Raw genomic sequence first — 71,639 nt, forward strand, 5'->3', positions numbered from 1 at the left:
CTTAGAAAAAGAAAACTACGGAGGCTAAACAAAAACTCTAAAACAGCGGGAAGGGGCTGAGCCGCGCTATACTCCCAACAGGTCCCCAAAAGCGGCAACGCCAGCTAACGACCACAGACGGCCCTCCGAATGGATGGAATCCAGAACCACTGAGACAGAAGAGAGGTCAGAGTCGAAGACCCTAGCGTTCTGCTCCTAATGGTGCTGAATCAGTCTGAATGGATCAACTAATGGTGCTGAATTTGAGTACATGTTGGGAACAAAAGAGCTGTGAAGCAGCTGAATATATTGATAGAAAAACATAGCCCTGTTCAAACGATCAGACCAAATCACTGCCTCTGAACCTGATGAAGAGGAAGCTGCATCAGTGCAGGAAGAATGAAGATGTGCTAAGACAAAAAACAAAGAAAAAGAAGCTAAACTCTCATAAAATCTCTGTTTTATACTTTTATGACGCTGTGTGTGATGACCGAAGAACAGTCGACAGTGCAGCAGCTACCTACACTGTGAATTCTAGAGCAGCAGACGTGTGAATTCTTCAAGGCTAGCTGATGAGTCATGTTATCTTGTCCTGGTGAAATTCTTGGCTGGGAGATGAATCCAACACGGCAAGCAGGCAAGCAATCAGGCACGCCATGGTCCCAAAAATTGCAGCTCTGATTTGCATATTCAGAGCTCACATGCTGCAGAGACAGAGACAGAGAGACAGAGAGAGAGGTGCTCATCGCGACATGCATTTCTGGCAATTGCATCACTCCGTCAGTTCTTCGTACCTTCAGGATTCAGAAATGTAATTGCTTTCAGACTTTCAGTTTGCCTCTTCATCACATAGCTAAACTTAGCTCTTGAAATTTACTCAGAACATTACTCATTTTCTACCGATCATTTCTCTTCAATATTGTATAATAATTCAGTAGTGAATTTTGGCACGGGTTGGATGAGGAATTAAAAGGAAAAAAAAATCGAACAGGTATGAGACAGGTGAGACTGTGTGGCTGACCAATTGAGACCAAGAGAGGGAGCATGTCTGCACCCGCGAATTAACATCAGTTTTAATGATTTTGTACCTCGCGTAACAGCCATCGGTCCCAAACAATCATGAGTCCCACTCCGGTGCTTTCTACTAGGAGTAGAAAATAATTTGAACCGTTAATTGTATATGATTGAACGGCTCAGATCTATTTCTACTCCCACCACATTTAATGGTAGTAGAATTGTGGAGGGATATTTTTGTCCCAGAAAAATTATTTGTGGAGAGGTATTTGTCCTTTTCACTTTCTAAACCTAGCTACACTCACTCGTCTCTCGTTCTGATCCGGCACGCATTTGCAATTGGATAAGCAAAAGCTCCGCCGTCTCTGGCCCAAGTCCGGCGACGACTACCTCCTCGGCTCCTCTTCTGGTATTCTCACGTACACCCGTCGCCGCCATGCACACACCCTCTCTCGAGCTGCTCGTCTACTACTACGTGTACACGTATAAGTGTACTGATGCACGTATAATATACGCGGTGACGTCATGGAGGAGTTCCACAAGGAGATGCGGCGGCTAGCCGACGAGCTGCTGGAGTTGTTCCTCAGGGTGGGCGCTAGGTCTCACTGGCGTTGAGGCGGAGAGGAGGATCGCCAAGACGATGACGGCGACGATGCACTGGTACCAGAGGTGCCCGGACCTGCGGCGAGCTCTGGGACTCATCGCACACACCGACTCCGGCTTATGCTCCAGAGCATTGTGTCAGGGCTGTAGCTATTCCGGCGAGGACTAGACCGGTGGGTGGCGGTGCCGGCGATCGTTCCGGGCAACTTCGTCCTCAACGTCGGCGACCTCTCTTCCACATGCATACTCACCAACGGCCGCTTCCACAGCGTATACCACCGCGCCGTCGTCAACCGCGACCGTGACAGGATATCGCTCGGATACTTCCTCGGCCCGCCTGCCGGACGTCAAGGTGGCGCCGTTGACGGACGCCGTGTCGCCCGGCCGGAGCGCCGCCTACCGCGCCGTCACGTGGCCGGGGTACAAGGCCGTCCGCAAGAAGGCCTTCACCACCGGCGGCTCCGCCCTCAAGATGATCTCCACCGCCGCCGCCACCGACGATCGAACACAACGACGTAACCGACGTTGCCGTGATGTCAAATTTACCCCTAATCTGTCTTAGTACTTTACTATTGTACCCTTAAGAATAAACGGTTCAGATTAGTTCTACTTGTAGTATAATACTTTCAGAAACAACAGTAATTTTATTATTACAACAATCAACCAAATAGAGATCATAGAATATTAGATTCTATTAGAGGTAGTCCAATTGGTCCAATGGCATTCACTTTGTCAGGACAGGGTATGGTATTAGAGCAAGTTTAATAGTATAGTCAACTACTAGCTTTAATTTATCTATAGTCAATTTAATAGCTTATTCATACAATAGTTACATACTACACTATTAATACCTAGTCCCACATGTCATAAACACACTGCGTCTTGGAGTCCATGCCACAGCTGGCTACAAATATGTAGCCTGCTACTCTTCTCTCTCCTCATTTATCTTCTTAAAATATGTTTGCAGTTGGCTTATAGCCTACTATTGTACCTGCTCTTAGAGGTACTCATTACTCACTCAGTCCTAAAATATAAACATTTTTTACTTGGACACGGTTTTCAAGATGTTATTTTAACCAATAATATCTATAAAAATAAGATGTTTTAAATAAAAAAAAGTTATATATTATGATAGTTTGCTTAATGATGAATCTAGTAATGTCAATTTTACATGATCGATATTTTTAAATTTTTTGCTATTAATAGCCAGAGTTAAAAATGTTTAACTTGATACTATGCTAAAAATGCTTATATTTTGAGACGGATGGAATAGGAACGATTGGCTTGCAAGAGAAGAAATCTGATTAAGGCATGATTAATTAAATATTAACTATTAAAAATATTAAAAATGGATTTGTTTGAATTTTTTAGTGACTTTTATGTAGAAAGGTTTTCTTTTTATAAAAAAGTTGTATTTTTTAGTGGTTTATGAAGCGTGTCCGCAATAATCTATTAGCTAATTATAGGTGGAAAAGAACATTGGAGAAGTGATTAGTTGTTACCTTGAAATGTATTCTACTTTTCATAATATAAAAACGTAAAACTATGCGTATAAAAGTAGAGTATATTCTAAGTATGATCAATCAAAAACTAAAAAACCAAAAGGGTTTACACATACTTTCTCCATCCAAAGAAAATTCAATTCTAAAGATGAGTCCAAACTTATAGCATATCCAAACTTTTTTTAAGAGAATTAGCACGAGAATATGCTATTTCATTTAAAATAAAATAGAGGAAAACAGTATATCCAGATTCATTCTAAGGATTAGTTTTTTTTTACATAGGAGTATAGCCTAAATACCGTTGCTCCGTGCCGACTGTCCTTCAATCTGTACCCTCTCTTGCTTGCTAAGAGTAGGTACAATAGCAGCCTATAAGATAGCTATAAGCATATTTTAAAGAGATAAAGAAAATGAGAGAAGAGCAGCGGGCTACAGATCTATAGCCAGCTGCAGCACGGACTTCAAGACGTAATGTGTGTATGATATGTGGGACCAGGTATTAATAGTATAGTAAGCAACTATTGTATGAATTGGCTATTACATTGACTATAGATGATTTAAAGTTAGCAGTGGGCTATACTAAAAAACTTGCTCTAATCCACTGATCATCGACTCGATCCTAGATCGCCACGTGGCGGTGATGGAATTGAAGGGACCAGATCTTGCGATGACACTACACCCGGCTAGCGTGAAAAACGTGATGCTGACACGCACTGCCATGTCACTATATATGCTGACACGACTGGATAAGGGACCAAGCAAAAGCAGCAGAGAGAGTGGAGTATATGAGTTCTAGTACTAGTATTCTGCGTTTGAGCCATGCATAAAGAGTGACATTTCTTTTCGTTCTCTGCATATAAGCTTCCTAAACCAGTGTTTTTTAAAAAAATTTAAAAAAATCATATTGATTCATTTTCAAATTTAAAATAATTAATACTTAATTAATCATACGTTAATGACTTATCTTTTTTCAGGACTTGGGCGAGAGTAGCGTAGTTTTATATAGTACTATGTAGAATAAATTAGACGTACGTGGATCCGTGGGTAATAGTGGATCCATTTTACTTCGGATAAATGAACTAAATCTTATTCTTAGACTTGTAAAAAGTAAAAATTAGTTTATTTAGTTGAAGCATAATGAGCATCTGTGCCTTTATATTCTCAACAGCGATTGCTAATGCAGAACACGAGCGTGTGCCTTAGATTCGGACAAAGTGAGTTGAACGCATATAATACAAGCATCGCAAAAACTGCATGAAAAAAGGAGTTAATTTTCCAACCCTTTCAACGAAAATTTAGATTTATCCTAGCCAAAAATCCATGCGTTGCAACGGAAAACAAATTGAGTTTCTAGAAAAGTCAATTAAGCATATATTTAGTCCAAATAATACTTATATGATTTTCCTTATTAAACAAGTTGGTGATTTTGAAATTTGGAAAGATGGACGGGTGTTCTGACAGAACGGACACCACCACTACTAATATTTTAAGTACTACAAAATATATAGATATTTTGACCACACCATAGTGAATGATGTGATAACATTTTCTTATCCCTATTATGAGGATAATGAAGGTTTGTTTTCAAAATAAATTATAAAAAAATGTTTCAGAAAAGTATTTAAGTAGCTACATAGTATAAGCAATCTCTTAACAAAGCTCTAACTAAACCATGACCGGTGGCAATCCTACCCGGTTTTACTTCCTCCATACTAAAAAATAAACCAACCTAAGCAAGAATAAAATATAACCTAGTACAACAAATATAGACATAAGCTTATGACAATGAATTTAGACATGTTTATGTCCATATTAGTTATTTTGAATAGAGGGAGTATTTTGGAAGATGTGGTATCCTGGGCTGTCTAGCCATGTCTCTCTACTACTAACCCAAATTCCCTACTCGCCCTTCAGAACTTATACGATTATGATACATTAGAATTGCTAGCTAAAAAAATTTTATGTGGTTTAACACTAGTCAATAATAAAGGGGAGTTGGGGATTTGTCCCATCACCTTATTTCTTATTTTGATTTACTTTTATCTTACCTTTTTATTACTATTAAATTTATGACTGTGTGTCTTATGATAGAAGCCGGAGATGTAATCCATTTCCATTATCTAAAAAATACGATTATGATACATGAGGATTAAACTGATACAAAATGAAAATGAATAGATGGATAAACAAATTATAAAAAATAGATTGGTGGAGAATAAAGAATTATCTCCGAATCACCAAACCCTTTATAAAGAAGTAAACTACAAATAAAGTGAAGTGCTCTTTTCGTCAAAACAAAAAAACCTAAGTGAGAATTAGACACCATCTGGAACAATGAATATAGACAATTCTTGTCCAAATTTGTTGTCCTCTATGGTGTTAAATCTCCACCTAGATTACTCTCTCCGTCCCAAAATAGTTGTCTATCTGGACTTCAAATTTTGTTCCACAATACTTGTTACTTGAGAGCAGTGGAGGAGCTAGAAATTTTCTAAACCTAGAGCTCAATTAGTTGAATTTATATGATTTTGCCTTTATCTTCTAGTTTTTGAAATTTAGAAACGGAATTTCAATGAATTTTTAGGATCCAGAGTAGGGCTGCAGCCCTAGCTGCCCTACTCCTGTCTCCACCCTTGCTTGAGAGTACTCCCTTTGTCCATAAAAAACCAACCTAGTAACAGATGTGACATATCCTTGTACTACAAATTTAGATATATATCTATCCAGATTTATAGTACTAGGATGGGTCATATCCGATTCTAAATTCGTTTTTATAGAATGGATGGAGTACTACTTATCACATCAGTTACCTCCGATTCAATTTCTACCTATTCTATCCTCACTACTATTCTCTTGCTTCCAATCAAATAAGGGGTAATGTAGTTTTACTTTTCAAACATTAATTTATGCTAAAAGGTGTGTTTAGTTCACGCCAAAATTGAAAGTTTGTTTGGATTGAAAAGATGTGACGGAAGTTGGAAGATTGTGTATAGGAAAATTTTGATGTGATGAAAAAGTTGAAAGTTTAAAAAAAATTAGAACTAAACTCGGCCTAAATAACCTACTCCCTCTGTTCAATAATATGGAGTAAGATATTTTATCCCTTCTACAAGTCATACAATATACACATCCATCAACTCTAATTTGAATCTCTACCTATTTTAACCTCCAACTACCCACTCACCATAACCAAAAATACATTTAATAGGGGTACTGTGGTATTTTGTCTTCATCCTTAATCTTTCTCAAAATAAAATAATCCGTTATATTATGAGATTGGAGGAAGGTACTATCTCCGTCGCAAAATAAGTGTAGCCATGGTTTTCCGCGCCCAACTTTGACCGTTCGTCTTATTTAAAATTTTTCAAAAAAAAATTGAAAACATAAGTCACGAGTAAAAGTACTATTCATGTTTTATCATCTCATAGCAACAAAAAATGTTAATTATAAAAAATTTTTAAATAAAATAGATGATCAAAGTTAGACGGGGAAACTCATGGCTGCACTTATTTTGAGACGAGACGGAGGTAGTAGGTTTTTTTAATAGAAGGAGCACCTGTAGTCTGTCCCGTCAAATCTTGTACACCAGCAGAGTACTCCTATCTGACGGAGTAAAATTCAGATGATCGATGGAGAGGAGTTGAGGTGACCCCGGGCGATCACGTCGACCGGCGGCTGGCCGGGACGGCACGCAACGCAACGCAACGCCTTCACGTAAACACCAAATGAACGCAGGGTGTGTTTTAGTACCACGCTAAAACTAGAATAGAATTTTACTAGTTTGAAGAAAAAAAAGTTAGAAGTTCACGTAGTATGTAGAAAAGTTTGGATGTGATTAAAAAGTTGGAAGTTCAAATAAAAAAAAGTTAGTAACTAAACCAGGCTAGGCCGTAGTATACTCCTGTGCTGTATATTATACGTACATACGCCTGTACTGTACTTACGTACATATACACCCTCGATCTGTGGGAACATATGCATGCATGCATTCCCAACAAATTTTCATGTCCTTTTACGTACAGTTAAAGAGATAAAAACAAAACCATAAGGATTTAGGAATTATTTGGACTAATTTAATTTAGACGAGAAATATTCATAGTTTTTGCGTACTTATGGAATTACGTATGCGTCCAAATGAATGGAATTAGGGGATCTAAAAACTTGGCCCAGTACAAGATCGAGGATGGACTGATGCATAGTATGGCCTGGAAATGGGAACAATATTTTAACTAACCTAAAAGTATACTCCCTCCATCCTATAAAAAAATAAATCTAAAATTAGATTAAGTCACACTCAATAGTGGATTTGTTTTTCTTACGGAGGGACTACTATGTAGTAGTCATGTTTTTTTTACTCTTAATGAGTGATGAAGTATTGATAATTTTGTCCTGTTGTTCAAGTTTAATATAATTCAAGTAGAATTCAATTATGAATTCCACAAAAAATAATTCAATCATGAATATACTTAGATACTGGTAAAATTAATGGAGCTAACCAGTAGTTACTCCCTCCCGTCGTAAATATTCTATGCTTAGGATAAGATTTGGACCATAGGGTTTATATTAAAATAATTTCATAATATCCAGCGAATTTATGATATTGTATTTTTCAAGATAAATATATGAATACATTTTTTGTGTAAGCTAAATATTTGGAAGTTATTGATGGTGGAGAATTTTAAAAGTTTGAACGAATCATGTCTTAAACATTAAATATTTATGGGAGTCTTACCTGCCGTGATATTTAGGTGGGCAAGTTGTAAATCGTATTGGTGTGTGATGATTTTCATGCCGACCATTGCCCATAAACCGGAGGATCGAGGCTGTCAAAAAAAAACCTGGAAAATTGCGGTTGTTGATTGAGTTAATTTTGCCAAAATTCATACACGACAATCTGTTTTAAAACTACTGACACCACCGCCGGTGATACAATGCTGCCCTCTGGTGGTCCGAGGACAGCCGGCCTAACAGTAATAGCCATTCTAGTAAGCTAGTATCAACAAATTTCCATTCCCAGGAGGGTATGTTTTATGTAGGGTGTGTTTAGTTCACGCTAAAATTGAAAGTTTGGTTGAAATTGCAACGATGTGATGGAAAAGTTGGAAGTTTATGTGTGTAGAAAAGTTTTGATGTGATGGAAAAATTGAAAGTTTAAAGAAAAAGTTTGGAACTAAATAAGACCTTAGTCAAAGACAAATTAAGCAGAAAGTTATACTATACCATGTTTCTTATTAATGTATTGAGAAAACAAGAGAGTGTACTACTGGTTTGGTTTGATACTAAAACAAGAAGAAAATACTAAAATACAAGTAGTACATTACTAGTACAGTAGTACCTCTGTTTCAAAATAGTTATCTTTTTAGGTTACTCAGTAAAGATTAATACTCCCTCCGTTTTACAATGTAAATCATTCTAACATTTTCCACATTCATATTAATGTTAATGAATCTAGACATATATATCTATCTAGATTCATTAAATCAATATGAATGTGAGAAATGTTAGAATGACTTACATTGTGAAACGGATGAAGTAAGTTTTATGAAAAAATAACAATAGTGTCTTCTTTAAATGATGTATGGTTTAGTGTGGAAAGGTAGTTGGAGCCTTGGAGGTAGAATGAAGAAAATTTTAAATTGAATTATACTCCAAAATGATAAGTTCTTTTTGAACTTTGAATCTTAAACTACATCTATCTTGGGATAGCGAGAGTAGACGATATTGTACTACGGATTTACCTCTATCATTCGTTAATTTGCGAGCAAACGAAGACGACGACGACATCATTTTCATCTCAACAGTACTACGTGCGGAATACATAGTAGTATTCTCTCATTCCTGAAATATGATAACCTAAGACTGGATTAGACAGATCCTAATCCAACGATGCTGATCAGACTCTTGCTTAAACTCATTGTATTAGAATATGCCACATCTGTTTTTATTTTAGAGTGTATTAGCTAAATTAATCCCTCTGTTAACGTCGTTCATTTTTTACATACCACTAACAAATTGTCTTATCTAAAAGTATTAGTGTAAATGTAAAAAGTATAAGTCAGACTTAGAATACATTGATAAAACAAACCATCACAAAATAAAAATAAAGGAAAAGTACGAATTACCCCCCGAACTATTGCGGTCGTCTGAATTATCTCCCCGAACCACAAAACCGGGCATTCTTCACCCTCAACTATACAAACCGGACAAATTACCCCCCTCGACCTAATCCACGGTGGTTTTGGTCCACGTGGCGTACGCGTGGCAGTCCAGTTAGCACTCTATTTTAAAAAAAATTGTGGGGCCCACCTGTCATCTCCTCATCCTCTCATCCTCTCTCTTCTCTCTCTCACTCTTCCTCTCTCTCTCAAACAGGAGGACGCGGCGGCATAGGGGGGAGGACGCGGGCACGCGACGGCGGGCGGGCGGTGGCGGAGCGCCGGGGAGGACACGGCGGCGACAGGCGGCGCCAACGAGGGGGGATGAGGAGGACGACGACGAGGATGGAGCGCACGGCGGCGGCGACGGGGGATGACGAGAACGACGACGAGGATGGCGATGGAGGTGCGCCGTCCCCGCTATGCCCGTTGTCCCGACGGCGCCACACAGAGAGAGAGAGGGGGGAGGGGGGAAGCAGCGCCGAGCGGCCGCCTCCTCATTCCCCGCCCCCGGCGCTCCGCCACCTCCTCGGCACCGCCCGACGCCGCCGCATCCTCCCTGTGCTCCGTCTCTCCGCCATGGCTGCCGCAGCCAACGTCCTCCACTCCTCCGTCGCCATCCTCGTCGTCGTCCTCGTCATCCCCCTCCGTCGCCGCCTCCGCGTCACCCGCCGCCGGCCCGACGGCGCGCGCTCTATCCACGTCACCCGACGCCGCCTCCGCGTCCTCCCCGGCCCGCCGCCACCGCCCGCCCGCCGCCGCCGCGTGCCCGCGTCCTCCCCGGCCCGCCGCCACCGCCCGCCCGCCGCCGCCGCGTGCCCGCGTCCTCCCGTTTGAGAGAGAGAGGAAGAGTGAGAGAGAGATGAGAGAGGATGAGAGGATGAGATGACAGGTGGGTCCCACAATTTTTTTTAAATAGAGTGCTGACTGGACTGCCACACGTATGCCACGTGGACCAAAACCACCGCGGATTAGGTCGAGGGGGGTAATTTGTCCGGTTTGTATAGTTGAGGGTGAAGAATGCTCGGTTTTGTGGTTCGGGAGGGTAATTCAGATGACCGTGATAGTTCGGGGGGTAATTCGTACTTTTTCCCAAAATAAATGACCTAAAGAACACGAATGGTTAGTGTATACAAAAATCTGCGTCATCGTATATTAAGAAACTGATTACTATGTAATTGATATCTTCGTTCTAAAATATAGCACTTTTAAAAATTATGTAAAAGAAATATTAAATGTGCTTGGTAAATTCAAGCATGTACAGGTGTGCTAGCTGATTTGTGGTGACCACATGTACGGATCCAGGTTTCCGGCCACAGAGGATCCGGATTGACCGAGCAGATGGTCGTTGACTGGTCCGAATTAATGGAGGAGGTGGTTAGTAACCAGATCGGGTCAACAGAGGGGTTGGGTGTTTAATTGTTCATCCTCAAATAGTCAAGCTCATACTACCGGACATCAAAGCTGAGTTCCGTACCAGTTTGGTTAGAGTTACCGCCCTAATAAAAAATTTGAATTTGAATTTTAACCGCCAAAATTTATGGTTACTTTGATTCATATGATAAGCAATGATTTTTTTTCGTAGGAGTCAAACCTCCTATGGATTTTTTCCCTCTTTAGGGCCTGTTTGGTATAGCTCCAACTCCTAAATATAACTTCAGGAGTTGAGGCTGGAGTGGAGTTGTGGAGCTGCCTAAACCCAGCTCCACAACTCTAGTACATTTTGTGAGAGAGCTCCACCCAACTCTACTCCCAGTTTTGGAGGAGCTGAAACTGTTTGGCTGAGCTCCAGCTCCAGGAGGGGTGGAGCTGGAGCTAGAGCTGTGCCAAACAGGCCCAGTTCCCTTTATATATAAAGGAAGGAAACTTTTCATATGATTGTATTTATATCTTTTACACTTTATAGGAAAATAACAAGAGGTATGAGCTCGTTTTGCGGGCCCATTCAAAAGTGCTTTGGATGAAAGATTAAGTATGAACACGCAAAACAAGAAAGTTATTAGTACATGATAAATTAAGTTTTAATTATTTTTTAAAAAATAACAATTTATCAGATATTTTAAAACAACTATATATATATATATATATATAAAGTTTTTGTACGTATACACCATTTGATCGTTTAAAAAGCATGTTAATGAAAACCAAGGTAGAATTTGTGTCTCAATATTTTCTTGGCTTTTCCTATGGCACAATTGAAGGGTTCATATCTTGTTTCTTGTGATCTTTTGTTACTATGGGATTTAAAAATCACACATTTTATTTAATACATTTTTCTATTTATACCTTTTACTATCCCGCGAGTCAAAGGGAGCCTCAAAACTTAATCTTTGGTCGGCAAAAGTTCGTGTTTGACGAAAGACATTATCTAAGACGACAAATACTCGTCTCGTAGCAGCATAGAGTGGTATGTAAACTTTGTATAGTACTCCGTTATTTTCAAAATATATAATATTGTTGACTTTTATAGGTAAAACTTTTTTATATATATTCTTAGTGATTTAAACGCTAATGCTGAAAAATAAACTTTTGATAAAAAAATTCAAATTTAAATTTTAAAATTTAAATTTTGGCATTGGTTGATGCTGAAGATTAAAACAATCATATCAATAGCACGACTTAACATTTGTAGTTTTCCTGGTTAGCAATCAAATACAAAAATCATGACTCTAGCCCCCAACAAGTATTTACAACAGATTCTGTGATACTTACCATCTCAAATATTAATGACGACCTCACCTGTCGAAAAGTAAGTATATACTGCTCAACATAGGCCATGTTTAGTTTCCAAAATTTTTTTTCCAAAAACATCACATCGAATTTTCGACACATGCATGAAGAATTAAATATAGATAAAAACAAAAACTAATTGCACAGTTAGGGGGAAAATTGCGAGACGAATCTTTTAAGCCTAATTAGTCCATGATTAGCCATAAGTACTACAGTAACCCACATGTGCTAATGACGGATTAATTAGGCTCAAAAGATTCGTCTCGCGGTTTCCAGGCGAGTTATGAAATTAGTTTTTTCATTTATGTCCGAAAAACCCTTCCGACATCTAGTCAAACGTCCGATGTGACACCCAAAAATTTTCATTTCGCGAACTAAACGGGGCCATAGATGAATGAGTATAGCAGCATGAATCCAACGAGTAACCAATAGTAATATCTATATACATTGTGAAGAGAAAAATAGTTATAGTCTATATGTGTGAGTCCCATCTATATAGATTACTTTTGCTATATATATTGTCGTTACCCTGATACTAGTTGAGTAGTGATGCATGATATGGGTTGGGATTGGATGGATCGATCACGTGTGTAGCCAGTGATGGTTATCAGTCACTTGCCAATTGCAGGGAGGACCAGGTGCTACTGCTAGCTCGATCCCTGAATTTCCCACCCAGCCACCAGGTGAAACGCGACATGAGATAGATGCTGAATTTACTGGAAAAGCTTTGTAATTTTCTCTCTCTCTCTCTTTACTGCTGCGCCATTTCTCTTTACCAACAGGTCCTTGCAATGTGCTCAGCTGTGAAACCAATAATTTCTAGAGCCTGAACAAATCTAACCACGATGAAGGTTGAATTCAAATTCGCTGATGCTGGACTGCTGGTGGCTTCTCCTTGTGTTTCGTGTAAAATGATTTTATATAGAAGTTTTATAAAAATTTAAATAAATCAATTTTTCAAATTTTTAATCATTAATACTTAATTAATCATTCACTAATAACTTATCTTATTTTCTATACTGATGATAATATTCATCCTTACGCTTACTTGAACGAGACCTGAGTATATAGTATGAAAATTTTATTTTTAATCCCTACATGTTCGCAGGGTTTAACTTACCGCCACCGCGGTTACCGGGCTTACCGCGGGGGTACGGTAATATAAATACCGCGGTAACCTCCTTAAATACAAATAAATTTAAAAAATAATTTGAATTTTTGATAAATTTTGTATGGTTTTGTACGGTTTTTCACGGTTACCGCGGTTACCGCGCGGTAACCGCCGGGGCGGGTAAACCCTGCATGTTCGTCGATGAGTTGCGCTGCCGTCCAGGGTTGTCAGGTGGTGGCTCCCACTAGACACCAATTGTGTCAGTATCTAGCTAGGTTTGTAGTTAGGATCTCTTCTTTTTTTAACATAGTAGTAGTATGTTTTTTCAATCTATTTTATTTGAGTATAACGTTAAATTACCGTCTCACGTTACCAAATTAATACAAGATACAGTTTTTTCATAGATGTTCTCGATCATGTGTGGCACTGATTTTCTTTTTGGTGCTGTTACAATTTTTGTCCCTGATCAGCATTGTTTTTCTAATTCAGAAGATTTTTAGATAAAGAATTATAAATTAACCTGGCCTCTACACCTTTTAAGGTGTACACAGCCAACATTCAGAAGATCCAGATGTTAGTCATTTAGGCCATGTACAACACGTGACCTGGCCTGTGGTCTTGCAGGTCCACGTCGTAGCCGAGCCGAGCTGGCACGAGTTTGGGTGGTCTCGCAGGCTGTCAGTGAGCTTGCAGAGGAACCGGTGCAAGCGCCACGCCTAGGTTCGGGAACCGCGAAGCCACAAGCCGAAGCCTCGCGTTGGAGGAGTCGGCGCCCCGCGCATTTCCTCGTCCGGTCTCCTCATGTCGTGGTCGTCGTCGCCTCACCAAATCCGCCTGTAACACCCTGAAAATTCGACCGACAAAATATCAAAACTCTAAAAATACGGATTTTCAAAAACTTTTTAAATAAATTGCATCATGCCGATTTTATTCGATTATTTTATTGGAGTTGGGTTTGGAGTTTATAAATCGCGAATAATGGATAATTGGTTAGGAATAAACCCAAAAAAAAAATAAATGGACAAAGTAAATAATTAAAGTGCAATTTAAAATAAGATTTGGTGTGGACAGTAATAAATAAAATATTATCACGATCATATTTGTATCAATTCAATTTAAAAATGTAGGAATAAGAATTAACTCTAATTAAATTCAAGAAAATTATATAAAAATAAAATATGGGTAAAATTAATCAGGGGTGGATCCATTGGTTGGGATAATACACATATTGAGTAAAATGCATATATGTAAAATTAGGAATTATAGAATCAAATTTATATGGGAAATAAATTAAAATCGGGATCAATAGGAAAAGTCACTATTCATTGCCCGCTAGGTGCTCGAGTGCGTCCCCTAGCTCTGCCCCCTCTGTCCCGTCGCCGTCGCGCCCGCGCGCCGCGCGCCCGGCGCCCTAGCCGGCCTTGCGCCCCGCGCCGCCGCCGCCCGTCGCGTCGCCGCTGCCGCGCCGCGCGCCGTCACGTCGCCTCGCACCCCGAGCCGCCGCGCGCCGTCACTTCGCCGCTGCCGCGCCGCGCAGCCATCTCGTCGCCCCGCGCGCCCACGCGCCCCGCCGCCGCCCGTCGCGTCGTCGTCCGCGCGTCGCCGTCGTCCCGAGCCCCGTGCGCCGCTGTCGCATCGCCATTAAGCCGCCGCGCGCCGTCCCATCGCCATCGCCGCCTGGCCGTCGTGTCGCCGCGCCCGCGCCCCGCGCCTCGCGCCGCGCACCACCGCTGCCGCGCCGTCCCGTCGCCGCGCCGCCGTGCCATCGCCGTCGCGTCGCCGCTGCTGCGCCGCGCAGATGTCGCGTCGCCGCCTCGCGCCGCGCGCCTGCGCCTCGCGCCCCGCGCGCCGCGTCGAGCCTCGTGCCGCTACCCCGCCGCGCGGTACGCCGTCGCGTCGCCGCTTCGAGCCCCGCGCCCCGCTCGCCGCTCGCCTCTCGTGCCGCTACCCCGCCGCGCGGTACGCCGTCGCGTCGCCGCTTCGAGCCCCGCGCCCCGCTCGCCGCTCGCCTCTCGTGCCGCTGCCCCGCCGCGCGGTACGCCGTCGCGTCGCCGCCTCGCGCCCCGCGCCCTGCCGCGCCGCGTCGTCGTCACATCGCCGCGTCGAGCCCCGCGCCGCGCCACCCCGCCAACGCCATGAGGCCGCCGCCCCTCTCCCGCGCCCTATATAAGCCCTCCCTCCATCCCCAAGCCTCCCCACACACACTTCCCCCATCTTCCCCTCCCCTTTCCCTTTCCCCATGTGCCGCCGTCGCCGTGCCGCCGCGCCGCCACCTTAGAGCCGCCACGCCGCGCCGCGACTCGCGCCGCTGTCGCCGCCGTCGACGCCGCCGCTGTCGCAGCCGCCGCCGTAGGTAAGCCGCCCCCTCCTCGCGTCTATTGCCGTCGTCGCCGGGAGAGCCAGAGCCGAGAGAGGAAGAAGAAGGGGGGGAGCCGGGAGGAGGAAGAAGAAAAGAAAAGAGAGAGGGAGAGAAAAGAGAGAAAAGAAAAGAAAATAGAGGGAGAGAAAAGAAAAGAAAAGAAAAGAGAAAGAGAGAAAAGAAAGGGAAAATTTAAGGGGGAAATTTAAAATATTTGCAAATATTAGAATTTAATTATAGGATTAATGAATATAGTTAGATGAATTCTTACTAATTAAATACCAAAAATACTAGCATTTAAATATAGGATTAATGAAAATATAATTGGATGAATTCCTATAGATTATAGATTATTTTTAGTAATCTCCCTAAGAAATCAATTTCGCGGTAATAATTTACATGTGATTAAGAACTCAATAATTCGATGAGTCTTAGGACATGACTATAAATTACAAAATATCTTAGGGAGAAAAATAATTCCACCTCGCGAATTAAGTAGCCTATATAGAATTCATCTCCCGCGCTCGTTTTTCAATTCGGTTATTATTTGGATTTTGTTTGAATTCTAATCGAATTCAAATTGTTCTTACGCACGTAACTATAGAGACCGAGGGAGCCGCGGATCCAAGTGAAGGCCAAGACTCACAAGACCTCGAGCAAGGCAAGTCATCACTATTCTTTGAACATGTTGATCCCAATTGCGAAATTGTTTTGTTTACAAATAAAATTGCATGCAATTATGAACATCCTACTTGTGATTATACCATGCCTTGATTATTGTTCACCTTTAAATCTTTGTAACCATAGATACGTACGAGTCCCTAGTCAACTATGACACTTGCTTAGAAATGCTATTTTAGATTCATGCATACTCATATTTATCAAATGCTATATGCTTGGGCAATTACCTTTGGGAAGGTAATTGAGATGCGGCATGTGGAGACATGAGCGCCACATTGCCATGATATTGATGACATGATTTGTGAAAGGAAAATAAAGTAAAACAACTGTTTTCGACTGGGGCGGCTGGAGGACTTGGGTGGTGTCCGGAAAAGGCTAGTGCCGTCCCTGGTCAATTAAGGACCGAGCCATGAAGTTAAGCATGAAATGACCCCCGTATAACCGCACTTCTCGTATGGGTATAGACCTAGCGGAGTAGATAGCTGAGCGGAGGCAGTATCTATGCATAGTGGTTTCTTGATGTGTGAGGCAGGGGCTCTACGGTGGGGCAGCCATTGGTAGGACCGCGAGGCGGGTGTCTACAGTGGTGTCGCCATCGGTAGGACTGCCATGTGAGAATCTAAAACATAATTATAACTTAATGCATGTGTGAGTCTTCCCTTCCCGGGTGCGCCAGAACTCCTCTCACTGCTAGAAACCGTGTACGCCTAGAGTGCATGAGGATGAAAAGTTCATGGAGCGGGTACTGCCAATGCGAGGTTATCGAAAAGCTTTGCCGTGACGCGTCTCATGTGTTGGGACGAGGCTCATGTGTTGGGCAGTCGCGGAGTGCGGGTAAAGTGTACATCCACTGCAGTGTGAGTAAACCAAATCTATTCGAATAGCCGTGCTCGCGGTTATTGAGCACCGGGACATGTATTACACTTGGCTAGACTCTAAATTCTTAACTTGTGTGGGAGGGGATATTGCATGATCAATTTTATGCTGTTGGAGCCACTTCCTGAGAGGCAGGAAGGTGGACGTCCTCAGAAAACCATGACGAATCAATGGCGGGAAGCTATCCTTGGGATCACAATGGATGGTGGACAGAACCGTCGTTGTTTAAATACAAACTCTGGTACTAAAATTTGATCAGTCAATGCTAGGTCTTAGGCTTGTGAAAAGAATTACAAAACTTGCTTTGCGCAAAAGAACTATGGCCATCCTTTGAACTCCCCCTTTCATATGCATTGTTGCTGTGGTGGCTTGCTGAGTACGGTTGGTACTCATCCTTGCAAATATAAAATTTATCAGAAGCGGGAGATGAAGCCTCGGAGGATCCCTATGCCTACTATCAGGAGGGAGATGAAGACGATGGCGTCCAGTAGGTCTTAGTACGGTCGTTGCCTGTGGCAATGGCATGCCGCAGCCTGAATTCCGCTGCCTTATCTATTTCTGCTTTTGGATGTATTCCGGACCTCTCGGTCCGATGATTTAAGACTATGCCTGCGGGCCTATGATGTAATAATTCGTATTAGACACTCGTGTATGTGCACTTGATATTCCAGCTATGAATTCGTGTGTACCAAACTACTTGATCCAGGGAAATGGTACTGTTTACACGATTGATTCCTGTTATAAAAACGGGGGTCCACACCGCCGCAGCCGCCGTGGTCGTCGTCGCTGCTCCCCAGCCACCGCCCCTAGATCCGCCGCGCCGCTTCGCCGTCTTCGCTGCTCGCCGCCGCCGGATCCGCCGCCGCCGCTTCCCCGTCGTCGCTGCTCCCTGCCGCCAGATCCGGCGAGCCCACGCCTCGATTCGGCGAGCCCGCCGCCACCAAGCTCGCCACGCCGTCGGCGAGCTCGTTCGCACCGTCGTGGGGGGAGGAGGACGGCGGCGTCAAGGAACCACAGTCGCGTTGTGGCCGCCACCGCCAGATCCGGCGAGCCCGCCGCCACCACTGCCTCCTGCCGCCGCCAGATCCGCCGCCGCCGCCACCGATGCTCCCCGTCTTCGCTAGATCCATCGCCGCCAGAGCTCGATCGGCGCCGATCTGCCGCCGGAGGCAGAGGGAGGGGAGAGGAGAAGAGAGCAGCGAGGGGAGGGGAGAAGCCGACGAGGAGGGAGGGGAGAGGAGAAGAGAACCGAGCGACGCTGTTGGTGCCTCGTTGGAGAAGAAATCGAAGAGAGAGAGAGGGGAATAAAAAAGAGAATGGATGGGAAGAGGCTGACAGTGGGTCCCAAGTTATTTAGGGGTGTACATATACTTTTTTTTACTATAGGGTTCAAAATATAAAGTTTCAATAGGTTTGATAATACAAGGGCTGACATAAAAAAAGTTTTAGAGTGGTTTCCACTGTGGGTAGTGTGACCTTTCTGTGATTCTATCCTACGTGGCGTCTCGAGACCACAATTACTTGTGGCTACCATTATACATGCCCTTAGCAACCCGGGTCAACAAGAGAGTGTGTTCGTTCATACTGGGAAGCTTGGCCAACACTGCTATGTCTGGTGAGACGTGTACCATGTACCAGTGCAATGTGGACGTTGACCTCCTCTTTGACTGGCTAGCCTGGCTTGGATCATCAACTCAGCTGTGCTGGCATTTATGCAGTAATTAAAAAAGGGAAATAAGGTACCCATCTGTCCTGAAATAATTACATTGGGGTTCTTTTCTGAATAAGATGCATATATTATCTTAGTTTATATTGATTGATATGCTTTCAAATCGCTAAACAATATATTCCGTGCGAAAACTTTTTATATAAAAATTGCTTTCAAATATTAAGATAAATCTAACTTTAAGTTTAAACTTAAACTAATAACATCTCCGTTTTGCGTGTCTGTATTTAATCTCCATCTTCAGTGAACTCAAACGGGTTCTGAGTGTCAATTGTAAACTTTGACATCTTATCTTTTCAAAGGAAGTTTGGAATAATTAAAAATGTGGTATATTATCGTAGTTTATAGTGTAATAAATAGACCATACACTTTATTCATCATAATATAATCATTTAAAAGTAAACTATATTTAAAGTGAAACGGTGTAGTCTATTGTGCTGATTATTCGAAAATAGATAGAGTAATTGGCTAAACCTTCTCTTTAGTATGCCTACGAGCGTTTGTTTAGATGTGACTTTATAATTAATTTTAAGTAAATTTCATAAAACTACAGATATATTACTCAAACTATCGCAAAACTATAAATTTAAGATGAAGTATCACAAAACTATAGACTTAACACTAAATTTATCATATGTATACAAATTTAAATTGGAGTATCGTAAAACTATAGGTTTAGTAACAAAGTTATAGTAAAACTAAGTGTTTAGTGCCAAATTAAGCACAAAACTTGAATGTTGATAACTCAAACATTAGTGCTCATGATTTAAACCCTAAAATCTGTAGTTTTATGATAGTTTTATTATTAAATCTGTAGTTATAAGATACGTAGCTTAAATTTATAGTTTTGGGATAATTTTTCAAACTTAATTTTAAAGTTGATTTTAAAATATTTTCAATGCAATTTGTTTTTAGCATTGGTTTTTAAGTTGCTAGAAACACGTATATTAAAGTTTTGCCTAGAAATAAATTTTTCTTATCTAATATATTGTTTTAGCTTATTAAAAAATATGGATAACCGACGAAGGTGCAAGACACTGCCTGCAGCTAGGAATGAATGATCAGTCCCACTTTGGTGTAGCATGGGGTGGATAATCACCTCTCACATTGCATACCCAATTCCATACTGTTACCCTAATCATGGCAATTTGGGAAGACGCCAAGCTGACACTCTGTGTATGAAACTGCTGATCAGTTAAGTATATTTTTCAGTTTTTTTTTAAAAAAATATCTCTCCTTTTGGAACCAACATGGAATTATTATTTAATTTGAAGGAGGCTGGTGGGCCAGCCTGGAGTTGACTGGCAGGAGACCTTTCCCCTACCTGTCCCAGCTCTTTGTTTAATTGGAATTCCATTTCTTTTATCTGCCTCATGGGTGGATTTTTAAAATATATATTCCCTGCAATTTTATATTCTGCCATGTTATGTGCAGGTAAAAGACATTCTGTGTGATCAGTTTCTTTATCATTATATTGCATAAAGTGTATAGATACTTGAGATAACCCTGTTATACTCACTGGTCACAGATGTTCCTTTCTCTGGCTACTAGTATTATTTTTAATTTTTTCCCAGTGCACAACCAGTGGTTATGCAAATTGAGGCCTTTATTTTTAGGGATAATTGGTGATTTTGTCCATGATAAATTATTGGATGGGATTATTTATTGTGATAAATGGATGCTGTAGGCTGTAGAGTAGAGGAGTACAGGCAGCAAGAGCCAAGAAGAGAGGAGAGAGAAAGGGGGGAAAAGGAGAGGGAGAGAGAGGCCATGGTTGGTGCTGTTGGGATGCTCCCCTCTCTGACACCCTCCACCTGCAGTGTCTCCCTTGGCTTCACTTCCCCCCTCATTCCTACACAAGAAAACACCCCCACTCAATCATGCAAAAGTTACAAAAAGCCACCCCCTCCATCTAAGTGCCACTTATTGGTCCATGCTTTCAACTCTTAGCTTTACATGATTCAATTATAATTCAAAAGGCAAACAATGCTAATAGTGCAACATTGTAGTAGTTTTAAAATACTTAGGCTCTAACGCCGTGTGCATTGTAAGATCTGGATATTTTAGGTTACTGAACTGTATATAAAACAGCAAGGTCACACCCACATGATTGTCATAGCTTGCTATTGGTAAAAAGAGAGCCCACATAAAAACGAAAAATCCATTATACGAAGCTTAAAACCCAATTATCTCATCATTATTATAGACCACTTCGCAGCAAGAAAGAAAAAAAAAACCAATCCAGTAGCACATATAATAACTAATGAATCATTGATAATAAGCCTCGTGCAAAAAAATGACAGACCATCGCTATTACTCGATGGCTATAATAACACATGCTTCACAACCATATTTCCCATTATTACATTCCTATATTTGTGACCAATCATTATGATAAAAAAAAGGACAACCTGTTTCAACATCCAATCACAAACAAAATAAGGCAAAAAATAAATCACCATGCACCCCTGTTCAATTTTGTGTTGAAATTTCCCTCAAAAGAAAAATTTGTGTTGAAATTCAATGAAATATGGGGGTGGTATGTGCAGTGTTGGGCGCATGTGGGGTTTCTTTTGCAGAGGCTTTTCGCGCTCTCTCGTCTTTGGGTTCGTCCATCATTCCGAGGACCCACGAGTGGCCTACTTCTCTGCCGCTCTCTTCTCTCCAAATAATTAGAAAAGGACCCCTTCAAAAAAAAGTTGAAAAAGAGAGGGACGAAAAAGTGACACTGCCACCACACCCAATACACCCATTGGAATTTCAAAAAAAATTCTTTGAGATGGATTATATTTACACGTGTGGATGTTTTGGTTTTAAGACAAGATGCTGTCAGTTTGGCAACATTTAGGTTGACACTTGGTATTATGCTATGACACCCATCTTTTTTTTAATTATATCCTTTTTAGTGTTTAGTAGGTAATTGTTGGTGTCTGTCTGGATATGAGTTAAGAGAAACTTGTTTATAAGGGGTGTGATGGATCCAACAGGAGATCGGAGTGAATGTGATGTTGAATTCAAGTGGATATAGTAGGTTATTGTTGCTGCCAATCTGGTTATATGGTAGAAGGAATTTATTCAAGGAGCATTATGCATCGAACTCGAGATCAAGATGGATGAGATCTCAAATTCATGTTGATAGCTTCTAAAAGCAAACGATTGAAATCGTTTTACTCTGTACATGATTGATCATGGAGACAAAGCATATACTTGTAATGAAATGGCATATTCATATATAGTGCTTCGCTTCGAGTTCTTTTCATCAAGCCATGTCAAAAGAACAACGAGTAATTTTGTGATAGATTTTTTTTTAAATTACAAAGTACAACGCAGACACTCACAACACACGCACACTCAACCCTATGAGCATCTTCGAAGACTGGATCGGCAAATCCTTAAGATTGACGAAGTCACCACATGTGCCTCGCTGTCGACGAATACGTCGCCTACCACTGAAAGGTTAAATCATAAATTTGCTCCTGTAGGAAGTCGAACCCACGACCTAAAATGTACTTAGGCTTTTATAACCACTATACTACATGCCATTTCGTATTTTGTGATAGAATTTAATGTCCCGCATGAGACATTTGTAGCTTGGGATAATTATTGTTACTGAATTATATGTTTCATCTTACCATTAAAATCAATGGAACAGATCGCTTCCGCGTAGATGTCTTCTCCGGTCGTATTGATCCGCCCTCAAGTTAATACGTCGTCATCTACGTCGATACGCCAATAATCTACCAGATGACATTTCGATAAGCTCAAGCATTTTTTTTCAAAATTCCATTTGCATGATGATCTTCACCAATGTTTATTCAACATCAGAACTTTCTAGCAGTTTTGCTCACCCCAATCAAAGGGAAAACTTGAAATTTTTGTGAGGCAACAAAAGTGGAAAGTGAAAAGGAGAGGGGACGCTACACTAGCAGGGTGCCCAATATCTTCTCTAGCGTTTATGGAATTTGCATATATAGGTTGTGTTTAGATCCAAGATGAAAAATTTCGGCGTGTTATATCGGATATACATATACACATTTAAAGTATTAAACATAAACTAATAACAAAATAAAATTACAAATTCTGCCTATTATCTGCTAGACGAATTTATTAAGCCTAATTAATCCGTTATTAGCAAATGTTTACTATAGCACCACATTGTCAGATTGTGGAGTAATTAGGCTTAAAAGATTTGAATCACAAATTACAAATAATCTGTGTAATTAATTTTTCGTCTATATTTAATACTCTATGTATATGACCAAACATTCGATGTGATAGGGTGAAAATTTTTACTGGAGATCTATAAATAAAACATGCCCATATATACAGAGAGTGTGTAAAAAAATGAAGAAAAGAAATGGCTCCATAAATAAAACAATAACCATAGGTGAGTAAGTAGGCAACCCCACCTCTCCCTGTCTCTCTCTCTTTCTCTCTCCTCCCTCCTCTCCTCTCCAACCCCACCGGCGGCCACCACCACCCCCCCCCCCCAGCCCCATCTCCGGCCACCACCACCGTGTCCTCCACGTGTTCCCGGAGGCCTCCAACTCCGGCGACCACTCGGACCACCCGTGCGGCGGAAGGACTCGCCGTATTTTCCACTTGCGGGCTTGGGTGGCGGCGGTTTCTTGGTTTCTTGGGAGGATGGACCATGGCGGCGGCGGCGGTGGTGGGGGAGCGGCGCCGTCGAGCAGTAATATTGGTGGAGGGAGCGGCGGCGGTGGTGGTGGTGGTGGCAGGGAGAACCACCCGCACCACCCGTTCTACTACTCCGGTCCGGCTGCCGCCGCCGCGGCGGCGGCGGCGGCGCAGCAGCAGCAGCAGACGTTCATGGGCGCGCTGGCGATAACGCCGGTGGTCGCTGAGCAGCCGCAGGGGTCGTCTGGTGGTGGGGAGAAGAAGGTGGTGGCGCCGACGACCCCGGCGGCGGCGGGGGCGGCGGCGACGACGACGCTGGCGAAGCGGCCGTCGAAGGACCGGCACACGAAGGTGGATGGGAGGGGGAGGAGGATACGGATGCCGGCGCTGTGCGCGGCGCGGGTGTTCCAGCTGACGCGGGAGCTGGGGCACAAGTCCGACGGCGAGACCATCGAGTGGCTGCTGCAGCAGGCGGAGCCGGCCATCATCGCGGCGACCGGCACGGGCACCATCCCGGCCAACTTCTCCTCTCTCAACATCTCCATCCGCTCCGGCGCCGCCTCCGCCTCCTCCGCCTCCAACCCCAACCGCGCCTCCCCCTTCCCGGCGCTGGCTCTTCACCCGCACCACCAGCAGCACGACGTGTCCGCCATGCTCGGCTACCACCACCACCTCCTCCCGCCGCCGCAGCAGCAGCAGGAGTCGCCCCAGGATCCCGGCGGCGCGGGCGCGTTCATGAGGAAGCGATACAGGGAGGACCTCTTCAAGGAGGACGACGACCGCCAAGATCCCAGCGCGCCCAAGGCGCGCGAGCAGCAGCCGACGACGCCGCAGGCGGCGGCGGCCGCCGCCGCGGCGGCGGCAATGTGGGCCGTCGCGCCGAACACCGCGGCGCCCGGCGGCGCGTTCTGGATGCTGCCGGTGTCCGCCAGCTCGGCCGCTGCCGCGCGCCCCACCGAGCAGCCCATGTGGTCCTTCGCCGGCGGCGGCGGCGGCGCCGCCACGGTGCAGGCGCCGCTCCAGTTCATGTCGACGCGTGTCAACTACCCCGGCAGCGCCGGCGCCGGCATGTCGGACACCAACCTCGGCATGCTCGCCGCGCTCAATGCGTACAACCGCGGCGGCGCCGGAGACCAGCAGCCGCAGCAGCAACCGGAGATGGACCAGCAGGGCCGCAACGACGACGACGACGATGACGGCGACGACAGCGGCGACGAAGACAACGGCGGCGCAAACAACAACAACAACAACAGCTCGCAGTAAGCTCGCACCATCACCATCACCTCTGAATTCGCCATGATCGTCCATTCATATCTTGGTAATGGTGCTAGTGGTTTAGAAGCAAGCATCACCTTAGGGTTTAGAACTTCTTTTGCTGCCATTGGATTGGGCAAAGGAGGAATCAATCAAGAAAATGGATCACTACACTAGTGTCAATTTGTGCAAGAAGCAGAGCAAGACAAAGCTTATGTTGAGCAAAGCCAAGAGAAGCCAATGCAATGCAATGCAAGAGCAACACTTCTTGCTAGTTCAATTAGCCTTGTTAATTAAATTTTTTTGGGGGTATTGTTTTTATTTTTGTATTGTTTGTTTTTTTTTTTGGATTGATCTATCAAGATTCAAGAACCATTTGTCTTGTTGAGACGGGTGTTTGATGATGATTAGTAGTGGGTCCAAATTAGGAGGGCCAAGAAAAAAGGAGTTTGAGAGAGAAGGGGAGGATTTGTACAGTTGATCATCTTGATTTATGCTGTTGCACTGTTAATTAATTCTAGTTTATTTTTCATTCTTTCCATGTGTGTTCTACTAGTACTAGTGTATATCTCTCTCTCTCTCTTAATTTTATTTTTTCAGTGTGCCTGTGGCTGTGTTTATGTTTAGATCCAAAATTTGGATCCAAACTTTGGTCCTTTTTCATCACATCAACCTATCATACACACACAACTTTTCAGTCATATCATCTCCAATTTCAATTAAAATCTAAACTAAACTTTACGCTGAACTAAACACAACCGTGTTGCTCTACATGGCAATGATCTTGTGCTTATCACCTTGGGATCTACTACTCCTTTGTCTTGTGATGTCACTGTTTAGTATTACTACTCCTATCTTGTATGGCAGCAAACATTATCAGCAATTTCCATTCTTTTCTGTGGTTACTGAAACAATATTTGCATGTACTACTATCTCAATATCTTTGTTTAATTGTAGTTCACCTGGTGGATTTTTATCCCAGCTACTATAACATTTTTTTAGGGTTTGTTCACTTTGTAGCCAAATCAACCTTGTCAAATTTTGATAGCGTTGAATGTATTTAGTTTGACGCCTTTGTAAAATTTGATAGCACTTTTATGAGAGAAAAGTTCCGGAACTATGGCATTGCTAAGATCATATTTAGTTTATTTGCATGCTGAAAAGGATAATAAAGTGAATAAGCTTTTAAAAATATTACCAAAGGGTGTTTTACAAGACTTGATTACCTTGTTTGGTGCGCCGGAATTTCACAAAAACTATAAATTCCGAGATATGAACAAAGAGAGAACATTGTGGATAATGTCCCCCTTGTCCTAGCACCTCTGTTAGTAGAATGAGATGAGCTAATTTAGGGCTTTTATGGGTTGGCCAAATAGAAATGATTCATTTTGCTATTCCTATTCATGCATTGGAGATGATGGATCTCTTTCACACAAGTAGACACACTCCCAAAGTTTTTCAGGGCTTGGTCATCACATCTCTACTTGAATCATGAATGGCAAACCCCACACACAAGATATTACTAAAAAGGATACCAAATTAATCAAAATAAAAAAAGGGTGGAAAAGCAAGCAAACCTAATGAAGAGATCAGCAAAGCATGTCAGTGAAGATAATTCGGTGGTGATGCAATGGTACAGAGACAAAAGAGCTTTTAAAAAATGGGTGAGAAAATCAGAAAATTATTTATAGTACTAGGACTAGTATAATGTACTCCCTCACTCCTCTAATATAAGGGATTTTGATATTTTGCTTGCTGTTTGACCACTCGTTTTATTTAAAAATTTATATAAATATAAAAATAAAAAGTTGTGTTTAAAGTACTTTGGATAATAAGTCACAAATAATAATTCTAAAATTTTTTTGAACAAGACAATGGCAAAACAATATAAGCAAAATATCAAAATCACACTTATTAAGAGATGGAGGGTGTACTGTACTATTTCATTAGAGAGAGAGATGGCGTTTTCACGGGTGATTGGATTAATTAACAGAGGAAAGGGCGTCGTTATCTGGAATGGGTGGTAACACAAGTTGGTTTATCCCTTTAATTATTGCCTGTCGCGTCAGCTTTCAGTTTGCTGCTGCTCTGCTCTCTCTGTTGCTGCTACTGTGCTATACTGCTGCCGCGTGGATCTCGAGGCATATCCAATGGCGTAGCCTGTTTGTTGGCCCAGATATTTGTTTGGTTTTGCTACAGAAAATTACTTTTTTTATTTTTCATTTTGTTAGTATGGTTTTAGGATGAGTATTTTGCGTCTACACCGTCGATGACAGCAACCAGCTGATTGCTTATCCCATAATTGAGATCTCTTTCAGACACTGTCCAAGCTGGTTTGTAACGCTGCACTGTCTTTGCTGACTTCTTTCAGTATAGTGAAAAATTTTATACCCTTTCCTTTCTACAAATTACTTTTAAATGTTTAGATTACGATGGATGGAAGGTATATGGGTCTATCTGTGATAGTACACACTTTAATAATATACGTAGCATATTTTATAGTTTTTTTCTTAAAAAAACATGGACCAAAGTTTAAATTTAAATAGTGATGGTATGAGTTATTTGAGAACGGAGGAAGTTGCTTTAGAATGAATTGACTAGCGGTTGGATATAAGTATGCAACTCTATGATATGATATAAGTATGCAACTCTATGATATCGAGAGAGTATCTAGGGTAGACAATTGGGTTTACCTTAGCATGCGACAAGGGGTTATCGTACCCTAGTGATAATCCCGAATCCCGACGGGTTATCGTACCCTAGCGGTAATCCCGATAAACACGGTAACCATACAGTTACCGTAGTGGACAATGAGAAAATGGGATGAAATCTATCAAAAAAAGTATATATCAGATTATGTTTAAATTCTTTTAAACTTGACATGGTTATCAGGCCCTACCTACCATTTACCCTAAGTCCTGATATGGTGGTGCTTTTTTTTTAAGATGAAGATTAAGTTTTTTGCGCAAAATGAGGTGGTATTAACGTATGATTGATTGAATTTTAATTATTACAGACTTGAAAAATATATTAATATGGTATTTTAGAGCAACTTTCATATAGAAAGTTTTCACACGAAACGTACTGTTTAACAGTTTAAAAAGCGTGCCACGAAAATTTTAATCTTCATTCAAATCTTGTTGGAGAAAAGAACAGGACCATAATTGAAACCGCGAACGGTAAGGAAACCTACTCGACAGCGACTACTAAGGACTACTTTGTAGAGCCAGACTTTCTTCAACTAAATCCAAACATTTGATTTTAAAGGCTACTAAAAATTATTAATTCATGGGAAGAAAAACCTATTATTTTACCAACCTCTATGCAAAGAGAAAACCAATTACTTAAAAGAGATCAGCAAGGAGAGTCAAAATTGTTGGCCTGTCCAAATGCGCGTGTGGAAATTAAAATCAAAGAATGAATGAATGGATGCAGTGGTCTTATCATTGAAAAGTGATTCGATTCTGGGAGACCCACACCCACACACACAAAAACAAACGCAAATACGCATTGCATTGCATGCAAAGGTGGATTTCCTGCGTGGCCCATTGGCTAGCAGCTACTACCACTGCCACTGCTGCAACCTCTGCAACTCATATCCACATCAAATTATCAATATATCATCACTGCCGCATTGCCTCCATCCTGCTGCTACAGCCAAATATTTCGGGGGTGTTTAGACGAGGGTGTAAAGTTTTTTTTTTCATATCACATCAGTTATTATATAGGGTGTCGTATGGTGTGTTTGGGCATTAATAAAAAAGCTAATTACAGAATTCGTCAGTAAACAGCGAGAAGAATTTATTAAGCTTAAGTAATCTGTCATTAGCAAATATTTACTATAGCAACACATTGTCAAATATTATGGAGCAATTAGGTTTAAAAGATTCGTCTCGCAAATTAGTCGTAATATGTGCAATTGGTTATTTTTTTAGCCTATATTTAATACTTCATACAGGTATTCAAACGTTCGATGTGACATGATTTAAAATTTTTGTGTGAAAACTTAACAAAGACCTTCATTCTGGTCCAGGAGGCGACAGGAAAGAGTGTATATTACGAAAAAAAAATTTTGTAAAAAATTATAAATCTTACGATACTAAACTATACGGATTTATAAAAATTGATGGTCAAATATAGATATATTTAAGTTAAAACAAACCGATAACAAAACTATTTTAAAATCAAGGGAGTACATATCATAATAATCTCCATAAATGCTGAAAAATGTACATAATTAAATTACTAGCGATTTGGTTCAGAGAATCACATATTCATATAATGTAAATTCTAGCAAATAGAGTTTAACAAGAGCAGAAAATGTGTAACAACCTCGTATCTTGCTTAATCAAGAGCCTCCCTACGTTTTCTTAGGCTGAGTTCGCTTCAGTGCTTATAATTTTCGCCGGCACGTGAAACGAGGCAAACCATTAGCCTATAATTAATCGACTATTAATTATTACTATTTAAAAAATAGATTTATTTGATTTTTTAAAAGAAACTTCTATACAAAATTTTTTTCATGAAAAATGAGAAAGTAACTGGTCCAAAATGCTGAAACGAACTCACCCTAATCTCTAGGGCATAAGTAGCTTGTAACCATATAGAATAAGTCTATTGACCCTGTTTAGATGGGACTAAAACTTTTAAGTCCCTATCACATCGGATGTTTGGACACTAATTATAAATATTAAGCGTAGACTATTAATAAAACCCATCCATAATCTTGGACTAATTCACGAGACGAATCTATAAGCCTAATTAATCTATGATTAGCCTATGTGATGCTACAGTAAACATTCTCTAATTATGGATTAATTAGGCTTAAAAAATTTGTCTCGCAAGTTAGCTTTCATTTATGTAATTAGTTTTGTAGGTAGTCTATATTTAATACTCTAAATTAGTATCTAAATACAGAGATTAAAGTTAAGTCCCTGAATCCAAACACCACCAAATCTGAAATAGAGATTTTCTTTCGAGTTCATATCCTTGTAGCTAGTAAACACGCTGGATTTTGGACCATGGTCCCAATCATGTAAACATTGGCCAGCATCAGCTATTCAACTTATCAGCTACTCATTCAATTCCTCACATTATTCAGCTCCTCCATGAATTCAGCAAATGAGTCAACCTGTCTCAATCTTATTCTGTTGAGCCCGTCCTTTTACTATGCACATATCTCATATGCCAGATCCTCATTTTCCCCCTTCATTTGAACTGTATATATGGCACCAAGGAAGGCCTCTTTCAGTCATTTGTCTTGAGGTCAGCTACTTGTCAGTCACGAGGTGAGATTGAAACACCCCATATGTTGTGTAATGAAAGTATTTTGTCTATTTCATATGTTGTGTAATGAAAGTAGTAGCCAGATACAATTCGAATCGGAGCGAATTTGAAAAACCCTTCTCGGCCCAAGCCTAAATGCCTTTTGAGAGAGTTTAAGATACAAGAGCTGATTGGTAGTCAGCTTCTGAAAATTTGAATAAACTAGGTTTTCTACCTTATTTAGATTTTTGAAAAATTGGATTCTACAACTACAACTTTTCAGAATCTTAACGAAAAGTTAGATTGTTCAGGGAAGATTCTGATTCTGAGAAAATCTACCGCTGCCAAAAGTTTCTCCAACCAGGTCCTAAGTCGACTAAATAACCTTATGCCCTGTTTGGACTGGCGAAAAAAAAAAGAATTCTTGATAATTTGATCATGTTTCCATAGCACGAGTCACATATATACAATTTTCTTTTTGTCAAAGGCATATGTACAATTTGATAATGTTGGTGTCAGTATCGGATTACGTACACGTCAGCGATCCTGTGGCACCAAATAAAAAGGTAGCTTGAAAACTATATTCAGTTGAGCTCACACCGTTTGTTTGATATATCTGGGTGTACTAAACCAAAGGAAAATCAGCACCAATCAGCCATCACTAAATAGTGCCAGAAAGCGACCACCCAATTAACACGACGACAATACCCCCACAGCGGATAAGATCTGTAACGCGTGTCCTCCACGCTGACGTGGACCGGGGGTATATGCACGTCACATGTTCCAACGTGGATAGTTGCTCCTTACTCTCTTTTGAGTAATAAACTGCGTCTACGGTATATAAACTTAGTATGTGGGTGTAATCTAGTGAAAAACTTAAAAATGAGTATATAGATGTAAAAACTTGGCTAGTGCGTGCATTTTGGTTAAAAGATCAAAATATTCCACACCATACCTTTTATGCCATCTTGATAAAGATCTACATGTATTATATGTATTGCTTTTAATTGGTTAGTTGTAATAATAAATAATCTATCGATTTGAAACCAAAAGATATATGATTATCAAAAGTAAGTGCATGCAAATAACATAATTTTTGAGCAATTTGACTAATCAACATATTAATTGTCTCAGGTTATGAACATGGCGAAACACGAAATTGAATCCATGAGCCAACAATCTAGTAGTTATGCTTATAATATCAGGATTAATGAAAGACATATATCAGTGTTTTTTTTTTGACTAAAATGCACGTGATTGTTAAGTTCATGTACCGGTTTACTTATTTCTTGCACTAAATCGCACCCACTTACGGTGGGCGCAATTTACTCTTCTCTTTTTATTCCTTTATTTATTTTGTGAATTGGGTAAAATAAAAAAACACCCTTAATGGGCTGGGCCCAACTGGACTGTAGTGGGCTAAGGCACGGCACGTGTACAATAGCAACGGTGCAGCACGATATGTCCGAAGCATGAGCACGGCACAAACATGGCTCAAACAAACACCTATAGCTTCCCTCTTTTGTTTTTACCGTTATGTTCATACGTTGCAACGGGTAAAAACCATATAATTAGAGATGTGTTAGGAGGGTGATTGAGAAACATTGGATCTGGTAGTTACGTAATCAGAGTGGACACGCCGCGTGCAATTGGAGGGGATGGAAGAAGATGATTCGCTTTTTTTTTCCTTCCCCCGTTCATTTTCTTTCATTATAACCATTTTCTTTAATAAAAAAGATTAACATAGGCTCATCAAAGTCTTGGGTCATGTTTGGGCTTCTTGATCGACATGTGGGCCGGTACAACATGACCCGTTTCGCTAGCCGTGCTTAACAAGTCATACCCTAATGGGTGCTGTCCTGTTGCATATTCTATCCGTTCTATAAAAAAATGTCTTAGTTCAAATCTACTCTCTTCATTTCAAAATAAGCCAAGATCGTACCGGTATATCTAGATTCATTGTGCTACGATGCATTACATCTGGTAGTCATTGATGTATAGAAATTAAAGAAAACAACCATACAATGCGTGTAACCATACAAAAGCTTCAGGCCCAGTAGTGTATATGATAGGTGCATATGATATGGTAGTGTATCGGTACGAGATTGGTTTATTTTGGGATACAGGAGTAGAAGTTTATTTTTTATGGCACAAGTCTCGTTCACATTTGTTTTCATATATTTCCAAAATAAAAAATGTCTTGGAAGCTCGTTATCGAACATAACGGAGCGAATACCACCAATAGCAAAATTCTCACATATGAGAATGAAAAAAAAACAATATTTTTGGCGACTTAAATTGCTGTGCTATATACGCGATGAGAAAAGGTGACTTGGTCGCATGAATGAAACTTATAAAAAGAAAAAAAAACATAACGATGTGTTTTTCACACATATTTATAAGCGCCTGCGTTTCACTGTGTTTTTTTAATTAAAAAGTAAAAATAAAATAAAAAGCATATCGATTTCAGGACTCCCCCCCCCCCCCCCCCCACCAATTCCCTCCCCTTCCCCGTTTCATCTGCTGCGGCCGGACTCCCTCCACGAATCCTCCTCCGCCGCCGTCGCCGCCGCCGCCGCCGCAAGGTACGGTGTATGCTGGGTGCCCTCTCCTCCGCTCTCCTCCTACGGATCTGCTCGCTTCCGCCTTCTCTCTGCTCGTTCTGGGAGGACGTGTGATCTGATGGATGTTTATGGATGGTTGGGAGCCGAGGGCGATCTGTTCTTGCCATGTTAGATCTCTGACGCGTGGTGCGTAGCGACGTGTTATGTTAGATCCCGAGCCTTTTTTTTTTGTTTTTTTTGGTCTGAGATTTATGGGGGCGGTGATCTTCCTTCCGCCTCGTTCATGAACGGTTTGGATCTCTGATCTGTTCGTTCTTGTTGTTACTACTTGAATTCCTGATCCGCGTTACTGCGTGCGTATCGTATCCCCGCGATAATTCAGCTCTTCTTCTTTGTCTCTGTGATCTCTTGCATATGGTGCTACAACTACAAGTGAAGCATCGCATAAGGCTCATTTGTAGATTTGTTCATGTCTCTGTTGCCTGTTGATAGTGTCATCCAAGTGGTGTTCGTTTCTAATGAAGATGAAGATGAAGATGAAGTTGAGTTTTAATTATGACAAACTTAAAAGTTGGATTTGTTTGATATTACAAAGCAACTTATATGTACGTACGAAACGTGTTGTTTAGTAGTTTGAAAGACGTGATGATGGGGATTGAGGTAAAATAGAAACGAAAACCACCTAAGTCTCACAGTGTCGATTCAATTAGAAGATGCAGTTTAGCTAGTCTATTAGAAAACTGTTTATTGGTCTCATGTCCTTTGGGGACTGAGTAGATTCTACTTCTTATATTCAGCCTTTTGCCATTGTTATCCTTTCCTATCTGTCGTCTGCAATTTGTGCTTCCATCATATGATGGGTGCCTGTACTTCTGAATTTCTTGTTGAACTTATTGATGCAACATGTTTGATTATTGAACTTTGCATTGTGTGTATACCACTAGTGCTGTCATTCTAATCTTTGAAGCCTGTATTGCCCTTGCAGAGAGCTAAAACAAGATGCCGGCTAATGGCGATGGCCCTGCCAGAGGGAGCGCAGCAGCTGCCGCAAGCTTGCGCAGGCGCAGAACCACTGGCGGTGCCGGTGCCGGTGCTAGAGGTGGCACCAGCACAATGCTTCAGTTCTACACTGAAGAGGCTGCTGGGTGCAAGATGTCCCCCAATGCTGTTCTGATCATGAGCATCGGGTTTTTCGCGGTCGTTGCCCTTCTCCATGTTTTCGGCAAGCTATACCGTACCTCCTCCAACTAGGTTGACAATGCTATTATCCATGACTAGCAGATTCAGTCAACAGAGGATTTCGTTTGTAGAGTTCCTTCAATGCATAGCAAATTGCTATTCGATTATGAAAAGTTTTCTGTTATCATCATAGAATGTCACATACCTTTCAGTGGAGATGTTTATGGTTGAATTCTTAAATGCGTCATTTGTTGATCATTAATTTGCTGTTGTGGTTATTCTCGCGAATGTTTGTTTCTGCAATGAAGTATGTCCTGATTATCTGACATCCTAGATTGATTTTGGCTATCTTCAGTCTGATCCTTTTGTATCTCGCCCTTTACATTAAGCAATGGAGCATTGTGCAACAGTACAGTACATCCATGGCAATTTCACTATTAGGGATTTTCTCCAGTAGAAAACAATGAATCCCATACATACGGATTTGGGTTCACCTGCAGTCAGTCATTATGTTATAATGTATTGGCTGCCTATGCATGTGCATCTGAAATGCTCAAAGCTGTAGCTGGCAGTGTAATATGGATTCAGAAATGCTCTTAGTTGAACTGGCTTAGTCTCCCTGTCCCTAAGCCCTCATTAAGTCATTATTCAGACATTGACAGCAAAGCAACACTGTTACTTGGCATCAAATCTGGCAGAAAGTATTACAACTCCGTCTAGTTATCCTGTCAAAAACACTATCGTATTCCCGGTTGGGTATTTGCTGCTGTGCTTGTTCTGAAGAATCTGCAGTTGATCACGTACCTGGATACATATGAGTCGCCAATGAAGCTGCAAAGCAAAAATAACTAAACTCATGTGCAACATAACTATAGTTGGGTATCTTTATGTCACCAATTTTATTGTGAAAGCTCTCTATCATAACATTGTTAATTACTCCAATATAGATGAGGACATGAAACAAAATGCACTGCACTACATGTGAAATGTTACTGGTAACAGGAATGCACATCTAGTGCAGCTTAAATCGTCGACGAGCTCAACAAAGCAATGTATCGAGCTAGGCAGCTAACTGGATTTGATATCTGGACTCAAGCATTATGATTGTTTGGGTGCCCAAAAAAAAGTTATTTGCTACACAAAATTGTTAGTACATCACTTGGGTTGCTGTTGCTATTCAGGTCATGGAATGAAGAATAGTCATGGTCTTTTCAGACAGAGAATCGTATCAACCGATAATAAAACCTCCCCTAAAAAAGATAAAATCGAGAGAGGTCCATGAAGATTAGGCATTTCTGTATTTCTCCACCTTCCATTTCCTCTTGAATAAATTGCCTTCTCTTTTGTGAGTGTACTCTCCCTCCAATAGCTTTTATATGACGTTTAGGAACAAAAAAAAAGTGAGTGATTTAGTGCAATTTTTCTTGTCTGAAACTCCAAATAATTTTGACCGGAGGGAGTACAAGATTGTTACGACGCAGCCATCCGTTGGGAAAAAAACGTTCTGAAGATAGTTGAATGCAAAGTTCAAAGTCATCATTTATAACGTTCTTCTGGTAACCATCTTCCAACAGAGAGATTTTTTTTTCTAGTAATGCAATGATCAACATGATAAATAGTCGGGGTATTGCCCATGCCACAAACCTGACAACGATCTGGAATTCTACCAAGATGCATTTTTCTGCCTTCAAAACATTTGTTTCTAACCTTTAGGAATCATCCAGCTGTGGAGGTATATAAGTAGTTAAATCACCCTCGAAATATTTAGTCTTAACAATTTGTGGCCATAATAATCCTTGTTCACATTCTAATTTCCACCAACACTTGCAAAGCAAATTGATATTTGAAAGTCTAAAGGATTTGATACGCGGACCATCTTAATGCTTGGGTTTGCAAACACCTTTTCCCATTTCACTGAAAATGCCATATTTTCTTTAGGGTGACCACCCTCTCAAAGAAAAGCCAGAAGCTTAGTCAATTAAAGATTTATAAGCAAAAGGATCATTAACATGTGTTACATTGGAATGCTAGTCAAGCATGAATGAATTAATTGAAGTTATTCTTCCTCCAACAGAAACATCACTTCAATAAGATAAATCTAGCCTTTTGGCAATTTTTCCGACTTGAGAATTCCGAATCACAAACTTTCACCCTGGAGAATTCAGCAGGCACTCCCAACTAACCCAAACACACCATCAACTCAAGAAAAATTATTTTAAGCCCAGATAATTACTTTACATATAACAATTTTTCATATTTCTTCTTTCTACCACATCACCATCCTTTTGCCAGATGACACTGTCATCTGCATCCGGTAAAATAGCCACTCCTCAGATGAGGAACTGAACCACGCGCTAGATTGTTTAACTTGTTAAGTCTAATCAGTTCTCAAAAATTCAAACCAGAAACAAACATGGTTTCATTTCTCAAATAGCAATCACCCACTATCGAAGTAATGTATAGGGATGAAAACGGATCGGAAACGGATGGAAACTAGCTTTATCATATTCGTTTTCATATTTTTTTTCGGAATCGGAATCGGAATCGAAAACTCGGATACGGAAATGAAATCGAATATTATCGAATATAGATACGGAGCGAATACGAGACGGAACGAATACGGTAGCGAATATTTACCGATATATAAAAAGCCCCTCAAATTGAGTTTCTTGATAAAGGAAGAGATATCACTTATTATTTTAGTTAAACATCGCTAACAATTATATCATCAATTTTGTAGACGGTCTCACAACCGTATGTGAAAAATCGATTTTTATTGTTGTTCCTCTAAGAGATCCATATGCAAATATGATTATCATTTTCTATTCTCAAGACCTTTTACTATATGTATAACTTACTTGCCATTGTATAAATTGGAGATGTTATTTATTTTACTTCACATCCTCGAAACTTGCAATATTTGTTTTATGCTTTAAATGCTTTCAAATACAAATGTTATAAACTACAAAGTGGTAGATCCCGTTGAGCTCTACAACTTTGATATGGAACACATCTCCATCAGATATCGTTTGAATTGTAAATCTGAGATTTTGTAAAAATTAATATGGTATATTATAATGAATATTTAGACCCTTAAATAACCTCAAATAATAAAATAGTCAATATGAAAGTTGTAGATCTCATCGAGCTCTACAATGTTGATATAAAGTTTGTCTTCATCTGATTCCGTATGAAAAAGTTATGTATATATACATGTTTTTTCTAAAATTTACTCAATGTCTGCGGATATCCGAAAAAAATTCCAGATAGTTTCCGACCGTTTTCCGATTCCGACGGATAGTACCCATACTGTATTCGTTTTCGTTTCCGAGAAAAAAAATCCGAATTCGTTTCCGAATCCGAGAATTTTCGGATAGTTCCGACCGAAACTATCCGAATCCGAAAAAAGGTCCGGACGGACGGAACTATCCGAACCAGTTTCATCCCTAGTAATGTAGAGTATTCATCTCTATTTGTGGGATTCAGATATAGTAGAATTGGTTCTCGGAATCGCCAATACGACTAGGAAATGAGAAACTACATACACTTTGTTACTGATCACACTGATCTAGCTCCTAAAAAAAATCTTAACACCTCATAGTTAATGTACGCCTGAAAAAAATTGCACTGCAAACAACAAATGGATTAACTGAAATTGCCACACAAATGCCAACAAAGGTATATCAACCGGCTGGTCACAACTTCACAAGTACAAAAGAAACCATCGGCACCATCACATCACATCACATCTAGCTTAATTAGTTCAAAGCAGTACTTGCAATTTGACAGAGGCTTAAAATTAGTACTAAGTGTCATCCTCATAAAGGTAGTAGTTAGCCATGGATTAGTCAAGCATTGAATGCACATGAGACATGAATTAAGGTAGCACTGACCAGGCGATCATGACCGACATCCTGCAGAACCCAAGATTGAATCCACACCTGCTTCTCAACGCATGCCTAGGCCTGATGTCCACCTGTCTCGTCACAATCTCTTCGCTGCCAATCTCTGCAGCCTCCACACCAAGGATCAGGCTTCCCTTCTCCTCCACCACCACGACGCGCCGCTGCAGCACGACGAGTGGGCCACTGTCGTCATCGTCATTGACCACCGCCACCTTGCCGTCACCGGAGTCGAGCAGCACCACGTCTTCATCGATGCCAGCGGTGCGAGCGGTGAGACGGGCCCTGAAATCGGTTGAGCCTTCGATGACACGAACTGCGATGGTGGCCTCCACGGCGAATATCAGGTGTGCGAAGACGAACTCCATTGTGGAGTGCTCCGTCGACTCGACGGATCTCCGGGCGAAGCCAGTGTTGTTCATGTGAGCTACGCCGTCGTAGAAGAAGGCGTTGTAGCTTAGCACCTTATCGTCCTCTTCAGATTCAGACAACGGCAAGCCACTATTGTTGTGGGTGATCACCTTGAGGTCAACCTCGAACATGACAGGGTTGATCAGCACGACGGCACGGCTAGGGCCAGTGAGCGTCAGAGATGAATCCTGTATATATACATGCATAAACACACATAAATATATATGCACAGTAAGCAATATACAGATCATGTCTGGATTCTGATCTTACACATTGATCTTCAGTTCAAAAAATATAAGCAACAACTGTGATCCAGGATGCAAACCCCGAATTTCAGACCGATAAAACCATACTAACTATTACCTCCATTTTAAAAAGGATGCCAGACTGATAAAACTAAATACTCCATGCGTTTACAAATATAAATACTTTGGACTTAGACACGGTTTCCAATGTGCTACTTTGACCTGTATCTATAAAAATAAATTATTCCAAATAAAAAGAGTCTTATGATAATTTGTTTAACGATAAACCTAGCAACATCTTTCTTACGTGATCCATCATTATGTTCTCTTTAACAATTTGGCAGTCAAAACTAAAAAGGTTTGGCTTGTTCTAAAAGTGCTTATATTTATGATCAAAGAGAGGAGTAAGCTAGTACTAGTATAAATCATGGGAAAGATAAATACGTTGAATGTGATGCTTGCCTGTGGCGAGGTGAGGGTCTGGCAGTCGTCCCTGTCGCGGCGGAAGAGGACGTTCCTCTTGTGATCCAGCGAGTCACGGACAGCAACGATGCCGTAGACACGCAGTGGCCACTCAAGGTTCCCCATGACCTCTGTCACCTTGACTGAAAATATTTGTAGCACGTCCATTGGCCACGAGGATATCGGCAGCACAGGTCCATCAGTGTGCTGCATGGGCCGGATTGCAGCTGTAGGCATATAGATATAGCACTAGTTGAATCATTATTGAATACATGGAATGGAATTTCAGTGTTCTAAAAGTCCACTGTGATTTTGTGTTTGAATGTGCACTAGGCAGCTGTCCTGTCTGGTTATATTGATATAATTCTACTTTCTTTTTGGAAAAAAGAAGGCTTGTTAATTGCTTGGAAAGCGCTAGACAGGTTTGTTATAAGAGTTTAGCCCTATGGACCACCTTGCGTCTAGCACCTTCTCGAACCATGTGGAATTTCATAGTGAAATTCTGTCGTGCGACCTCATTCCTCCTGACACATCCAGTGCAGACCAGGACTGTTTGTGTACGCTCAGATTAACTTACAGCAGAGTGGTCAATGGTGGTGTTTGAATCTCCTGAAGATGAATATTAAATTTTTCACGCAAAACGAGGTGGTAATAACGTGTGATTAATTGAGTTTTAATTATTTCAAACTTGAAAAATGTATTAATCTGATATTTTAGAACAACTTTTATATAGAAAGTTTTCGCACGAAACGCACCGTTTAGCAGTTTGAAAAGCGTGTCACGAATATCTAAAACTTAATCCACTTTTTTAAGTGGAAACGAACGGAGCCATTTGCCTAATAAAATTTAGAGTGAATTACGCTTTGGGCCACATTTTATTACCTAAGTTTCACTTTGAACCACCCTTAAACATATATTTTCACTTTGGACCAGATGACTTTGCCATTATTGCGATTTGGACCACCATGAACGATTTTTTTTTCAGTACAATCAGCGACCTTAAACACATCAGCTTTAGTACACGGCCGAACTCCTCTATGTATAGCTCATATGTTTGCCGAAAGGGAAGTTAGACATGATGAGAAAAAGTTGTTTATGGTAGTCCAAACCGCAACAATGGTAAATTTACCCGGTCCAAATTAAAAAGATAGGTTTAAGGGTGGTCCAAATTGAAACTTAGGTAATAAAAGGTGGACCAAAGTACAATTTACTTTAAAATTTATCTTACTAGTATGCCCAAAAAAGAAGGGAAAAAAAACTAGTTTGCACATGAGCAAATTGATGGCCATATATCGAAATCTTGTCCTTAAGATTAAGATGACGCCTGTAAAGAAATTGTTTGGGCTTCTTGTCCTTAAGATTGTCCTTAAGATTAAGATGATGAGATGTGATTGGTGCGCAATGAATTGTCCTTAAGATTAAGATGATGAGATGTGATTGGTGCGCAATGAAGAAGAAGAAGTGGGGGTTACTCACTCTCGTCCTCAAAGGAGGATCCGTCGTTTTTGCCGTAGTTGGTGGCCCAGGTGGTACGGTAGGAGTCGAGGAAATTGGAGTCGTCGTTGTAGTAGTCGTTGTCCTCGTCCTCGTCTTCTTGGCAGGTGGTGGTGGTGTTGCGGCCGCCCTCCTCGCGCGACCTCTTCGCGTCTCCGCCGGCGGGGATCTCCTCGTCGGGGCCAGCGATCTGGCCGTGGCCGGTCCCGTTCCGACCCGAATCCACCTCCATCCCCTGTCGCTCGCCTCGCCGCCAAGATCGATCGCTAGGGTTTTTTCTTTTTTCTTTTTCTTTCCCCGGATAAGAAAGCTAGGGCTTTTGCTCGGCTCGATGGGAAGTGTCGGGGAAATATAGGGATGATGAAGAAGCACGTCACTGGTGAGATGGGAAGGGAAGTGGGCCGGGCCGGAGACAAATGAGCCTCAAATGAAGCCCACTTGGCCATGGGGGCGGTTACCGATTGGAATAAGTTCACCGGAGGTCCTCAACTTAACAGCGAGATTTTTTGAAATCCCTTAACCACAAAACCATAAATGTGTACCCCTAATCTCACACAAACCGTGCACTCAGGGTCCTATGGCAGTATATATGGGTGGTTTTGCGGACGTGGCATCCTAGTCAGTAAAAAAATTAAGAAAAGTACGTGGGGCCCACATATCAGCCGTTATCTCCTCTTTTCTTCTCCTTCTCTTCTCTTTTCTCTCTTCTCTCTTCTCTTCTTCGGTGAAGGAACCGGTGGCGGGTGGAGCGGCGATCGGCGAGCGCGATGTGGGTGGCGGGTGGCGGGCGGAGCGACGGTGGGTGAGCGCGGGAGCGAAGCACGCGATGGTCGAGCGCGGCGACGGGTGCCAAGAGCGCGGGAGCGGAGCGGCGGTGGCAGCGGTTGGCGAGTGCCGGGCGAAGCAGTTTGGGAGGGAGGGGGAGGCGGGTGGCGAGCCCGTCTGAGCTCGCCCGGCCTGCGCGTGAGTCCGCCCCCGCCGTAGCTTGGTGTGCTAGTGGAGGTGTGCCGCCAGCGGACGGCATACGAGGACGAGGACGACGACGACAACGACGACGACGAGGAAAAGGGGAGAGAGGAACCGACGACCGACGACAACGGAGGCGGGCGAGCGCGGCGCCTGGCTGCTCACGCTTGCCGACTAGGCGACCGGGCCCCCCGCTCTAGCGAACTCGCCCGCGGCCCTCCGCCCACTGCTGCTCTGCCTGCCGCGCTCATGGAGGAGGTCGACCAACACGATGACGACGCCGGCGGTGAAGAGCTGGAGCATGACGAGCACCGCCGCTCTCGCCCGCTGCCCATGACCAGCTTCGCTCGCCCATCACTTCGCCGCCACCCCACCCATTGCTCCCGCCGTCCCGACCGCCTCTCTCCCCCTCTCCCGCAGCCACTGCCGCGCCCGTGCTCGCCTCCTCTCCCCCTCTCCCCATTCTTCCCCACGCGTCGCCATGCCCGCATTAGCCCGTCTGCTGGTGACAAGCAATGAGAGCCGGCCTCCTCTCCCTATCTCCCACTTCTTCCCCGCGCGTCTCCACACCCGCATCCACCCGCCTACCGCGCTCGCTTGCCACCCGCAGCAAGCCTCCCTCCCTGAAGAAGAGAAGAGAGAAGAGAGAAAAGAGAAGAGAAGGAGAAGAAAAGAGAATGTGTAGCTGACATGTGGGCCCCACGTACTTTTTAAATTTTTTTGCTGACTAGGATGCCACGTCAACTAAACCACCCATATATATTGCCATAGGACCGTGAGTGCACGGTTTGTGTGAGTTTAGGGGTACACATTTCTGATTTTGTGGTTAAGGGACCTTAAAAAATCTCACTGTTAAGTTGAGGGACCCCCGGTGAACTTATTCCTTACCGATTTGGAATGTTATGAGTATAATTCAGGGCTTTTTTACTTTGTTTCCAAAACAACAAACTAAATGAGACTTTATTGTTACAATCTTGTCAATCCCTACAAACTTTATAATTCTAGAAACTTCTACTCACAAAACTATACCAAAATTTGGTAAGGTATCAAACAAAACACCACCTCCACATTGTGATCTTCCCAAAAATTTGGCATTACTAAATTTTGGATTACCAACAAATGGTAAGGTTTTCTTTTTTCTGGCAATGAACTGAACAACCCCTTAATTTTACTTTTTTTTAAGCCATGGTAACAGTTTGCTACAGTAGTGATGACACTCACTCTCTCCCGTGGCCCATTTTTTGGTAATGGGATAACTCTCACTTTGATTGAATATGATGTTTGCGACATGGCTACCAACCAGAACAAGTTCATGACATCGTGCAATCACTATGCCACAAACGATATCGTACCAACCATGACGCGTGGTTGACGTTCCCTGCAATGCAAATCAGAGAACACTACAAGAACAAGATAAGATGCAATCTAAATATTGCGAATAGGTAATTAAGCACAAATATATAGTTGCGATTGAAGTGATAGATCTAATCGATCCGACAAATCAACACATCAACAGTTGGGGGCTCTGAATCTATAGTCGTCAACTAATCGAACGAGAACTAGAGACAAGGTGAATGACTCTTGGCAAAATTCAACTAAACAAAACCCAATTGTTCTTTTTAGGGCGTACAAAGCTATTTATAAAGGAAAATAAAGCTAGGATTAGTGCTGGTTCGTGGAGGTGGAGAGAGGCACTTCCGAGATGGGCCTAATCTATTACAAGGCCCAAAGCCCAAATTCAGTTTCAAACTGTCTTGTTTTGAAATTCCTGTTGACTCGAGATGAATTTTGATATGAGACCAGAAGCATTTAAAAGGTGACGACGCACCGCTTTCCAACAAGTACAAGATCATCCAAACCGGAGTTGACATGAAGGCGCTAGGTCCATTTGAAGTTGTTGGACTTGAATATCTTGTAGATCTTCCATTCATCCAATATATTATTTGACAATGTTTTATATTTCTCGTGCTTGGGTGGAAACTTTTTGGCCGCTTGTGACCTTACGTCCCCGTTTGAATATGCCAATATGGGGCTCCGACCACTTGACTCATAGGTGACGAAAATCATCCCGCCGTCCCGGCTCCATAAGAGCATCACAACAGCACATCCAAATTTTATCTTCCATATTCCCATTTGGATGCTCATCCAAAAAGATTCCCTCTCCATATTTCCTTTCACTTCAACAGATCATCTATACTAAATTGTCCATATTATATCATCCTTTATTTTACTAATATCTTTCAACTACCATACATTTTATATTAATTTCTCACTAACTCTTCCTCTCTTCTACTTCATATATAGGACGGGGAGGACAAGAAGGGCTGACGGACGGTTCGAAGGCGACGGGGTTGCGAGCCGTGCTGGTGCGGCACGGTCGCCGGGTGGAGGAGTAGCGCTGCGGGAGGGGGAGGTGCGAAGGAAGGCACGGGCGAAAGGGAGGTATGGTGGAAAGGCGTGGGTGGCCAGGTGGGGAGGTGGCGGGAGCGGCGGTGGAAGGCCGAGTCAGCATCGGAAGGGGACTACTTCTTCTTCAAACTCCCTAGATCTTGTTGGTGCCACCTCTCTACCTCCCTTCTCCGACAACCGGAGCCAATCCAACTAGAGCTGCAACTCATCCTCCCTCTCCTCCTCTATTTGCCGCTGGCGCAGATGCTGTGGGAGGTTGATCCGGAACTCTGTATGGGAGCAGGAGTTTGATCGAAATGTGGCGGTTGCGTATGGTGTGAGGAGAGAAGAACGCCAATTTTGACGTTCCTCTCTCCTATTTAGCACACGCGCTATTTTTGGCGTAGCCGATGGTGTATCAGTTGTTGGCTGATTTTTCACCCCCATATGCTAATTTTCAGATGGAGCATCTGCTGAGGATGCTCTAAGATTTTGTCCCTATTACCGATAGGGAAATCATCACCCTTAGCAGTATATACTAGTAAGGGCATGTCCAACATCATGACCTTAGGTTGTACCATGGTTTCAAGCTTCAGCTAGGCTCGGATGCCACGATGGAGGGGAGTAGTGGCTTCTAGGGTGCCAGAGTGACCTACAAAATCCATGGGTAGCTTGGGGAGAAAAGGTGAGGAAGTAATTGATTGAAAATATGGTTAAATGTGTGTAGAAATTAGGTATAATTGGAAGAATATGTAGAATACTTACAAATCTAACTTTTGAGTGTAAAATACAAAAATCCGGCATAACCTTTTCTATATTATGGACTTCGAAGCAATTCAACATTTCATAGCATAATAATTCAACAACCTCACATTTCAAAGCATTATGAAGTCCACACAAAACTGAAACAATAGAGTTCACAATATAATGTCCATGACTACAAATAAGGTAGTTCATATGACAAGCAACACGAATATAGAATGTTGTAGTTTGAAACAAAGGATATAAATGACATAGCTAGGTGTTCCATTGATTACATGTTGTACTCTTCTGTGGACATGAGCATCAAAGCCGTGAGAGTGTAGCAACCCAGCCTTGTATTCCTGCCAAGTGGGTTTGAAGACAAATAAACAAAACAACAGACTTTCTTGCAAAAAAGGCTAGAGAGAATACTTCAACTAATGTTGTTCCAATAGCCAGTCAAAGAATATCTCATTTGTGCTATCAAACATAAGGTAGCTTTGGAATCATCTCCAGTTATGGAGAATGTATATCTAGTGTAGTTCATTGACTGTGCTTATAATGATCAATAAACTTTGTTATCGAAAAAAAAACAGAATCCAGCAGGGCTCAGGCTCCCTCCGCTAGCACATCGGCGCTGAGTAAGGCCTATGGCTTGGGTTTTTTTCAAAAAACCCTATGGCCTGGCGTGGTCGTTGGGGGAGTCACGCGCCTCCCTCTGCCCGCGCTACGCGCCCTCCTGGCCCTATCCACGAGCGCGTCCATGCGCCGGCGAGCTGTGTGCTGGGTTTCCTCCACGCCTGCGCTTAGGGCACTTACAGTGCAAGTCACTCAAACAAGAAACCACAAGATACCACATAGGCTAAATACACGGGTCCTAATTTTGATATTCCCGCAGTGCAAAGGGCCTCATGAATAACTTTAATTTTTCATTTCAGCCCTTGCCCCTTTCAATTTCATCCACATATTTTTTTTTGATTTACAAAGAAGTCCAAATTTTACACTAACCACCCCTAAAATTGAGAGAAGAATATAAATCCCACCCCAAACCCACCACCGGATCCACCCCCACAACCCCTCCTATCCCCCCACACACCCCCACCTCGGCAAGTTCACCGGCGACGAACTCGCCTCCGGTGTCCCCCCACTCCCCCACCTCTACGATGAACTCCCGCTGCCGGCGGCCTCTCCCCTCTCCCCGTTGGCGCCTCTCCACTTCCGAACGCCGTTCTACCTCTCCCATCTTCCCTGACCCAGCTACGAGCTCGGCGTTGAGCGGAGCAGCGACGGCGACAACGTCCTCTCTCCCCTTCCACGGCCACGAGCTCCGTGACAAACCGTGTGAATCGAGCGACCAGATCGACGCCATCCTCGACGCCTCTCTCCTCTAAGGCTTCTAGAGTGGACGGATGCGAAGCTTGACGGTGTCGCCGGATCTGGTGTGGTGCTGAGCGACGTGGGCAGAGGTGGATCTTGGCGGTGTAAATTGGGTCGGCGAGCTCCTCGGCGGCAGTGTGGAGTGGGAGGCCACAGTCGCCTGGCTTGAGGCGGCGGGGGCGGAGATTGATGTCAGCGGCGCAAATCGAGTCGACGAGCTCCCCGCTGCAACCGTCGTCGAGCTCATCCGATGGTCATGGAGGCCTCCGTTGTCGAGCTCATGTGCAGTGGTTGTATGTGGCGAGAGACTAGGCATGGCAAACGGCTTTGTGCGCTTTGTCTGTGCCTTTTCCTCGCCTCTTCGTTGAGGAACGAAAAGCTTTGTGGAGGTGTGAGGGACCACACCCTCTCTCCTCCATGGCATCACACAGTCTACGTGGTGGGATGAAGAAACGCTCCAACATGGAGCACTGTGAAGGGCCTTAGCTCCCATCAGACCGTCCTTGCCTCCGCCTCTGCCGACCGAGTCTGCAATCCCTAGGGCATGTGGGTCCAAGGCTCCAAGACGAGAGGGACGAGGATAAGATATGGTGCGTGTATTTCTCTCCAGGGGTATTTAGGTCTTTATCATTTTCTAAATGTATTTTTTAAAATATATTTGTAACACTAGTTAGAATATAGCCAAACAACATGTTCATTCTTTAAAAAGAGGGTTAAATAAGCGAAGTTAATAATTTAGGGTTAAATTGATAGTTAGCTTTCCGTATGTGCAATGGTTCCTTCTATAAAAGGCTTGGATGTCCTGTCATGTCCTAAGTACCCCCATCATCCTACCGGGTCATGTGCACAATTTTCAATAAAAAGAGTTGGATGTCCTGTCACCTATTCATGTCTCACGTATGTCTCGCTTAGAGTAAGGCTAATAATACAGACGATTTGTTGGCTATAAGGTTCTCTGCAGACTTCTCTTAGCCCACACGTATAATAGTTAGCTATTTACAATTAATACAGTGTCTCTCTCACATAATTTCATGGTTCTTGTGTCCAAGCCAGCTGTAAGTTTATAGCCCGCTTCTCCTCTCTCTCTTCTCTCCTCTCCTCCACCTTAGCATTTAGCCGACTTACAACCTCTTATTATACTTGCTCTTAGGGATAGCAGTTTTACCTACGGGTCGGGTACCCGCAGATACCCGACCCGATGGGCATGGGTATGGGTGTAATATTTTATCCGTGGGCATGTCCGCCCGATACCCGAACATATAGTGGGTAGCAGCCGGGTTTTATTTTTTACCCGTGGATAACCCATGCCCGACCCGATACATATACATATTAGCTATATTTGGCCCATCTCTTAATTCCCATGGCCTTCTTCTTAGCCCATTTAGCCCATTAACTGAGACATATATATACTCACTCAATGAAACCTAACCTAATTCCTCATTTCCCCACCCCATCTTTCCCGGATGCCTCTCTCCTCTCCATAATCCAAAGCGGCGGCGCGTGCAGGCAGCGGCGGCGGCAAGGGAACGGCGGCGGTGCTGTGCGTGCAGGTGGGGGAGCGGCGGCGCGCAGGCGGGGCGGCGGCAGGGGAACGGCGGCGGCGGCGCACGTGCAGGCAGGGGCTGCGGCAGGGGAACAAGAGGCCGCGGTGCGTGTGCAGGTGGGCGGGCGGCGGCAGTGGAACAAGCGGCGGCTGCGCGCGTGCAGGAGGGTGCGGCGGCGACGGCGCGTGCAGTGTGGCGGTAGGGGGACAAGCGGCGACAGCGGCGCCTGCAGGTGGTGGCAACAACAAGGGAACAAACGGGAGCGGCGGTCACCATGGTAGGCAATAGCGACTTCGTCGTCTCCATTGCGCATGACCACAATCTTCGTCAACCGCCGCCGCTCACCTGACCCAGTCTTCGTCACTGCGCATGACCCAGTGGATATCCGTCGGCGGGCATGGGCACGGGCACGGGCATGGGGTTTTGCCCGATTGGCTTTGCGGGCATGGGTCGGGCGTGGGCACGTGGGTCTTGGGTCAGGCATGGATTCACTCTGCTCGTGCCCGACCCGACCCATTGCCATCCCTACTTGCTCTTATGCGACCTTGATACGGGTGCATCCGTAAGATATGTATACAAGTCATTTTTACGTAATATGCCCATGAACTAATAAATGTCATCAAGAAAATTATAAAAATACGTATCATCTTCAAATTCATTATAATAGGAAGAAAAGAAGACAAAATCTATCATACTTATACTCTTAAAACTGTTAAAATTTTTATCTTTTTGTTATGGTTAAAATAATGCATTGAGGTTAAGACTTTACATAGCAGTGTAATACTACTGAAAATACATGCATATTTTTCTAGAATTTTTTTGGTAAAATTTATAATATTAGAATATGTCTCATCTTTTATTAGATTGGTTTATTTTGGTACAAAAGTAGTAGGTAACAAGATGTAACAAGTAGCGGGTAGTAAGATGGGGGCCATGATACAATAGAAAAAAAGACAGATAGATATTGGAGGGAAGATGAACGTCCGCGGAGGAATGGAGAATTAAGGGAAGAGAGTTTTTAAGTATTTGTTTAGTTTTTAATATTTTAAGTATTTGTTTAGTTTTTAATATCCGGTCTATGGCTAGATGATATTACGCGCCTCAGCCAAAGCATCTGGCCATACGACGAGGCCATACGACATATTTGGTTGGTAACTAATGTTGCCACACATTCTTAACTAAGGTGGCTAAGTTTAGTCTTGTCACGCTTTTGTGGAACAAAATGACAAACTAAAGCTTAGACAGTAACAAAAGTGTATAACATGTGGGCCAAATGACTAGTTAGACAAAATAGAGTTGTGATAAGAATCAAATACTGCCTATCAAAATTGTGGCTTATCTAAGGATAGACATGGCAAATTTAATTGCTAATCAAACATGTCCTACTATCTGCTTTATTGCCAACCTCACAATAATGAACCAGGTAATATAGTTTTTTACGGTGCCCTAAGTTTTATTTTTTCTTAATAGAATCTAGAATTAAAATATTGTACATATTTCTAGTAATGAATTAGCGCAGTTAATGCGACGCAAAGTGTACATCCTGTCGGCCCGGTCTTATTGATTTTGTTCTTGGTTGAACGGCAGCACAATAAATGAAATATTACTGTTTATTGTTGAAACATACAGCTAGCTCGCTGATTAATACTACCTCCGTCCCATATTACTTGTCTTTTTGAGTTTTTGTTTGTCAATGTTTGATCATTCGTCTTATTCAAAAAATTTTAAAATTATTATTTATTTTATTTATCATTTGCTTTATTATCAAAAGTACTTTACATATGACTTATCTTTTTTTATATTTGCACTAATTTTTCAAATAAAACGAATGGTCAAACGTTGCAAATAAAAAGTCAAAAACATCACCTATTATGGGACGGAGGGAGTAATATACACTTACATGTGTGAATAGCCACTTAAGATTAAAATTTTCATGTGATACTTGCTTAAAGGGGATGTGTTAACTAAGGATAATTTGTCAAGGCGTAACTCGAATGGCAGCTTGAGGTGTTCTTTTTGTTTGAAGAATGAGTCTATTCAACATCTCTTTATAAATTGTCATTTTGCAAAGTTCATATAGAGAGCAGTTCAGTTCTCTTTTGGTTTTAATCTTCCAGTTACTATATCTCATATTTTTAATGAGTGGCTTTTGGGAATTGATAAGAAAAAAAGCAAACTGATACTTTGGAGCTTCTGCCATTTGTTGGGCAATATGGCTAAGTAGGAACGATATGGTTTTTGATAAATCACCATCATTTTCCTATATGCAGGTCATTTTTAGGGCAACTCATTGGCTTCGATTTTGGGCACAACTACAAAGGTGTGATGAAGATGAAGAGTTTCATGTCGAAAGTTGGAGACTACGGTTATGCAACTTTTTGCCAATTATGATTGGAGATTTACAAATAGACTTCAATAATTGTGATCTCTTTATGTTAGGCTGAATTCTTTGTTATTCTCTATGGTGTGTTCTATTCATTTAAATTTACACTTTGTTCTTGAGTGCTACTATGTAATAATTGGCTGTAGTTATTTTGAGTAAAGGCCGGGATGTTTATTCCATTATAAAAAGAACGTGTGTGAAGAGCCCCTCTTACGCGGTGAAAAAGTAGAGGAAAAGAAAAGAGAGAAAGTGAAAAATCAAAATCGAAAGCGAACCCTACCAAACCCCTAACCCCGACCCCCACAGCGCCGCGCCGCCATTCCCCCATCCTTTCTTCCCCAACCATCCCAGCGAGTCGACACCTGGTGCCCTTGTGTCCTCTTGGCACGCGACGCGACCGAGGTCTTCGTGCTAGCTACTACCACTCGCTACCGACGAGGAGGACAGCGATGGCACTGGCGGTGGATCCCCTCGCGGTGCGATCGCTACCCCACCCCACCCCTCCTCCTCCTCCTCCTCCTCAACCTCTTCCTCCCCAATCATTCAACGGCATTTGATTCTTCGTGAGGCGAGCGAGGAGTTAAGAGTACAAGCGGTCAATTGTGTCGGGACGGGACCAGATCAGGCTAGTTGGGCAAGCATCCGGACGACACGCGCCGAAATTACTGCGGTTAGGGTACGAAATCAATGCGGTTGAGGCGGTGATTAGGTTAGTTAAGTTTGGTATAATTAGAACCGCGAGGCCCCAGGTGGATACGGCAGATTTTTTTTTTTTGTTTTTGGTGTGTGTGCGCTTTTAGATCCACTTATGATTGGTGGGGTATTGAATACTGTTGCTGCGATCGGGCGGCACGAAAGCTACGCTTTAGAAAGGGAAGTTTTGTGGATGCATTCGTTGCGGATAATTAGTTATATATGACTAATTTGTCTGGTACTAGCAGTCTATAAATTGTTGTGAGATCAGATTCGTCCATATTCTACCTATTGGCATGACAGATCCCAAAAATCACTCACCTGACTACATGGCTAGTGGATTTATTGGACATATATAATAGCGGCAAGTTGGTTGGACGACCTAAACACGTTTAGGAGATAGAGTTTTTAAGAGAGGATAATATCATTCACTGTATTTAAATGCTTTGTTCATTGTCGGGGCCCCTTCATTGTCACTATCAACACTACCAAATTTTGACATATTTTAATGTTACCAAAATTTTTGGTAGTATAACAATGATAATGATATGAATAGCTTTTTGTCTTTTTCGTATTTTGATATAGTTAAAAGTGGTAACAAAATAGACAAGCCCTAATTTTAACTTGCATGTGTTGTCTGCAAGTTCTTGTTTTCTTTTGCAAATAATATTGTTGCTTGTGGATTGGTTGTCGCTAGGCCGCCTCATGCACCAAATGCGTCTATTATAATATTCTATGATACTGATGTGTGAGATGAGGTTGTACATATTTAAGTATATACTCCCTTTGGTCACAATAAATTGTGTTTTGGACATCATATGGCTTTAAGATGCGATTTTCGACGCTAATTTATTTTGCTAAATATTAAAAAAACTGATAGGTTATAATATTATGAAAGGAAATTTCAAGGCCAATATCACTTTGATGGCTTCTTTAATTTAGTAATATATCACGACATGGTTAACCAAGAGGCATTTCCCATTTTGCCCTATGTGAAACTCATATGAAACTTTGTTAGTAAAGGCAGTTAGAACTCATAAATTGTTCTTTCAAACAAGAAAAAGAAAACATGCCCCCACATAGGGGCATTTTTTGTCATTTAAGTGGAAAGTTGAATAGATAGGTGTATGTGCCATGTTCAATAGTGAGAGGTAAATGAAAAACTAGACAAATTCTTTTTGGCTCTTTATAGTGTTATACGAGTACACATTTGAAAAGAGAAGCTTCCATTTTTGCTACTTCCATTTTTCAAGTATAGTAGCTGGCCGTTTCCATACTTTCTAACAAAGTGATTATCAGTTACTATCACTATTAATGATATTGATTTTTATACCACAATATTCACTGTTTCTGTTTATGAATGCAAAAACCTTTGCAAATAAACCAAATAAAATGTATCAAGATGTTTGGAACTTACATATTTAAAAAGCTTGGTTACCATTTGGGTCTGTGTACATTATTGAACACAATTTTATCCAGTTGTATTTAGCACAACTTTTTGATATGGCTGCTTGGCACATAGGTACACATTGTCAAGTCTGCTGTCTATTACTTGTGTTTGTCAGTGACCTACTATACTTATGAACTTGAGTGCATATTGCATTTTCCAACCTAATTTTTATATTAGAAGTTCTTCAGATTTTATTCCATACAACTTGGTACATGAACCAAAGATATTTCTATGTATGATGTGAGAAATCCTCTTGTTTTGGTGCTTTGAGTACTCATTTCAATACAATATACTTATTGTGTATTTATCCTTTTTGCATATTTATATAGGATTTGTCGATAGCTTCAGTCATGATTCTTTAGGTTATCAAAGGGTCACTTATGTTATATTCCAAATATATGTGATAATTCTCTGAACTTGCATAGAGCAATGTTATATTGTTATGGACAGTGCTATACATGCATGAGACCATCTAAGAATACACTACTCAATTCTTATTACTATAGATCTAACGTATTGTATACAAAAATTATTTACATCTATTTTTAATAAAAATGAATTTCCAGTTTTTATTAATCTTAACTAGGCTTTGTTTCTTTGAGATCCCAGCTTGAATATATATTTGTTGTGGATACATAAATCCATCCATTTGTGCACTTTATAATTTCCATTAATTGTAAATTATGTTAGGAGAACATTTGCAAAAATGCCTCTCTGGTACAATTTTCGAGAATGTATAGTAAAACATACCAATTAATTATAGGAAATATAAATATCTTGCAACCTGTGTTTAAGATTAACAATGTACGTACTAGCTGGTACCCATATAGCATAGGTGATACCATTTCTCTTTGTCAAGAAGTCTTGCTGTTATTTCTTGGACTTGTTTTGCATTATTTGAGTAAAGAAAAATAGACATTTCAGCAGGATCTAGCTCAAGACTGCTCAAATGAAGCACGAGCAGGCCACATAACCAAATATGAATATTTTGTATTAGTATTTTGTACTAGTGTATAGCTACTTCAGGGCGCCTTCACGATGTCGCTGCTTGTCTCTGGTTGCGTCCTAGAGAGTCGGTGCCTCCTCCGCAAGCGCAATCACCATTAGGGCATGTTCAATGGTAGAGACGAGTATGATCTCTTAAACAATAAAAGATTATTTAGAGACCGTGTCTTTACAATAGTTGGGACGACAAAGACTCAATCATTAACTCAAAAAATATTCCTTTTGTTAATATTCTTTCCATTTTTTTACCCTTATGTAACTATATTTCTATATTTTAGTGATTAAGAGTCGTTGTTATGCATAACAACGATGTTTTGTCTCTCCTCTTTCTATTTCTTCCATGTCAACAAGTATTCCTAATTAGCAACGCTAAGAGACCACTATTGACAAACCATTGTGTATGCCTTTACTAGATAGGACAGACAAGTGGGAGCATAGGATGGCATGGAATACACTTTATGAAAATGCAGAGATGCTACTGGTGTGATCATTGAAGTCAGTGACAGTGTGCGGATGATAGATTGGCATTTTTGGATGTCTATATATATATATATATATATATATATATAAGTTCACCTAGAAATGTGCTTTAGACTTGTGTTTTGCAGAAGTATTATGAGGTTTTTGTTTGTCAGTTGGGAACTATATTGCAAGTAAAGCTGTGTATACACATTAGTAGCAAATTGGCAATATGTGATGTGTGGATATTTTGTTTTGATTATAAATCAAACCTGCTTGAGCAGCTGTGTTTTTTTTGTTCTGCAAATTGAACTAAATTGGTGACAGGAAAGCACACATCCTAGGTCTTGTTTAATCTGGTATGGGTTGCTTCTTTCTCTTATGTGACTTTGTCTAATGCTGTTCAGGACATATATACTAGGTCAAGTTTATGAATTTCCATATAATGTTTCAACTTCCAGCTTAATTGTCCTTATTGGTAGGCATTTTCGGTAGTATGGAATGCATGTTTTAATTAACTTGAAGTATTCTGGTTTGATGATCTGATGGCAACTTGGTTTGTGAAAAACATACTTTTGCTTTTATACCTGAAAAACAATCTTTTGCCGTCATGCTATTATTGTCTTTGCATCTTATTACTTTGAGTTATTTAAATATGTGGAATAGCTAATGACAATCATTCATGATATTGCAGGGCCTTCATCACATAGATATCGATGTTACTGATCCAACTCAGGGAGGATACACGACGGCGCTTAATTCCATTCGAGAACGGGATCAAGAACGTGCTGGGCAGAATACTTTTCATGGAGTAGCGATCACTTCACTGAACAAACAATGGCGTCGCATCAACCTCGTTCATCAGGACAGGCCTACCGTTTCACTGCTGATAGATGAATCGAATGGATATCTGGTTGGATTTCGCAGAGGAGATGGAACCTGGATGCATTTTAACGACCAAGAGCTGCCAAATGTGCCTGGCACAGAGCAGAGGGTGCCAGGCATACCAATCCAATTAAGCTCCTCGTATATGAATTTGATTAAGGATAATGAAAGGTTTATAATAAAATTCTTCTTATTTTAATGAAAAAGTTACTACCTAAGGATTCTTACATGCAAAGTTCTTATAAGTTTCTTCTTTTCAGGCCTTACTTTTCAGTGGGGAGACAGAGTTTACGCCACTCTTACTTTGTGCTGCTCAATTATGATGCGGAGGTGGACTTGAGGAGTGCAATGATGAAGAGACAAAGGAAGGCGTTGACACAGTTGATAATCCTTTTCTGTGAGGCGGCACGGATAAGGCCAGTTCTGGAGTTCATTTCTGAGGCCATGTCAACCGAGGACACCACACCACTGGACGAGACACTCTGGACATGGATCAAGAACTGGTCCACCCTGTCCCGTTTCGCACTCCACTGCAGAAGATGTGAGCGTGATGCTACTCCACTTGACCCCAACGAAATCAAGCACGTCTCCCCCTACGGCATCACCAGCAGGGAGCAAGTTCTGGAGGTGCTACTCCTCATCCTGTCCCGACCTTTGTCCCAACCTTGATCGTATGGTGGTCAGCTGGTGATATGTACATATTTTTTTTCCTAGAAACTTACTAGTCAGACGACCAACCTGGTGATAAGTTTGTCGACAGCACCATCTTGAGATGTTTACCTTTGTGAGTTCTGTGAAGCCCTGGTTTAGCACCTCAAGTGGAGAATCCTAATGGAACGAGTGAGAGTTTCTGAAGCCCTTTTAGCACCCTCATACTTCTATGGTACCGTGCCCCGTCATCTTGGCCGATGACAAGCTGGAAAGTTGGGTGGAACTGTGAGTACTTGATTAGCCCATGGCTGTTACTTCTGCTGTCTGCGCGACTGCGCCTTGAGTTCGTCAAGTTTTCAGGCTAGCTAGCCTATGCCCCTAAGTGACAACTGTGCTTTTTTTCTGAAGGTTGTTGCAAGAGGGATTTTGTTCATAGTATGTGTTTGCTGCGGCTTAACGTGGAATACTTTTTCTGTAAGTTGTATACTTGCTTTGGTTCTGTTAGCTGGCAAGATCTAGATGCTTTATTTGCCCCCGATGATGAGGCACTTCTTTTTCCCTTCTAAATTTTGACATCTGGAATTGCATCATGGATTTGCATGGCGAATATTCAAACTCAAGGATTATTTACTGCTGTATATTGCCAGTCACACGAGTTTTGTTTCTATTTGTTGTTCACTCAGATTCATAATTAGGTAATGAAATGGCAATATATTCCATTACATCAAAGTTGCATGAGAAGGCCTTACTACATCTGAATGTGCGAATTCCTTTGTTGATTGATTGTCGAGCTATGTATATCCCTTTGTTGTATATCAATCGTCAACATTGCAATCTGGAACAATATGATCACAGCATACACATGTCTTTTCATCCATCAGCAATTGTGACCTCCATATCAGTCTGCTGTATATCAATGATGTTGTGACCTTGGCTTATCTTCTGCCAACAGGAAACAAATCCTCTACCGTACCACCCTCTAGCATACGGATCCGCATATCCATCTGTCCTATAATATAAGAAGTTTTAGGGTTGGATACGGTTATTAAGAAAGTATATACTCCTTTCGTTCCAAAATATAATAAGTTTTAGAGTTTGACACGATTACTTAAAAAAAGTAGGTAGAAGTGAATGATGGAAAATTGTGATTGGATGAGTAGTGAATGTAGGTGAGAAAAATGAATGGTGGGGGGTTGTAATTGGTTGAGAAGAGAATGTTGGTTGATAAGTTGTTATATTTTGGGATAAATCCTAAGGGCTAAACGTTGTTATATTTTGGGACGGAGGGAGTACGTCAGGTTAAATGCATCAGAAGAGACTCAGGATTACTGATGCACTGTAAATATCAGGTTAAGTGCATCAGTAATATGACATTCTTTTTTTTTTTTGAGAAACATAGTACAAACGTGCGCACACTCACCCCTATGAACGCACACACGCACACCCTACCCCTATGAGCACCTCCGAAAGACTGGGCCGGCAGTAATATGACATTCTGATCAACTGATTTGAGAGTTTACAGTGCTGATCGATGTATGCACACTGCAGATGCTTCTTTTCAACTCCCTGATGATTTTTGAGCGAAAGAAGTGTGATGATAATGGATGTGATCGATGTGGGGAAAATGTGGTGTTCTTGATGATACTGAAGCTGATCCATTGACTTGTGATGACGAATCCTTAATTTATTTTTGATTTGCGGGTGCATGGCTTGTGATGATGCCACTCTGCATTTGTTGCAGTAATAAGGAACAAATGTTGAAATGGTCGTGGCTTCGTTTCTGAATGTTGTAGGGTTATTAGAAATCTGGAACAATATTCAGGGGAATTGTTGCTACACAAGTTACTGCATACGGAGTACGAGTTAACCCGTTAGCACTACTACAACTAAAAGCAACGATCAGATGATTCGTATGACAACGCCGATAGTATTACCACTGAATGAATACTAACAAGATACAAAAACGAGCATGTGTGCATAAAGAATCTAACCATTTAAATTAAGCTCACATCGTGTCAACTCAAATTTTTGTTACTCGAAATTCAAATAGTAACATCAAACTTCATGGAAATTTGGTATTCATCTGTTTCATATGATAAGATGCTTTAAAATTTTCAATTTAAAAACATAGTAACACTATCAACATAAAATAAACGTACTATTAAAATATTTTCAATGTTGAATTTAGTGAAACTAATCTGACGTTATAAATGTTGTTAACTTTTTTATAAAGTCAAAGCGTATTATAGTATGAAATGGTTAAAATAACATACAACTGAGTACTACTTGAGAAGTTATTGATTTTAAAGTTTTCAATTTTTTTTATCAAATACTATCACTGTAGACATCAATATTTATAACCAAATTGAACGGTTGTCAAATGAGAAACACTCAAGAATCTTCCGGCTAGCTCCACAAGGTAGTGGACTAGAAAATCTGAGTTCGAAGACTCACCTCTTCTAATTTTTGATATTAGGCCATTCTTTTATATTCGCGTTTTTTAACGGCCGTTAAAAAGGATAAAATAATCCCTTGCTTTCTTATTATAGGGCTGTAATTCGTAAAAAGTCTGTGCATAAACAGCAAAGTAGGCCCAGCCAAAGCCCAAAGCCCTTGAGGGCCCACCACTGCACCCTAAATTGCCATCCCAACCGCCGCCGCCGAACCCCATGCACCCTCTCCCCCCACTCCCCTCGCCGCCGCCGCCGCCGACGCCGCCGCCGTCGCCGTCGAATCGAAACCACCGCCATCCCGCATCCCGCGTCGGAGCAGCGCGGGGTGGGCCCAGATCTGACCCAGCCACACCCATCCCTGTGTCGCCGCGCGTCTCCGTCATGCGGCGGGGAGGCGGCGGCGGCGGCGGAGGAGGAGGAGGAGGAGGAGGAGGAGGAGGTGGTCGTGGAGGTAGGGGAGGCCACGCCCGCCGGGACGCGCGGCCGCGTGATGACAGGGGCAGGGACGGCCCCCGTGACGATAGGGTTAGGCACGGCGACCGCCGCCCCCACGACTACCGCCCCCGCCGCACCCCGTCGCCGGGCCGCGACCACCGCATCCGCCGCACCCCGTCGCCGTATCGTGACCGCCGCCGCATCCCGGACTACCACCCGCGCCGCACCCCGTCGCCGCACCGCGACCGTGACCGTGACCGCCACGCGGCGGGACGCCCGAGGGGCCGAGGCGACGACGACCGGGACCGCGACCCGCCCCGCGGGAGGTCGCCGCCGCCGTATCGCGGCGATGATCGCGGGAGGTATGACGGGCCGCCAGACTACATGCTCCCTGACCACCCGTCATCCCTGCGTCCTGCGAGGAAGGACGGTGAGTTCTTCGGGGAACCCGGCATGACACTCCGGGTTTGTTCGACGGAGATGGGAAGGACCAGCTCGCTGTATCTGGACAGGAGGTCGCCGCCGCTGCCACCACGGCCGCCACCTCCACCAGTGCGAGTGGCGTCGCCACCGCTGTACACCTTAGTGCCACCTGCAGAGACTGGATTCCTGACAGGGGGATCCGCGATGAAGGCCGGCGAGAACTTTGGCACGGGAAGTAGCAGGTCGCTGCTTGACGGCGGTGGCGAGTTTCAGTACCGTGACCGTTTGGATGACCCGTATGTTGAGAGGAGTAGAGAAAGAGAGATCGACAGGCTCTATGCTGGTAGAAGCCTGCATCTGGAAAGGGATGGAGAAATGGATAGGCTTTACCCTAGCAAGGGTGTACTTGGTGCTGACCTTGCGCCATCTGCATATGCTGGTTCTTCCTCATCTTTGCTTGCCAAGGAGCGGCCTTACAGACTGCATGATGGAACTAGTTATGAGCCAACCAATGGATACGCCATGGAGGAACTTGGCAGGCTTTCTCATGACACCCTGGGACATGTAAGTGGCCATGCTCACAGATTCTCAGGAAGTCCATTAGAGCATGGCAGTGGTCGTGATGGCAAGATATTGTTGGACATTACAAGACAGAAACACTCGAATCATTCTCCAAGAGATGCGTCCATGGAATATGTAAGAAGGGATCCGGTAAATGCATATCTTCCACCAGAGAACTTACATGGAAATGGCCCACAGGTTTCAAGTCCTAGTGTCAGGCGCATGTTTGGCTCATCATCTTTGACTGGCCGCAAGGATGAAAGGATTGACCACCAAGTGAGGCTGCCACTTAGGATGGCAGAAGATGAGGATACCTTCCAAGGCATGCATGATGGGATGGAGCGTGATGTGCAGCACTCTTACCGTGGAGATGCACTAACACGTCATCGCAGGACAAGGAATTCTGATGTGCGCTACTCACGTTCTCCTGAATCTGAGCGTATTAAACTTGGAAGACACCCAGTTCAACATGGGTATTCTTCATTTGATGATACCCATGAGTTTAGTGACCAAGAAGTTTCTCCTGTGGTTTCTAGAGGAAGACCCCGGAAGGCTATGTATCGTGATCATGTGACAGAACACTACCAAACTGATGATAGCCCTCTAGGACGGGAGTATTATGATGATGATGTGGATTCATATGACCTATCACCTCAGAGAATGGCAGAGCCTTATGATATGGTTGATGACCAAGACAAATATGATGCAAGATATGATTTACCAAACAATCGTAATGTTTTCTCAAGGATTACTTTGCGAGATGACAACAATGATGGGTGGGCTGATGAAGATCAGGAAAACAATCATCAATCGAACTCAATAACCTATGGGCATTCACAAAACAAGCCTATATCTCAGAGGCTGTCCAGACCCACTGGCCACTCACAATTTGGGGGATTTCCCATGCATGGAAGAGGAAGAGGAAAAAGTGCAAAAAAGAGATTAAGATCTGCTCTTCCTCAATTCCATGTTGGATCTACACAAGGGGGAGATGGATTTGTTAGGCCAAATAAACGTTTCAAGCTGACAGAAGTTAATCATGATGACCCTGAAATGAGCCATGAGGATGCCCCAGAGGACGAGGACATTTCTATGCAGAAAGATCCTCCTGAAGGCTCAGAAGAATTCACTAAGCAAGTTCACCAGGCCTTTCTTAAGTACACAAAGCTATTAAATGAGAGCCCGACCGTGCAGAAGAGATATCGTGAGGCAGCAAAAGGATCTTTGTCTTGCTGTGTATGTGGCAGGTTTGTATTTCTTCATCTGTGCTAACATTCTACCACCTAAACAGTTCCTCCTATGACTGGAATGGAGGACTCCTTGAAAACTCTATAACTTTATCGTACCTTGGACCTAGATGTTGCCTAGTCATGTTTATCATACCTGGCCCTCGATCTTGTAGTTTAGGTTACAATAGCTAAATCATATTATGAATTTTATGGTACTTGACTTCCACATGGTTCTACGAGAAACTTTAGGTGCCCTCCACACAGCGCATAGAAGTTAACCTTCTAGTTTAATTATAGGTCAAGTTATTTCTTGTATATGGTACTGTTAGGGTGAAATCGGACGATAGGGTAGTATGTGGCGGGATGATTTTGAGGAAATTTCATGTAGAGTTACTGCCAAGATTGTCTGTTCATGGTTCAATCAAGAGTCAGGCAATAAACTACCGCATGTTGGCATTTTTTATCAGCTTCAGGCACTGAGAGATAGATGCCAAAGATTTTGATCAGTGCAGCAATGGTCTGTTATATGAGTTGACCATTTGACAATCTTCCCTAATGCCACAGCCAATAGTGATGTACATTCTGTGGACTAATGCATTGCAAGGATTTATCAGGACAAGATGACATGAAGAGTGTACAAGTGAAATATGGTTCTGTTGACTGATTGTTGCTTTTGGTTGCTAGTATCTGGGTCTGGGGCAGCCAAGTTTGTATCCTGTTGAGGTCAGGAGCATACAAACCAAATTGCTGTTATGATTCTTTGGATTACCATAATCAAACACATGGAAGGCACAAAAACTTGTGTTTCCTTAATCAGGCAGAATTGTTATGTCTTTTTTCAAGGGCATTCAACGCTTGCCAAGTCGTTAAGGCTGATGGATAACATGTGTTAGTTTGCGAACTAAGACACAAACCAATAGCATCGGCTCTTGCAGTATTACAGCATGTCACTTTTTTATATTCTGGCTAGAGAGTAGAGACTGTAGGTTGAACCAATTGCTGCATTTGATGTTGGGTATTTCGGGTACACAGTACATGCTGCATATTTTGTTATCTTCTATTTTGCTCTTTCCATCCTGGTGAGTAATTTATGCTTGAAAATTCACTTTTGCATTTGCATTAGTCAATTCCTACTGTTTACAATATGAGCATTAGTATAGCGCTGATAAGCTTCATATGGATTGGGATTTCATTTCATATCTGTAGCCTTTGGTAGGTATCAGAAATTGCCATTATTTATGCCTTGACATCTTCCTAGTCCTAATTAAATTGGAATCTCTATATTGAATATTACTTTTTATTGAAGTACCAATTACTACAGAAGTTTTTGCCAGTTAAGTGACTTAATGTTTATTTTTTTTAACTTTTAGCTTTGTTTCAACTTTGTTTTATTACTCTTCTGGTTGCTAAGCATACAACAAACCTTAAACACTTGGTTTATTTTTCTTGTTCAAATCAGATATCGTTGATCTTTGCTTTCTTGGAGTTTGTTATGTGTCATCCTTTTTTGGTTTATTTTAAGCTTTAGACTTCTATTAAAATTTATTGCATGAAGCAACAGTTTGTTTTTGCTGGGTGCATGAATCAACAGTACTGCATTTCATTTCTTGAGATAGCTGAAGGTAAAGTATCTTCAATTCTGTATAGTTTTCCACCTTTACCATCTTAGTTGCAACAATTTGTTTGGCTGATGTTTTTGCTGTTCCTAACCATTTATTTTGTTTAGGGATACTAAATATTTGGAATATTTGCATTGCTATTTCTTATATACTCTTTTCTTTTCCACTATGTTTTCGTCTGCTGCACAGAAGCCACAGCCATGTTCTGCATAAACCCTTCTGAATTCATTACAATTTGTCATACATTATACTGCACTCAAAAGCATAATGGATACCATATTTCTTGTGTCGTAGAATTCTGATTTCATTGAACATTTACATTGGATGTCTAACCTGAAGAACTGCTTTGTTTATTTGTTTTCTTTTTTGTTCACTTCTTTCGCATAACAGTGTCCCAAGGAAGTTTCCGGACATCGATGCCTTGATATCACATGCTTATGATACATGCAAAATGGGTTTGAAGACAAAACATTTGGGGTTTCACAAGGCACTCTGTGTTATGATGGGATGGAATTGGCATGTTGCTCCTGACACTACCAAAACCTATCATTCCATGCCAGATGAGGAAGTAAATGCCATGAAGGATGATCTCATGTTGTGGCCACCAGTTGTCATAATACATAACAGCTCCATTGCAACCAAGGCAAAGGCTACCGATGCAAAGATTGTGTCGAAAGAAGAAATTGAAGGTGTGCTGACAGGTTAGTAATTCATTTAGTCCCAATATAATTTACATTCTATCAGTCCCCCTTTTATTTGTTTGTCCCTGGAGATATTCAACCTAAGGATCGTGGCTATCTAGCTCGAACAAACCATTTTTTTGGTCGCACGCTTCCTTGAACTAGTATGCATCTTCATTTATGGCTATAATCTGTTAGAATTTTTTATAAGATCAGCTGATACAGTGTGAAATCATGTAACTGCTTTTCCCTTCTAGATATAATCTGTTAGTACTTTTGGATAAGAGGAATGCTTGGTGTTGTATATCTGCAGTTTCTGGCACAAAATATAATGTTGAGTTTTGAAAATGCCCTCATGCGTTATTCTTAGTGTCCCTTAAGTTGATATTTTCTTCTGTATCCAGAAATTGGGGTTGCATGTGACAAGGCAAAGATTAGCCATGGCAGACCAGCCAATCAGAGCGTGTTCCTAGTGAAGTTTCTTCCAACGATATCTGGATTTCAGGAGGCGATGAGAATCCACGAGCATTTCACCGTCAAAAGCCACGGGAAGGAAGAGTTCCAGCATATCAAAGGTGGCAAAGGTAAGAAGGATGCTCCTGTTGATGAACTCGAGGAGTTGCTATATGCGCATATTGCAGTCGCCGAAGACTTGGGCTACCTGGATGAGGAAACAAAGAAGAGATGCCTGGTCAGGAGCAAGAATGACATTGAGGCTAAAGCAGATGCTACACTGAACTTGGATTCGTGAAGTAACAGCAACAAATTAATCTAGGCTAGGTTTACTGCGGCTAGTTGAACAGATCAAGTTATCCTACTTTTTGCTTAAATTGTATCGCTGCTCGACCACGTGGCTGCAACCTTGGAATCCATTATACTGCTACGGTTGAACCTTAATGCAATTTATCCAAGCCCTTGAGCTTTTATATTCTAGTTTTCTGTCATTTAATCGTTTTCTTTCTCCTGCACCTTCAAATTGGAGTTGTGATATTTTCCAGATGATGCGTGATCAAATGAATGCCACATGCACACATGATTCTTATGTTAAGTCTCCGTGATATCATTTTTGTTTGGAAGTGTTGGGATGGAAAATGATGGAATGAAAATGGTTGATTACTGGCCAGAGATGTGCTCTCACTGAAAGAGCATCTGAAGGCCACAAAGTTGTGAAACTTGTGCCTCATTACTGTTGCTAATATGTACTAAGAGTTTAAGACCATCTTTTAACACTGTTGGGCATCAGAACAGAGTGCGGTTAATAGGGGTGTTACACTGTTACTGTATTGGTAATCTAAGATTGCAGCATGAAAATGCTTCCTGCCAATTTCCATGCCTGAAAATTGACATCTATCATGGCATAGAAATTTGCTAAGCTGGAACTGGATTGTTATGGTAGTACTTCTATTTTGTCTGTCCCCAGCTGTGTCAGTACCAGAATAATCTGTGCCTTGAATGTGCAGAAACAACCAACCCCTTTTGCTATTTCTACGCAATACGAATTTCTGTTGCTGCTACAATAACACTGTTCTGTAATAGTTGCCATTCTCGTGTGCTGCTGCCATTGATGAGATTAAGTGGAGAAGAGTAGTACAGTAGATGGCATCAACCAAGCAACCAAAGCTTTGAATTGTTGTTTGCACCGGTGCACTGCAGTGCCAGCCACTGACAGGCTTTTCGAGCAACGGTTGCCTCTTGGCCCGAGAGGACTAGGCACGGGTATTCATGGCAAACGTCTTCTTTTTTCCTTCTCTTCTTCCCCTTCAAAGCTAGGGTGGGTGCCACTTTCTTTGTACACATTCACTAGTTCAAGATCGATAAGTATAATATTGTACTACTCCCTCTGTCCCAAAAAAAAAAGACAAACCCTGGTTTCCATGTCCAATGTTTGACCGTCCGTCTTATTTAAAAAAATTATGAAAAAAATTAAAAAGATAAGTCACGCATAAAGTATTCATCATGTTTTATCATCTAACAACAATGAAAATACTAATTATAAAAAAATTTCATATAAGACGGACAGTCAAACGTTGGCACGCAAACCGCGGGTTTGCCTTTTTTTTTGGGACGGAGGGAGTATGTAGTAGGGTTATCGTCAATGTCAAGTAGTACTTCGTGATTAATAAATAATATTAATCCCTGTTCGAATGTTTATGAGCCGATGAAGATTATCCATGGCATGTTTCCTAAGCTTATAAATAATGTGATTTTTTTGTTACAACTTTTTGCTTCTATACCAAATATATATCTATAACCGGATGAGACAAATTATTGTACTACGAATCTGGACTAGGGCTTGTTCAGATTCATTTCTATCTAAATTTATAGTACTAGATTTTTTTTAAAGATAATAGTACTATAATGTTTCATCAAATTCTAGATTACTATATTTTAGGACGGAGCGAATAACTTTATAACAATTACTCCCTTTGTTCTTTTTATATGACGTTGGTTAGTTCACGTTATATATTCAGGGATGGAGGTAGTAATTCATTCGTTGGTACCCTTAAATATTATCACAAAATCAGGTAATCCGTCATCCGTTCATAAGTTTAAAAAGTAGTTCAGTGCATATGTAGTTATGTATGTATAACATGTTTTACTTCTTGGCTTCCATAGTTCAGTTGGAGAATGTATAAAGCCTTCCCATCCAGCAACTTTTTCCCCCTTAAAACTTTTGTATAAAAAACACGAATATTAAGGAATGACATAATATCAAATAATTAGAAGGGGCGAAGCTTCGAACCCACGTCGTCTAGCCCACCACCTTGTGAAGCTAGCCAGAAAACCCTTGTTTGGCAACTTGAGGGAAGGGGATTGGGAGTTTACACGAGGGAATTGATGGTGAGATTAAGATGTGAATTTGATTTTTCATCCCAGTCTCTTGTTTGGTAGAGGTGGTGGAAATTGACAGGGAGTTTAGTTAGAGATTAGGTCATTAATGAAAACGGATGGCTGAGATTTGTTTAGGCGAAGTAAAGGAGGAATTCCCTCCCAATTACCACCCCCACCCGGGTATTGAAAAGGAGGGAGTTCATTCCTCAATTCCCCATCCCCATCCCACCAAAATTTCCATGTCTCCCAACCAAACAAAACAGTTAATAGCCTCATCCCTCTAAACTCTCAATCCCTCCTAAGCCGTAGGTGTTTCTGAAAAAAAAAAGAACTTTTGTATCACATCAAGCTAGTTCGGGGAACCCATGAGAATTGCAACTACTCTGGCTATTAACCCTTTTCAATTAGTACATATTCTTAATTCAGGTTGCGAGACTCGTTGCCTAAAGAGCCGAAAAATGAATAAATAAAACTGGAACCAGATTCTTACCAATTGCAAATTTGCAATATGAGAATTTCTAGTTCCCGGAGAAAAGCCCAGATGAACTCCCAAATCATAGGCCATCCACGTGGCATTCTAATTAAAATGCTGTATACTTCACAATCGCCATGGATGGTGATTGCAGCATCTTAATTTGATTTTTGCTATGATGACACTATTAATTAAGGAAGATGGTTAGCAGTAGCAGAGAGCTTAATTAGTGCTCCCTCCACTCCCCGGTAAGGCGACAATAGGATCGATTTTGACAGTCTGAAGGCCAAACACCACACGGGTCACCCGTAGACCGTTGAAAGTCGCATCATCCAAGTCCAACACAAGTCTCCAAAAATAAAAAATAAAAAAAAACTCCTAGTAATATGTTCTTTGGATTTCCTGTGCCAGTGATCTCTGGATGCTGCTCTGTGCCCAATCTTCAGATCATTTTATTTCAGGATACTATACAGTTTCTATTATTAAAACAAAAAATGGAATTAGTTGTAGCTTTAGGATTTGTATCGGAGTAATGGTGTATTTAAAGAGTCCCATCTTGAGATGCTATATATATGGTGTGTAATTACAAGTTTGCCATGTTTGAAAAACAAAGGGATGGATATAACTTGGTTTGTCAAGGCCTGACATTTATTGCATCATGGGATAAGTAGGTGGGCAGTTTATTAAAGAGGAAATAAACAAGAAAAAAATAATTTCTCATTATAGAAAAATAACTCAGGATTCTTGGCTCTTTTTACCAGTTTCGATCATTTCGATTATGACAACTCCATTGATCACACCATAATTGTTACTAGGTGATTACGTGTTGACGAATTGACTCCAACAGATTGGAAACATGAATATGCATTTCTATAGTGGTATTACAAAAGCAGATAGGGACAGACATGCTTAAATATTAGCCATTGAAATGTGTCTATCCAAAGATACACTCGATTAACATCGTTTCAAAGACAATAAACTTAAATATATAAAAAATGCCTTCTATATATTAATACTCCATATATGATACTACCAAAATGTTCTTTAACTTTACTCCATATCTCTAAAGGTTTTTTTTAAAAAAAGTAGTTACACGAAACTCGTTCGATGGTGCTAACCACAATAGCTATTTCACGAAGCTAGCGCTTGCTATTATAGTTGCTGCCAGCTTAACCATGCGTGCAGAGCCATATACTCTCTCCATCCTTAAATGTTTAACGTTGTTGACTTTTTTAAACATGTTTGACCGTTCGTCTTATTTAAAAAATTTAAGTAATTATTAATTCTTTTTCTATCATTTGATTCATTGTTAAATATACTTTTATGTATACATATAGATTTATATATTTCATAAAAGTTTTTGAATAAAACGAATGGTCAAACATGTATAAAAAAGTCAGCGTCAAACATTTAGGGAATGAGGGAGTATATCATCAATTTATCACCAATCTGAATTTATTTTCCACCTATACTATACCTTTTATCAATCATCATCCTTCAACAAAAAGGGTTGAAATCTTTTTCAATTCTCAAATTTTTTTTCCAAATTTGTGAACGCGTTGCCACTTGCTACTAATTTTGGCAACACAAAAAATCCATATTACAAGCTTTGCTACTCGAATATTATAATAACAGTAGCCACTTGCCCCACACCTCTGCCGGCGGTTACACGCGGTCTCCTCTCCTTAACCCCGTCTTCTCTTCTCCTCCACACGGGAGCTCGCCGCCGCGGCGAGCCACCGCGACCTCCCCTCCCCCTCCCCTTCCCCTTCCCCTTCCCGGCGCGCGCATCGCATGTTCCCGCGACAGCTTCGTGCGCCGAGCTGAGGCGATGTCGGTGGCGCTGTACGCGCGTGGGGGTGGCTGCGGCGCGAAGGCGGCCGCAGCGCGGCGCTCGGGGCGCGGCGGTGGTGGGCGGAGGCGCGCCGCGGTCGTGCTGCTGCTCGCGCTGGCGTACGTGGCGGGGCTGCTCGTGTTCGTGCTTGCGGGAGGCGGTGGTGTTGGAGTTGGAGGGCGCGTGGAGGTGGGGCGAGAGGTGGGGGTGATGACGGTGGCCTCGCTCCGGAGGCGGCGCGCCGCGGCGGCGGCGGCGCCGCAGCCCGGGTCGGTGTACCGCAGCCACCTCGTGTTCGAGCGGCTCTGGCCGGACATCCGCGACGACGCCAGCTCCGCCTCCGCCGCCGCCTCGTCGCTCTCCTCCACTTCTTGGCGTCGCAGCATGGTGAGCGAGCAGAGCAGCCCAACTAGTTCTTGCGATTCTTGATTGTTTCTTGCCTTTGATTTTGGGTTCTCGCGATTCTTGATTGTTTCTTGTGAGAAACATTTCTTTCTTGTCTTTTGATTTTTGTGTTCTTGCTTCTTTGTGCGTTGTAACACGATGGAATAATGAATCAGAAGATAATTTCGGGACCATTTCGTTTATTTTGCTCCGATTCATCACGGGAAAGATGCGCAATCCGTTCTTGTTTCGTGAGATGTGCACTTCTTGATGCTATTCTTCAGAAAAGAGAAGAAACAAGTTCAGTTCTTGATTCCTTTGTGCCGTTCTTTGTTTCTTTCCCCTTTTCTGGTTACAGACGATGGATTTTAGTGAGCTCACATGCCTTGCGCATTATGATTTTACTGTACGGACGCTTCATTCTGCTTTGCTTGCTCATGATTAGATGTAGTACTTTTGTACTTTTGGGTGACAGCATTATGCTTGATGAGCATTTAGTCCATGATTTTAATTCGACCGGTGAATATGTGCTTTCATAGTTAGTGCAAAACCATTCTTAGGATGCTCCAAAATTGGGTCACTAAACCATCCTACTTTTGTTCTTCGTAAGAACCAACTTTTACATTTCAGAAAGATTCCTGGTTCTATCCATTATCATGTAGTACTAATATATGGAAATATTTGTTTGCATTTGTATCGTGCAGTTGATGACATCGCACTATCAGAATCCTGGGGAGCTATGGATGCCTTGTGTCAACAGGAAGCTGATTCGACCAGGTTCCACTTTGTTGAAAACTACCTTTTTCTAGGTCTTGTGCCCCATAATCATAAGCACTGAAAAGGGAGAATTTTACTAACAATGTCGTGTTACGCATCGGTTCTTTGCAGAGTTGCCACCTTCAAATGGTTATCTCATGATCGAAGCGAATGGTGGTCTGAATCAACAGCGTCTTTCGGTGAGTTCTAGGATCATCTTTTATGTTTATTAAAAAAAAAGTACTCATATATGATCATGCCTCTGAGTAGATAACTAGATATGCGATTATCAGTATCTTATTTAAAAGTCTAGTGCCATATGCACCTTTTTAAGCACCACTAAATCTAGTTGGGTAGTCACATTATTGCCACAAGGTGTCACTCAACTGAGATGGCATCTTCAGCAACTTTGTGTTGAAGAAGTGGGATTGTCACTAGACTTGGGTTTGTCCTGGAAAAATGATTTCATTGAGACTCAGAACCTTCTAAATGTTTCTGGCTTTGGATGCTCCAAACAAGCTGCTTAATATCTGTTGGCTAGAACCTGTCCAAACACGCCTGGGGTAGCTATCTTGGCGGTCCTGTAGGACATCTATGATTTATCCAGTGTGTTATACATAGTTTTCTTTTTTCAGCAGGTTATATACTATTTGATTTATTGTTCCTAACATATTTCTTTTCATCCAAAAAGTTTGACAACAATGATGTGTTCTCTACCATTAACTCTTAGCTGTGATACAGATGATCTGACACTTCTGAACTTCTTGGAATCTTTCACATATGCTAAGTAATTATTAACACATATTTTCCAATGCAGATCTGTGATGCAGTTGCTGTGGCCAGTTTGCTTAATGCAACTCTTGTGATCCCAGCATTTCATTTTAATAGTGTTTGGCGTGATCATAGGTAAATATCTATTTTTTTCATCGCTTTGTGTCTTATTATGAATAATGCCTGTCTGTAGCTGTTTTCACTTTGAATTGCAACCACATGTCAATCCTTGGGAAATTTTCTTGTGTGCACAAAGTTCATAATTGTTTAAATATACCAATTTTATTTGACATCCCAACTCAAGAAGCGCTCAGTACTTCTTTTCTTTTATATTCCTTTCTTCCAACAAGTTTTTGTTTTCCAGTGTAAGATTGAAGCACATGTTATTTGACAAGACAAATCACATTCGAATAACACTTGATGGAATGCAAATTTGCCATCTGTCTATAGTGGCATTTGCAATTTCTCATATATGCTATTTTACTTTCCATTTATGCAGTTCTATATATTGTTGTTCTAGCAAAGTAGTAAGCAGTTTCAGGTTGCTGTTGTGTTGACCTGTTCTACTATTTTTCAGCAAATTTGGTGACATCTTTGACGAAGACCATTTTATTGAGACACTCAAAGAACATGTTAGAGTTGTGAAGGAATTACCTGTAGATGTTTTGACGCGCTTCGATCATAATATCAGCAGCATACCAAATATGAGAACTAAGGCCTATTCATCTCCAAATCACTATATGCAGAAGGTGCTTCCGAAATTGCTGGAGTTAGGGTATGGTAAACACTCACCACCCATGATAGAGAGAATTTGATTGAACATTGTTTCATTTTATTTTCTATTCCATTCAGGGCTGTGCGAATTGCCCCATTCTCAAATAGACTGGCACAATCAGTTCCATCAAATCTCCAGGCCTTGAGATGTTTTGTTAACTACCAAGCGTTGAGATTTGCTGAGCCAATAAGAGTTCTCGCAGAGGATATGGTTGAAAGGATGGTAAAACGGAGTACTTTGACTGGTGGGAAGTTTGTATCAGTACATCTTCGCTTCGAAGAGGTTTTGACATTCTCTCTCCTGTAAGTTACCAATTGCATGTTTTCATTCATGCAACTAACCTTTTGTGTACCACTGTATTGTTTAGGATATGGTAGCTTTTTCATGCTGTACATATGATGGTGGCTTGAAGGAGAAAACTGAAATGGAAAATGCTCGTGAAAGAAGCTGGAGAGGAAAGTTTCATCGGCATGGTCGAGTGATCAATCCTGAGGCAAACAGAAGAGATGGAAAATGTCCTCTTACTCCTCTAGAGGTTACCTTTTCCTTTCCCTTCTTCACTTCTCGTTTATTGCATAATGTTAAAAATTGTTGAGTCTAGGTTTGGCCTTTTAGCAGTTTAGGAGACCATCTCATGTGACTGACACAGTTGCACATGTGCACTGAAGCTTGCATTGCACACCATTATCTTAGACTATTTAATACGTGCCGCATCTCCTTTCTATTTTTTATTCATACTGAATTATGTAAGTGTGCTTAGTTGTTGAAACCTCAGGTTATTACCACCATGTGTAATTTAATTACCATCAAGTGAAATGCCTTCTTTTAAAGCACTAAAGATAATGTGCAACTGAATGCACTTGTGCAGGTTGGTATGATGCTGCGGGGCATGGGATTTGACAATACCACCTCCCTCTATGTTGCTTCTGGTAAAATATACAATGCTGAAAAATACATGGCACCGCTTCGACAGATGTTCCCTCTTTTGGCAACAAAGGATACTCTTGCTTTGCCTGAAGAGCTTGCTGAGTTTGAGGTATTGTTTGCCCCCCAGGAACTCTGTTTTCTTTTCAGAATTTTGATTGTATAGGCACTCATGAAACTACTCACCATTTTAACATTTGGGTTTGTTGTGTTTAATACTAGAAGCATTTGTTTAAGTGAATGACATCAATTGGATTATCTCCAATTCACCAACCTATTGTTCTCTGTATTCCACAGGGGCACTCATCTCGATTAGCGGCATTAGATTACTCGGTCTGTCTTCCGAGTGAGGTCTTTGTGACAACTCAAGGTGGGAACTTCCCTCACTTTCTGATGGGGCACAGGCGCTACCTGTTTGGCGGGAATGCAAGGACAATAAAGCCAGACAAACGGAAGCTGGTTTTATCTTTCGATGATCCGAATATCAGGTCAGTTTTGATCTTCCATTTGCACCATCACAATAATAACCCATTAACCTAGCAGGCAATATGTTTTGTGATCAATGAAAGTAGAAATGTCATGGCTGTCACAAATCTTGCAAAATCAGCTTCCATTTTGACATTCTGCTAGAAAGACTCTTCCACACAATTAAAACTGCTTTTAGACAATATATCTGTTGACCGAAGATGGTCGGTGTTTCCTTTCCAACAATGTATATTTGAGTTGACCTTAGCCTAACTTCCTCATTGTCTTGCAAACTAAATACAACACCTTCTTAGTCAGACTTTCACACACACAC

General features: G+C 41.8%; 5 protein-coding genes and 1 pseudogene across 6 annotated transcripts in view; 5 read left to right on the forward strand and 1 right to left on the reverse strand.

Moving 5' to 3' along the window:
* The first annotated feature begins 972 nt into the window (after positions 1-972).
* Positions 973-2,158, forward strand: LOC107279628 (gibberellin 3-beta-dioxygenase 2-like; annotated as a pseudogene).
* A 20,991-nt stretch (positions 2,159-23,149) lies between these two features.
* LOC9271589 (transcription factor PCF3-like) lies at positions 23,150-25,163 on the forward strand. The gene has a single exon (XM_015763336.3). It carries the CDS (start codon positions 23,381-23,383, stop codon positions 24,635-24,637), a length of 1,257 nt encoding a protein of 418 aa, XP_015618822.1. The 5' UTR covers positions 23,150-23,380; the 3' UTR covers positions 24,638-25,163.
* A 7,225-nt stretch (positions 25,164-32,388) lies between these two features.
* Positions 32,389-33,914, forward strand: LOC9266625 (protein transport protein Sec61 subunit beta). The gene is made up of 2 exons (XM_015763242.2): positions 32,389-32,478; positions 33,443-33,914. The coding sequence occupies exon 2, from the start codon at positions 33,457-33,459 to the stop codon at positions 33,706-33,708; it is 252 nt and encodes an 83-aa protein (XP_015618728.1). The 5' UTR covers positions 32,389-32,478; positions 33,443-33,456; the 3' UTR covers positions 33,709-33,914.
* A 3,344-nt stretch (positions 33,915-37,258) lies between these two features.
* LOC4351639 (uncharacterized) lies at positions 37,259-40,471 on the reverse strand. Of its 2 annotated transcripts, none has more exons than XM_015762750.3 (3): positions 40,133-40,471; positions 38,657-38,883; positions 37,259-38,137 (listed from the first exon to the last, which is right to left on the reverse strand). In XM_015762750.3, exons 1-3 carry the CDS (start codon positions 40,380-40,382, stop codon positions 37,514-37,516), a joined length of 1,101 nt encoding a protein of 366 aa, XP_015618236.1. In that variant the 5' UTR covers positions 40,383-40,471; the 3' UTR covers positions 37,259-37,513. The 2 variants fall into 2 exon arrangements, with proteins under 2 accessions (XP_015618236.1, XP_015618235.1); XM_015762749.3 differs by having other exon boundaries at positions 38,639-38,883.
* Positions 40,472-57,358: 16,887 nt separating this feature from the next.
* Positions 57,359-63,025, forward strand: LOC4351640 (uncharacterized). Its single transcript, XM_015764692.3, has 3 exons — positions 57,359-59,811; positions 61,803-62,113; positions 62,497-63,025. The coding sequence occupies exons 1-3, from the start codon at positions 57,362-57,364 to the stop codon at positions 62,841-62,843; spliced, it is 3,108 nt and encodes a 1,035-aa protein (XP_015620178.1). The 5' UTR covers positions 57,359-57,361; the 3' UTR covers positions 62,844-63,025.
* Positions 63,026-67,053: 4,028 nt separating this feature from the next.
* The window catches only part of LOC4351641 (O-fucosyltransferase 9), a 5,131-nt gene continuing 545 nt past the window's right edge, over positions 67,054-71,639 (forward strand). Inside the window, exons 1-9 of the mRNA XM_015762808.3 lie at positions 67,054-67,617; positions 68,319-68,391; positions 68,503-68,570; positions 69,188-69,276; positions 69,719-69,916; positions 69,994-70,198; positions 70,284-70,451; positions 70,785-70,952; positions 71,138-71,328. Of these exons, the coding sequence (XP_015618294.1) occupies positions 67,228-67,617; positions 68,319-68,391; positions 68,503-68,570; positions 69,188-69,276; positions 69,719-69,916; positions 69,994-70,198; positions 70,284-70,451; positions 70,785-70,952; positions 71,138-71,328 (1,550 nt within the window). The 5' untranslated portion in view covers positions 67,054-67,227. The remainder of the gene's footprint in view (positions 67,618-68,318; positions 68,392-68,502; positions 68,571-69,187; positions 69,277-69,718; positions 69,917-69,993; positions 70,199-70,283; positions 70,452-70,784; positions 70,953-71,137; positions 71,329-71,639) is intronic.

This window comes from Oryza sativa, chromosome 12 (assembly GCF_034140825.1).
Source record: "Oryza sativa Japonica Group chromosome 12, ASM3414082v1".
Taxonomy (NCBI): Eukaryota; Viridiplantae; Streptophyta; class Magnoliopsida; order Poales; family Poaceae; genus Oryza; species Oryza sativa.

What these genes read in the sequence shown, in the direction of transcription:
- LOC9271589 (XM_015763336.3), top strand. Translation starts at nt 23,381, where the DNA reads ATGGACCATGGCGGCGGCGGCGGTGGTGGGGGAGCGGCGCCGTCGAGC.
- LOC4351639 (XM_015762749.3), bottom strand. Translation starts at nt 40,382, where the DNA reads ATGGAGGTGGATTCGGGTCGGAACGGGACCGGCCACGGCCAGATCGCT. An exon ending in ATCCTCCTTTGAGGACGAGA is followed by an intron (nt 38,884 to 40,132) that starts GTGAGTAACCCC and finishes ATATGCCTACAG; the next exon opens with CTGCAATCCGGCCCATGCAG. An exon ending in AGGCAAGCATCACATTCAAC is followed by an intron (nt 38,138 to 38,638) that starts GTATTTATCTTT and finishes GTATATATACAG; the next exon opens with GATTCATCTCTGACGCTCAC.
- LOC9266625 (XM_015763242.2), top strand. Translation starts at nt 33,457, where the DNA reads ATGCCGGCTAATGGCGATGGCCCTGCCAGAGGGAGCGCAGCAGCTGCC.
- LOC4351640 (XM_015764692.3), top strand. Translation starts at nt 57,362, where the DNA reads ATGCACCCTCTCCCCCCACTCCCCTCGCCGCCGCCGCCGCCGACGCCG. An exon ending in TCTTGCTGTGTATGTGGCAG is followed by an intron (nt 59,812 to 61,802) that starts GTTTGTATTTCT and finishes TTCGCATAACAG; the next exon opens with TGTCCCAAGGAAGTTTCCGG. An exon ending in AATTGAAGGTGTGCTGACAG is followed by an intron (nt 62,114 to 62,496) that starts GTTAGTAATTCA and finishes TTCTGTATCCAG; the next exon opens with AAATTGGGGTTGCATGTGAC.